The sequence below is a fragment of the Haliotis rufescens genome, unplaced genomic scaffold (assembly GCF_023055435.1).
Source record: "Haliotis rufescens isolate VD_foot unplaced genomic scaffold, xgHalRufe1.0.p SCAF_21, whole genome shotgun sequence".
Classification (NCBI taxonomy): domain Eukaryota; kingdom Metazoa; phylum Mollusca; class Gastropoda; order Lepetellida; family Haliotidae; genus Haliotis; species Haliotis rufescens.
This window is the reverse complement of record NW_025963902.1, coordinates 7,983,287-8,035,998: the sequence shown is the minus strand read 5'-3', so window position 1 is coordinate 8,035,998 and position 52,712 is coordinate 7,983,287. Positions and strand designations below refer to the sequence as shown.

Below are 52,712 nucleotides of genomic sequence, written 5' to 3'. Positions count from 1 at the left end.
TGTAAATAATCGAATCTGGACCAGACAATCCAGTGATTGCTATCATGAACATCGATCCACGCAATTGGGATCGATGACATGCATCAACCAAGTCAGCGAGCCTGACCATCCGATCCCGTTAGTCGCCTTTTACGACAAGCATAGTCGCCTTTTACGGCAAGTATGGGTTGCTGAAGACCAATTCTACCCCGGAATCTTCACGGGTCTCTACTTTAGTCAAGTGAATACTAAAACATTTATATTATCATGTAAAATATTAAACTTATACACTGTGATTACAATTATGTTTCATTTAAGCTGGATTGATATTAGAGCAGTAAATAAGGCTCGGTACTATATTACACGGAGACAGTATTTCACGACAATAACACGGCTTAATTTGGATATCATCGAGAAATACATCTCAACTCCTCACCTCATTCAACAAATAGAGAACATCACGGATATTGAATGAAATATCGCCCACGTGTCCACTGATTTCCAAGTCCATGAAGTATAAGCAATATAGTACGCGAATAGGTGAGCGTAGCCAGGTTAAATTCGTCACAAATACATGCAAAGACAAGTCAATTGTTCACCTTAAAAGTACAGATCAGAAAATGAGATTTTATCATTTTTGTCACTGATGTGTCAAATATATATATATATATATAGATATAGATATATATATAGATATATATATATATATATATATATATATATATATATATATATATATATAGATATATATATATATAATAAACTGATAAAGTCCACGTTAGTCCAACATCTTCTTTATATCAGTTTCATATATATATTTATCCAATCACAGCTAATCACAATCACAACGCTGTATATGATTTAAATAAAATTTGACGTATCACATGTTTCAAGCACTTATTGCAGTATCAATAACTATGAATTTAATCTGGTCTCGTAGCAATTCCCATGAATGCTCCTCAGATGCGTCTGTTCCGGTTTGAATATGAGTTATATTCCAATTTGCATTCCGATGCATTCTTCGTCGGAATTTTTTTTTAATTATTAGTCTCATCTTACTACCGACACGTAACTGTATAACATAGTGATGGGCCCCAGGGAGATGTTTGGGTATAGTTGGTCACCAGGACCAGTAATCTATGTTAATGATAAGCGTGGCATAAAGCTTAACGTTCATGTTCTGTCACTTGACTGATTTGGGGCGGTCGGGTAGCCTAGTGGTTGAAGCGTTCGCTCGTCACGCCGAGGACCCGGGTTCGATTTCCGACATGGGTACAATGTGTGAAGCCCATTTCCGGTGTCCCCCGCCGTGATATTGCTGGAATATTGCTAAAAGCGGCGTAAAACCAAATTCACTCACTCACTCACTTGACTGATTGCGTGTCATTGGTGGGATCGTTGATCATCATGTTCGGCCCGGACTTGATTATTTACACTTACTCATATCAGAAACAGATTGGAGAGCACAACACGCCCTCGCAATGTTGCTCGTATAGAGCATAGTTCCTTTCACAATCTTTGCCTCCAGGAAGATACCAGATCCTAACTCGAATGAGGAGAGTGGTAAGGTAGCTCAAATTCAAATCAATTCAATTCAATTCTACATTTAAGTTTTAAAGTGCACCAGTTTGGAATGGTATCAAACACGCTTTAATATCTCTCAAACAGCTTCAGCAAATTGAAACCATGACTCATATCTTTCCAAATTAACATTACATATTTTATTGCGATGTCGTTGCCACAGCCCATGCAATATGTTGGAAGGTTTTATGACATCCACGTACTCATGCTTAACAAACCGCACCTGTTTCTGTTTGTCTGTTGTCTGTTTTTGTATAGAATTTGGTTGAACTTTATCTGTATTCCTATAAATAAATACGGGAAATGGGAAGTATATGTGCAGGCTGAACGTCATAGAACACAGTATGACAGCCATATCAACAAACAAAACAAAACTGTGAGATGAGGTGAGTGACTGAGTGAGTATGTTTTTACGCCGCTTTTAGCAATATTCCAGCAATATCACGGCGGGGGACACCAGAAATGGGCTTCACACATTGTACCCATGTCGGGAATCGAACCCGGGTCTTCGGCGTGACGAGCGAACGCTTTAACCACTAGGCTACCCGACCGCCCCTGAGATGAGTTGAAGAGAGGTTCATCTACATAGGGTCGGTGAAAACATGCACGTAATTAGGTCGCTGTCTTTTACGCCCTGATAATCGAGACTGGTTATTCTCTGGCATTGACGTGTTATACATAGATGTATATACATAGCTATAGAATACTATGGCACATTATAACTAAAACATGAACACATAATACCATTGGTCAATTGTAAAAAATGTTATATTTTGGATAACACTTTTTGGTAAAGTACAGATTCTAGTACTTTTGGGGGTTGAGTCCCGTCAGGGTTTCGAACCCACACTGCCACAGTGTGGCCAGCACACAAAATCAGCGATCTAACCCACTCGGCCACCGAGGCTTCCAACAATACTAACGGAAAAAAGTAACTGTACTTCGTATAAAGTAGTGTAGTGAGTGAGTTTGGTTTAACGCCGCTTTTAACAGTATTCCAGTTATATCACGGCGTGGCAGTTTAATGTCGAACCCACAATCATAGTTTTCTGGCGTGCCCAAGGGACGCAACTCTGCACAGCGAATCGCAGCGGCTTACACGACTGGGTCACCCTTGTCCCCTATAAAGTAGTGTAAATGTTATGTTATTGAAAATAACAACATAATACTTGGCCGGTATCCCCCTATTAGTTACACGTCCGCCGCCTTATCAATGTTTTATCATAACAGATGCATTGGCAATACCCATACCAGTTAACAGGTAGACACAGCGACACGCTCTAGAAGAGAGATGGAGATTCATCAGCCTCTAGCATGAATTGGTTCTGCTCCAGAGTGATGTTGTCCCAGAAATATAGTTATCATATTTAAAAAAATAACCCATTTGGAGCCCAGAACAATCCTTAATCTCAAAGAGTAACCAAGTTGTTTTTTATTGAACTTTATTTGAAGCACAGTTATATTTACTTTTCCCGCTAGTATATATGACAATATCGTTGAAAGTTACACCTGAGTTGTATATACAAGTAAGTACATATAGACGTATATGTTGTTTCCTCTACAATCATGTTCATTGTAGGGATTATACATATTATAATATTGCAGGCCTGGAAATCAGCTACTGAAATGAAGTGTAATATATGAAATCTTGGGAAGATCCCTTCAGTTAAATTTCGCTCGTCAACGTGACTAAATTTGATAAATTTTAAACGTATTTTATTTTCTGACATGATCATTGAACCGCATACACAAACACAGCGTGATATTGCTTGAATATTGCTCACCACGGTGTTAAAGTATACGGGATCACAACAGGGTGTTCGCCATGTCAGCAGTCCATATACGGTGTCACAACATGCATCATAATTTTAGTATGTGATTAACACATATATCGAAAGAGTTTATGTGTGCACCTATACATAATGTCTTTGAAGTAATAAACTTATGAATATTCTGTTTAGCCTTTATGAAAATATCTCAGGGTGTTATTTGTGACGAGCTGAATTAATGTTTAAGCTATAATATAACTTTCATGTTCGCACTTTCTTGCCCACAGAAATGTATCAGGTTTCTGGACATGCTGCCCATGTGAGTTGTGCTTATAACAAGCTTTCAATTCCCACTCGCTTTGATGATTGTGAATACCGCAGCAGGAATTCGACACTACAAAGAACTGAGCTTCGGTTATCTAAATTATTACTTTCAGGTTTACTTGCTCAATATTTTGAAGATATCGACCCAATCAGCGAAGGTAAATTGCACCAGAACGCTTACAAGCCGTGCCTCACTCAATAAAAACATCGGGGAGATGTGATGTAGGGGTATATGAAACGTGAGAGGGCAATGACCGGCTGTATGTTCAGGTAGGCAGGAATTCGTGTGGATGTTTTCAAATACATACTAAGTTGGTATTTCTGCTATCCAAAATGTCTTATTGTTGATATATATGCGATGTTTGATAATGCAAGGAAAGACCACTCGCATTTTTCGCATTCAATACACGCTCGCGTTAATATCAAGATTTACAGTAGATGTTATGACGCGAATGTGTCTTTGCGAGCTAGTTACCGCTAGAGTAACTAGCCTTTATCAAAGGGAGGCTACTCTAATGTGGTGTCATTTTCATGAATGTTACAATAAATGATATCTATTATGCAAAATGTTGGGTGAAATATTCAATTTCCAGGCGAAATTATATCTTTATTTTGCTTTCAGTGATTTTAAAGCTGTCCACAATGAGATCTATGGTTGTCTGGATACTGTTGCTTGCTCTGGGCCTAGGTAATGTAAATATTTAGAACCCGGTAACGGTAATACATGTATTGTGAGTGAGTGAGTGGGATAGTGGGGTAGTATGTGTTTACACCGGTTTTGACAATATTCCATACACATTTATGATATAACTGCATGTATTATGGGTGTTATCAAGTGACGTGTAATGTAAGCGTTATCAACTGACGTGTAAATGTTACCTTCTCACGTGACGTATAATATAAACGTTATCAAATGACGTGTAATACAGGTGTTATCAAGTGACGTGTAATATAACCTTCTCACATGACGTATGATATAAACGTTTTCAAGTGGTTTGTATTATTAGTGTTATCAAGTGACGTGTAATGTAAGCGTTGTCAAGTGACGTGCAATAATACCTTCTCATGTGACGTATAATATTAACATTATCAAGTGAAGTATAATATCAGTCCTATCAAGTGACGTGTAGTGTAGATGTTATCAACTGACGTGTAATATATCCTTCTCACGTGACGTATAATTAATATAAACGTTATCAAGTGACGCGTAATGTTAGTGTTATCAAGTGACATGTAATATAAGCGTTATCAAGTGATGTGTATTATAATCGTTATAAGTGAGTGAGTGAGTATGTTTTTACGCCGCTTTTAGCAATATTCCAGCAATATCACGGCGGGGGACACCAGAAATGGGCTTCACACATTGTACCCATGTCGGGAATCGAACCCGGGTCTTCGGCGTGACGAGCGAACGCTTTAACCACTAGGCTACCCGACCGCCTCCTATAATCGTTATAAAGTGACGTGTAATATAAGTGTTATCAAGTGACAGGTAATATAAGCGTTTTAAAGTGACGTGTGATATAACCTTCTGTGACGTGTAATGTAAGCATTATCAAGTGACGTGTAATATTAGTGTTATCAAGTGACGTGTAATGTAAGCGTTATAAAGTGACTTGTCATATAAGTGTTTTCAAGTGACTGGTAATATAAACGTTATAAAGTGATGTGTGATATAACCGTCTCACGTGACGTATAATATAAATTATTAGCGACACGGTTTCTGCAAATTTCTGCAAGATTCACGTATATAGTAACAATTGCCTATCATCCACATGCTTCCCGTACAGTCCTGATTCAGAAGACTACATTTCATGTAAATATGTGAATGCTTTTTAAAGGATGTATACTTTTAAACACCAAAACGCCTTCTTCATTGATGTTTAGATAGCATCACATGCATTTGTATCTAATTGTCTGTTTACTTAAGCCTGATATTTGATCATGTTTTTATCATAATACACCTTTTGGAGAAATGACGACTTACTGTCAATATCATTTTAGTGGAGGCAACCTTCGACTGTCGGCGGATGTCTCAAGCCTGTGTCAATGGGGTATGCACCCTTGGTCAGCCAGTGTGCGATTGCCAGTCGAGTGGGTTCGAGGGATATGATTGTGCCCTGGAATCAAGTAAGTATAACTGTTTCATGGTTCTACTCAGTCAATATCTGGAGATGATAAGTGTGTGATAATACGCGTATGTGTGCATATGCGTGAGAGGCTGAAGAATAATTTCTTTAGACCCACAACAAGTAGTTTACAATTAATTCTCAATTGTCAAATAAACAAAGCATTTTTTCCCCCTTTTGGTCCAGTATATTTTCTTGGACCATTAATTCTAGTATATTTCAACTCATGGAGATATAAATCATCACCAAATACAGGATGAATTATGACGTTGTTCATGAATTTCAGAAAACGTGGAAATTGTTGGAAACTGTTTCTGAAAAGGTTTGGAAACTGTCATACTTTACAAGAGTATATATTTGGAAACGTGTTGAAAACGTTTGGAAAGTATGTACACGTTTGCTAAACTATTGTCGTTTCCAAGCTTGGAAACTATGCATTTACTCCAGTGAATGAATTAATCAATAAAATAATTAACGATGCATAGTATTATATTTTCGTTTTTCTTATTTGCGAATATGCTATGATTTTGCATATGTATTTAACTGCATGAATACCATATGTCGATGCATTTCGTGTTTATGTTCCTGAACTCTAGGCTCTAAAACTACCTGCAGCAGCTGCACCGAGGGCCAGGGCACCTGCTACACAGATGGGACGGCAGAGAAGTGCTACTGTGGCAGGGAGTACTATGGAGAGACATGCGATCGGAAGAGATGTAAGTTTAACACGTCCTGGCGACGGGGACACCGTCCAACAAAACACATTTACATGTAAACACCACCAAGAAATACGCTACTGATTAAGGTACATTAATATTCCACAGGCCATGTGTGTGTGTGTGTGTGTGTGTGTGTTTCTGTGTCTGTGTCTGTGACTGTGTGTGTCTATGCATGCATGTATGGTTTTGCGGCTGTAGCTGAACAAATATCAAATATCCATACAAAATCCCAATTCTATGGAAGACATTTCCAAATTTGACGCATCAATGACCAAAATGACGCCGGGCGCAATTCCCTATTTTGGCTTGTACCATATGCATGTTCCCGTGATTTTTAAAGTGAAAAGTTGATTTGCCTTAGCATGTGTTTATGATGGGTGCCACTGTGGGGCAGGATATACTAACCTTTTCGCGAACACCAGGTGTCATCACTATTTCATAGTGATTCATAAGCATAATTATGCATGTGATAAAACCTTAATCGTACAATGGACTCAATGACTGTGGAAAGGGCATTGTTGCTTTGGTTCCCTCCCATCAGTCAGACAGGCCATCTGTCATACACCTTGTTATTGCCAATCGTCATACAGTTGAGTAGGGGGGTAATTAGAGCACTCACCTTAAGCTGTAATGGTATGACCTAACACTCTGATTTAAGGTCTTTGTTACAACAATGTTAAATTCATAAAGGGTGAGTAGTTGTGAGCTGGGTATCTTGTGAGAAGAGGGTATTAAAATGATCAAAGTCACTGTAAGTTCTTTCACTAACAAATAATTAAGATGTTGTTTTAAAAAATACTTTGCCCTTTGATGTTAATAAATGTAATTCATGTAATCCTATGAAAGGAGACTGGAGATGTTTGAGAAACTGTTTAACAGTCTGATGAGATGTATTTTGTGATCACACACATATGTAAAAATACTGTATCAATTGCTTTACATCATTCACAATCATGGCTCTACGACTTGTAGAATAATTTACGTCAGCCCGCGGTACCCAGCAGGTTCTCTTTGAAGGATACTTGTTTAACAAGAATGCAACAAGACAGACAGCACAACACTGGCGTTGTGTAATTAAATCTTGCTCCGGCAAGTGCACTGCTGTTGGTGATTTTGTGAGGAATGTGTCAGAGCACAACCAACCCCAGAGAATTCAAACCGAGTTCGTTTTGTCAACAACATGAGGAAGAGAGCAAGAGAGGAAACAACTCCGATACAGCAGCTCTTCAACCAACAGATCGCTGAAGAAGATGATTACCAAGCCCAAGCCCTCCCTGCAGTGCCCTTTACCGCCACAGAAGGAAGACCATACCCGTCCGGCCCCAAACCAGAGCCTAAGTGGACCTAGATGATGCCTGGAGCCATACATTAGATGGGGCCCGCTTCCTCCTATTCAGCGATGGAGAAGAAAACAAGATCCTTGCCTTTGCCACAGATGAGCAGCTACAGATCTTACAAGGTGCTGAGACGATATACATGGATGCTACCTTTGCCCCCTGCCCTGCCCTTTGGGATCAAGTGTACATACTTCACGTCAGAAGTGGATCTGCCAGCTATCCTGTAGTTTATGCTTTGCTACCCGACCGCCAGATGACAACGTTCAGAAGAATGTTCAGCCGTTTGAAGACCCATGTTGCAGACATCCTGAACAGAGAACTTGCCCCCACTCGCCTGCAGACAGATTTTGAACAAGCAGCAATCCGTGCCATCAAGTTGGAGTTCCAAGACGCCTGGCTAGAAGCGATGCAGCTGACACCTGATCTACCCAGAGCTGAGACATTCAACGACTACCTGGTATTGATATGGGCAGATTATGATGCTCGCTTTCCGATTCTCCTATGGAATCACCATGACACCACTGGCCCGAGGACCAACAACAACCTGGAAGGCTTCCACAACAAGCTGAATAGAAGTCTTCACCAAACACCCCAACATCTACGGTCTGATAGAAGTCTTCCGAATGATTGAGAAAGCTAGCAAGGTGAAATTGGCGCAAATAAACCTCGGTGCACCTGAACCAAGTAGAAAGCGGGTCAACCGTGAGGTTGACAATAGACTCCAGAGACTGAAAGATCAACTGACCCAAGGAAGGAAAAGTCCAATCCAGTTCCTTGATGCTGCAGGTCACCTATTGAAGCTTGGATAGCCATTATCCGCCATTACGATGCTTTGAATGTTGAATTATGTTATTAATTCTTGTTAAACATGGTTCATATTTATAATTTTATGTTGAATAAACCATACTAATTTATTAATTACTTTTCTGCTTTACAATTTGTTTTCTTACAATCTGCAAATGTATTAGCACAGGATCATTCATAATTATAATCTTGGTGTTCCCTATAATTCAAACTTAAACATAAACACAGTTAATGATCTGTGTGGAACAGTCCATATTGATAGGTAGAAGGCAGGGGGTTAGTGGTCCAGTCATGCATATCCTATGTTGTTATAAGCTGTATGACAAATGGCCTGTATGACTGATGGGAGGATACCTTGTTTGACTTGTTTGATAGGCATTACTTAGAAGTTGGCGGATGACAAGATAGACATAATTTTATGGATAACAACTTCTTTAATACTGTAAAAAGCGACGTTTCGGTATAGATCCTTATACCGTTGTCAAGCAAGACTGAATGAGGGACATAGTGCAGAATGTATATAGCAAGTGGAGGATTAACAGTAGAGGATTAACAGTAACAACAAGGGCATACATGAGTGGGATAACATAGGTAGGTGTGACAACAAGGATGATGCTATCACAACACGATGGACAGAAAACACATAGCTAGAAGCCAATGGGGCATGAAGCCAATAAACAGGTGATTATTGTTTGATGAGTTCATAGTAGGCGGATGGGATGAAATAGCCTTGATCTCTGTTGATTGATGGGTTGTGGCGGCGAATGTGGACTGCTTCTGTTAGTTTTCTTTTGGTGAAATCATGGAGGTTGTTGGCGAGGATTTGGACGTTGTCCCAGTTGATGATGTGATTGGGACAGTTGATGATATGGTCCGAGATGGCTGATTTGCTGTCGGATTTGGTGGATACCGTTGCTTTTTTCCAGTTGATGTTTACTGCACCGAGAGTTTGATGGTCATTGGTATTAACCCTTACGGAACCTTCGCCGGCATTGCCTACATTGAGGGTATGAGGGGGACCCCAGCATGTGAATCGTTGGTGGTTCCAGTGAATGCATCTGACACTGACCAGCTGCCGGACACTTGGGATGAAGGGCGCTATATTGAGGTGCTCCATAACAGCAGTGAATGTGGTTCTGCCGTCCTCGTAGATGTAAGTAAATGGTCTTTTGATAAAATGATAAATGCTCTACAAAGATATAATTTGTATTACAACAGTGAACTGCCCATGACAATGTCTCAAAAAAAGTTATATTTGTCTTATGCGTTTGATGATATATTTAACTACGTTGTGTAGTGAATAGAGCGTCTTCGATCCCCTGGCCGCGTCATTCCAAAAGATGTTAAAAGATGGTACTTGTTGTTACCCTGCCTGGCGCTTGGCATTAACGGCATAAAACAAGGACTTGTCAGCTCGGAGTCAGCATACTGTGTCTGAGTGGGATATGTATTAAAATGCGGAATGAAATCTCAGTGGGCTAGTACTATGAAACCGGCATGAGCTTCGACCAGTACAGTCAGCTTCACACACAGACAGTCAATATGTAAGTGCAATAACGTTGAACGCGACGGTAAACCACATTGTTATCGCAATAACTCTATTGCGATAATAGTTAAAGGTTAAAGCAATGTTCATTGAATTCAGTAATACAAATTCTACGTTATCTATGTTAATGTTACTGTGACATTCGGTGGGTATGAATTCAGTGGGGACTCTTTAGAGGAGGTGGGACGGATGTGTTGTCGAACCTTGATCCGCCACTGGCGGTAGTATGTCTGATCACAACACGATCATTAAAGACAATACAATATTAAACTTATCAGCTATTTGCACATGGTATACTTGGGAGATTCCTGTTATTGGTAACTATACAAATAGCCCCATCCGTAATTTAAATAATGACATGGATTCTAAATCTTAATGTGTAATTTCTAATCCTGTATGTGTGTCTGAATTCACTGTGTGAAAAATACAGTTCATACTAGTGTCGACATTTCTGAGAACAAAAATTAATCAATATATGTCAATGCAATCACATTGTATTTTGTCAGCAATCGTTTTTTTGTTGTTGTTTTTTCCACACCTTCCCACTATTGGTAACAGCATGGCAATGGAACCCGGGAGTTTATTAGGACCGCTGTTGTCCGTTACGACACGGAGATGATCTTACACGTGGATGACCTCGTCACGGCCAGATGTGTCATGGAGGACAACGTGACTCTCACCGGAGCCATCACTCTCAGCACCGCTCAGTACGTGACAGGGTTTTGATGCTCCTTGAACAGTAGACGTATAGGGGACGTTGTCATAATATCAATCACTGGTTTATCTTGCCCTGACACTTATTTTTAGGGTGCCGTGTTAAAGCTCTAATATGGCAGCCCGAGGTTTGGTTTGGTTTGGTTTGTTGTTTAACGCCGCACTCAGCAACATTCCAACTATATGACGGCGGTCTGTAAATAATCGAGTCTTGACCAGACAATCCAGTGTTGACATCATGAGCATCGATCCACGCAATTGGGACACGATGACATGCATCATCCAAGTCAGCGAGCCTGACCACCCGATCCCGTTAGTCGCCTCTCACGACAAGCATAGTCGACTTTTACGGCAAGCATGGGTTAGTGAAGACCTATTCTACCCCGGATCTTCACATCGCAGCCCGAGGTGTAAAAGAACAAATAAAACATGTTATGTATTGACACTGCGGTTTACTGCTTCATTACAATTATGCTTAACCAAACAGTTAACATTTATTTTCTGTTTCAACCAGCGTCGGCCTAAATCCTGTCCCCATTTGGAACCCCCTTGGAGTCGCCAGATTGTATATACTATCGAATGATATGCCTATCACCAATTCACTTGCCAACGGGAAGCCTGTTCTTATTGGAGAGGAACTACGCTTTGTCATTGGACTCGAAGGAGGTTTGTAGTGAAACACTGTAATGAGTCGAATCACATGCCCACGGGATCACATGCCCTTGTGTCTTTAAGTGTGGATTGGATTTATGCTTATAACGGCCAAGGGGGCACGGGTGGCTCAGTCGCTGTGCAGAGTTGCGTCTCTTAGGTACGCCAGAAACCTATGACGGCGGGTTCGAATCTCGGTTCGCGCCGATTATATTTATAGGTCTGTCAGCACCATACCCGTTCTCGATGGTTTCACCAAAGTGGTTTACGTCTGAGACCTGCATCACTTCGGGCATTACTCCTACATTAAGCTGACACGCCGTGATATAACGGGAATACTGTTCAAAGCGGCGTTAAACCCAACTCACTCACTCATAACGGCAAAGTATCCCTTAACTGCTTAACCAAAATCGTTATTACATGATAGTTGCAAATGATAGTAAACTACATAGCAACACCAGTCTTATGTTTGACAGTGAATACTGGTATCACGGTGTTTTCAGTGTGTCCACGCGGAGCGATGTGCCTCTGTATCACCCACATCCCTGTGGATTCCGGATCGGATGGGTCACAGGTGCATCATTCTTTTTGTCAGCATATGCCATGACTAAACTGGTTGATCAGGCTCTGTGCCTCTGCTTTTGCCTCGATGACGTGGATAGTGTATGTGTGTTTTCAGGCGAATAATTGACCTGCCTTTGCATGTGTTTGTGATGGGTGCTAACGTAAGGCTCTGCATTTCGCGAACACCTTGTATCGTCACTATTTGATAGTGATTTTTTAACACATGGTTATGATGTAGTCGAAATTGTACAATGGTCTTCTGATTATGGAAAGGGTATTTGTTGCTTTTCTTAAATAGTTGGGTTGCCTTGCCTGCACTCAATTCATTTACTGGTATCCAACATATGACTGAAACATGCTGACTGCGGTATACAATTCACTCCCCAACCTGTTCTGTGTTCTAGTATATACGCACATGAGGATCGAGTACGGCGAGGCTACTGACAACAGGACGGGGACCAACAAAACACTCGTCTTCATCCGCAACGGGTATGAAGCAAAACATCAACTAATATAGCATGTTCTGATGTTAGATTGATAACATGAAGCATACAAATATTGTAAAATGACTCGGCCCAACTGTTACCACGTTCGCATTTGAAAATATGGCCGAGTGCAGAGACCATATAATAGATCTATTATATGGTCTCTGCCGAGTGGGTACCGCCTCCGTGGTCTAGTGGTAGAGCGTCCGCCCGGAGAGCGGAAGGTCCGGGGTTCGATCCCCGACCGCGTCATACCAAAAGACATTAAAAGATGGTACTTGTTGTTACCCTGTCTGGCGCTCGGCATTAAGGGGCTAAAACAAGGACTGGTCGGCTCGGAGTCAGTATACTGTGTCTGAGTGGGGTATTCATGTTAAACTGCGGCATGGTATCTCAGTGAGCTAGCACTATAAATCGGCATCAGTCCGGACTAGTACAAGCAGCCACACAAACACATACACGTACATGCACGTCGCTATATAAGTGCAATAATCTTGGACGCGACGTTAAACCCCATTTCACCTCACCTCACCTCTGCCGAGTGGGATGGGTGGCCAAGTGGCCAAAACCTCATAAGGTGCGTGGATTTTAATACCAGATTCGTCCTGATTCTGATTGCAACGGTTCTTGATTTGGTGGTTTGACCTTATTCCACGCATCTGGATGATGTTCCATGCTCTTCGTGATGTAACCATGAGACGCAACACTTCATGATTTTTTATGGATTTATTACTGAGACCCGTCATCGTTGGCCACGTAAAAAACTCTCAATTTTGCTAGGATTCAGGCAAGCATAACACATCGTCGCAAACATACACTTTCATTTGACAAGTTCAATGTGTAACGCAATCGTTTTCGCAAATCCAGCACATGACACCACATCGCATTCTTCAAATCAAAACATGTGCTCTCGCTCACTTCCGTTCAAAGGGACATAACTCGTCCTCGCATACCGCTAATAACAAATTACGCATTGCCATATCGTAATACTAAAATATACATCAACCATTAAATCTCCCAACATTACAATGATTCTAGGTTTCTCAGCACGACCCCCGTTCTCATGAGTTTCCTCCCAAATGGAGCTGACGCGCCTTAAATTAACGCTGTACGTAAATGGCGACTGTTCAAACTCACTGAGTCAACGAATTTATTGTCATCTAGGCTTAGTATGTCAAGAAGAGTATGGAAAATGTTTTAACTAAAAATAAGTTATTTGCACCTTATTCAACCAGCCCATTAATTGCTGTTTATAATACATATCTTGAACATATTGTCTCACAATAATGAATATTAAACTTTATTTAAACTCACGTTAACGGTTGGGGATGGATATCAATCGCGCATGCAAGTTGAGGTAGTGGTATCATTTCATGTTGAGGTAACTTTCCCTATATGTCGAGCAATATTCCAGCAGCTCCAGCCTTCAGTGTCTTCAATTTTACAACCGAGCATGCTCTTCCTGCGACGATTTCAAAGAGCGACATACGACTCTTGCTTCAACGTTGTTTGACCAATGTTACCATAAGGCCTCAGCAGAGCTTTCACAAAAAGTTTATGGTAGACATAAAGGACATTTCCAGTTTGACGCAGCAGTGACAAAAATTATGTAATAAAAATTTCCTCGTCTGACGTGTACCATATGTGCCCGTATTGAGGATGGACTCTTGACTTGCCTTTGCACGTGTTTGAGACGGGTCTCCCCCTGGTATCTTCAGTATTTGATAATGATCAAAAAACACAGGCTCTTGAAACAGTCAGAATCGTACAGTTGATTATACTTTCGGCAGGTATTTCTTGTGGTTATAGAAAGGGTTGCTTGTATTTATTAATCCTATTATGCAACATAGTTTCTGCGCTTCAGATGCATGACCCCTGAAGCAATGCCAGTGACCAAGGCGGCTCTCAAGCCTAACTCAGTTAACATCACAGACCACTCAGAACTCGTTCTCTACGCCTTCCGGTTTGAAGGTAGTGATGAGGTACTCTTCAGCTTCGACATCAAAGTCTGTGTGTTGGCAGATGCTGCTAGGTGTGCCCCTGTAAGTAGCCTTGGCTCTGATTTGTTTGTTTGTTTGTTTGCTTGTTTGTTGTTTAACGCCGCACTCAGCAATATTACAGCTATATGACGGCGGTCTGTAAATAATCGAGTCTGGACCAAACAATCCAGTGATTGATATCATGAACATCGATCCACGCATTGGAATACGATGACATGTATTAGCGAAGTCAGTGAGCCTGACCCCCTGTTGCATTTAGTCACATAGGTTTCTAGGGACCTCTATTATTACCCAGAATCCCTACGTGAACTCATGACTTTTGAATGGTGAAAGCTTGTCTGACCACCCGATCGCGTTAGTCGCCTCTTATGACAAACGTAGTCGCATTTTACGGCAAGCATGGGTTGCTGAAGACCTATTCTACCCCGGATCTTCATGGGTCCCTTGGCTCTGAACATGCTTAAGGCGACCAGGGCCCACTTGCACAAATCAATTTCAATTCGGTGATTAATTTAAAAGCATGTTAAAAAAATGCAGCCTATGTTGAAGTATACGAAGCTACGATCGCTTTGTGCAAGCGGACCAACTGTCCGGGACCTAATTTGTTTAGGTGGCGTATTTTTTTAATGTCGAAGAATCTTCCCGAAGCAAGTGAGTAAACTGACTTTAAAAGTCCAGTTTCCACCCTTGCCAAACTAGGCTGTAATTCCTGGCCTCGATCGTAGCGCCACCAGTGGCTATTACGAGTCATGTCCCTTCTGAGCCTCTCCTATGGACCAATCAGATTCCACCTCTCGTATCGCTTGCATTTGTATCAAACAAAATGGCGGCGCCAAGTCAAGACGATCTGATCGATAATCAAGTTCTACAGTGTTATAAAACGGGTCTTACATCACGAAATGCATCAAAATGCGTGAGCAAAGGATTAAAAACATGAAAAGATTTGAAAATTATTTGTTGACAACGAGTTGGCGATGTACGTCCTTTGCAAATCCTGCAATCGACCGAAAACTACACGACAGTTTACTGACCGGATTTCGATTTCTTTGCGCGATTTTGATTGGACTATGCATAGAATCGTTAGTCCAGCCAAAATGTAACTCCATAATACCAGCCTAGTTCGGCAAGGATGGAAACTGGACTTTTTTAGTCAGTTAACTTTCTTGCCTCGGGAAGTTGATGTTGATGATGCATATAAAAGATATAATCATGATTAAAACTATTTATCTCAGATATTCGTCATTTTGACCTCTTAAGCAACCCTTTGAGAGATTGCATCTATATCTTACCTTCTTGGTTAGCGTTTTTATTTAAACTTCATATATACTCATAAGCTGATATTGAAATGTTATAAGCCAACCGTTTCCTTCACCTAAACTATAAGCATGCTCTTAACATTTGTTGTTACGATGTTATAAGTCGTCCCTATATAATGACCTGCTCTATAAAGGACCGACTATTCGATTTTCAGGGGAGGGCCTGGAACTTTATCGCAAACATATATTGTTCAAGAAAAAGCTTGAAAAAATAATTTTGCTTCAAACTGTTGAAATAAAATTACATTATCTGCCACAAAAAAAGGTGTTTTTCAGTAAAAATATATTTAGGCTCATTATCTTATTAAAACAATAAAAAAAATTATCTGTTTTTGCAGATGTAGCTGAACAAAGGAATTTTAGTCTGCATACAAAATCCCAGCTCCCTGCGTTGGTGCAATGTTTTAAGTCGTCCCTATGCAGTAACCTTCTCTATAGAATGCCACGATCGCCCGTTGGTGCAATGTTTTAAGTCGTCCCTATGCAAGAGCTTTCTCTGTAGAATGCCACGATCGCCCGTTGGTGCAATGTCATAAGTCGTCCCTTTGCAGTGGCCTATAATATAACCATGCCACGATCGTCCGATGGTGAATGTTACAGGTTGTACTTGTGCAGAGAGCATCAATATAAGAATGCCACGATCGTCCGTTGGTGCAATGCTATAAGTTGTCCCTATGCAATGACCTTCTGTATAAGAATGACACGATCGTGAGTTGGTGCAATGTTAAAGTAGTCCCTATTCAATGACCTTCTATATAAGCATGCCATGTCAGCCCGTTGGTGCAACGCTGTTAGTCGACCCAATACAATGACCTTCTCTGTAACCATACCACGATCGTCCGTGCTAATGCTATAAGTCGTCCCTATGCAATGGCATTTGATATAAGCATGACATGATCGTCCGTTGCATTGTTATAGGCTACCTGTACAGGAGATGAGGTGGGTTACGGGCGAAGGAGACGAGATGCTGCAGCCACCACAACCCTAGAGCAGGTCATCAAGATTCGCGACACGGCCTCCACTGAAGGTGGGTCAACATTACCAATGTACCATTTCTCAGACACAGTGCTCGTGTATATACAGTAAACTACGGTTATAACGAACTCAAAGGGACTACTAATTTTAGTTCGTTATAACCGTAGTTCGTTATAAGCTTATATACAGCATAACTACAGCAAATGGTCGGTACTAAAAAAGTAAGTTCATTATATCCGTGAGTTCGTTATAAGCGTGTTCGTTATAACCGTAGTTTACTGTACAGCTATTGACGAGGGGACAGTTTATTTGATATTCTGGCATCGTATAATTTAGAAAATACTTTGTTCCACTAAATGCCTGAAAAAAACTCATTTCCCTCGGGTTTTACAAAACTAAATTGTACTTCTGGTTTACCTGAAATAATGTATTGTGAAAGAAACCTGAAAAAGAAAAGTATCTTGTCGGTCCTTGAATTTGACGCGTTAGTCAGGCTTTGTGTTTTGGTTGCTTGTCATGACGTCCAGTTTTTAGGGCCGTTCAGCAACGAGGGTGTCTGGTGTAGATTCAGTAGCCCTTCGTGATATAGCTGGGATATTGCCCAGTGTGGCGTAAAACAACCAATCTCTTATTTCCACTTGGACATTATCTGGGAATATGTGCCATTCAACGAATTAGCCTGTGGCCACCTGTCAATAACGTGTCTGGCCATTCAGGGAGTCTGAAGTGATACAGAGTCCGCCATTTTGTTCGACGGGACAATGTTATTGTTCTTGTATATAAAATAGTTTCTATATAGAGACCCTACTGCACATAGTGAGTGAGTATGGTTTTACGCCGCTTTAAGCAATATTCCAGCAATATCACAGCGGGGGACACCAGAAATGGGCTTCACACATTGAACCCATGTCGGGAATCGAACCCGGATCTTCGGCGTGACGAGCGAACGCTTTAACCACTAGGCTACCCGACCGATCCTGCTGTACATAGCTTTAAACAATCAAGCAAATGTAATCGATGGAAGAAAGATAACCTTAATGTGTGTTTGTTTGTTTGTTGTTTAACACCGCAATCGGTAATATTCCAGCTACATGACGGCGGTCTGTAAATAATCGAGTCTTGACTAGACAATCCAGTGATTGACATCATGAACATCGATCTACGCAATACGATTACGAGATACGATAACATGTTTCAACCAAGTCAGCGAGTCTGACAACGCAATCCCGTTTGTCGCCGTTAGTCGCTTGGGTTGCTGAAGACCTATTTTAAGCCAGAACTTCATAAGGGACATTTGCAGTTGGCATGAGATAGCATTTTATCTTGGCATTTGTACTTCTCATGAGACAAAATCTCCGAAAAGAAGCCCTAAATAGTTGGTTAAAACTCCGTTCCTCATTACAAAAGCGTTATAATGTGACGTAAAACTCCTCATCACGTTTCAAGAGTTTTGTCCCTTGGATGCCCAAATCCGGGTTTGAATCTTATATTCACCTCGATCATTAGCCTTGTCATATCAACACAATACGGGTGAACACAAAAGAAACAGGCGTCACTCTGCAAATCCAGAAACCGTGTCATCCGGACGAATTCTTAGAATGCCACCCAACGCTCATCACTTGAGCTTCTAAATAGGTGAGGTGAAATTGGGTTTAACATCGCGTCCAAGATTATTGCACTTATGTAGCGACGTGCAGGCACGTGTGTGTGTGTGGCTGCTTGTACTAGTCCGGAGTGATGCCGATTTATAGTTCTAGCACACTGAGATACCATGCCGCAGTTTAACATGAACACCCCACTCAGACACAGTATACTGACTCCGAGCCGACCTGTCCTTGTTTTAGCCCCTTAATGCCGAGCGCCAGACAGGGTAACAACAAGTACCATCTTTTAACGTCTTTTGGTATGACGCGGCCGGGCATCGAACCCCGGACCTTCCGCACTCCGGGCGGACGCTCTACCACTAGACCACGGAGGCGGTCGAGCTTCTAAATATCAAACGCGCCTTGATATTGCTGGAATAATGCTAAAAGCGGCGTGAAACCATACTCACTCACTCTAAATACCAAAACGTGGTTTACATTACCGTCAATGGCTTTTCTAGACGTTTATAATTTACAATTTATAACATTTAGACTGTTCAGAAAGAGAATTCCATTTTGGTCTTTTGGTCACGTGTTACTTCAGGCTTTCTAGTCTTTTGGTATCACTCGATGACTTCCTTTATAGGTTACTGAACTATCCCGATTAGCATGGTTTATCCGTATAGTGATTGGCTGCCATATGAGTAATGCCATTCGTTGTTTTGCAGACGACGACAGCGACCCGCCCGCCATTGAGACGGAGTGTAGACCATGGGAGATAACTCTAACCCTTATTGTAATGGCCGTGGCACTGTTCTTCCTCCTCTTCGTCTGTGTCGTCCTCATCGTCATCATTGTGATGTCGCGTCGGCGTCGTTGCAGAAGTGAATCCATGACCAACTTGACTGCTTCGTCAGTGACGACGGAGAAGCCGCCACTGCCATAGTTCTTTCTGGCAACATGTCGCTGTTGACGATGAAGGACTAATCACCAAAACTAACGAACTTTTCATAAGCTACGACATGTCTTTTTTGCTTTCATTTAATACATATATGTGTATTGGGGCTCGACACGTTATCAGTATTATATAATAACTTCGAGTAAATCAACTTGTAAATATTGTATTCAATTACTATTTATTTATACTATTGCAACCCTTAATACTGTTACAAATTATACTCTTTTTTACTGCAACAATAAATTCTGTTTCAAATTATACACTTTTTACTGCAACTATCAATACTGTTACAAATTATACTCTTTTTACTGCCGCTATCAATGCTGTAACAAACGATATTATTTTTAATCCTACTATCAATACTGTTACAAACGATACCCTTTTTACTGCGACTATCAATGCTGTTACAAACTATACTCTTTGTACTGCGACTATCAATACTGTTACAGATTATATTCTTTTTACTCAGACTATCAATACTGTTACAAACGATACTCGTTTTACTCCGACTATCAATACTGTTACAAACGATACTCTTTTTCCTGCCACCATCAATACTGTTACAAACGATACTCTTTGTACTGCGACTATCTAGCTGTTACAAACTATACTCTTTGTACTGCGACTATCAATACTGTTACAAATTATACTCTTTTTTACTGCAACTATCAACACTGTTACAAACGATACTCTTTTTTACTGCAACTACCACTACTGTTAATACCATAATCCTTTGGACTTTTACTATTAATACCATAAACCTTTGGACTTTGCTTTACGTTGTGACGATGTAGACTGTCCCGTGTACATATATAGGCAATAAGCTTTGCGTATAATTAATAACGGTCTGCTTGTAGAGCAAATATAAAACGTCAACGCCAGAGAATAACCATTCTCGATCATCTACCGAAACAGATTCCACCGGGCGCAAGAATGCAAAATAATGGTAAAAACCTCAGTAAGTGTTCGCTGAAAATCTGTGAAGACACCAGGTGTTCGCGAAAAATGAGGAATTTTTGTATCTATGATCGTCATGGAATATATGTGTATGCATGAAGTATGCAATAAATTGTTGAACTATATTGCTGTTGTTTAACTATATCGTTATTAATGGTATATTTTTGTATAAAGGCACGTACAAAAACATTGCAGTATCTAATTAACATGATAACAAGACAATTGAATACGGGTATTTATACATTCATTAACATTGTCTTTGATGCAATGGCGTCTAAATGAATAGACTGTCAGTTATTTAATTAAAAGAAATTATCAGTGAACAAATTATAATATTTTTAACAGTAACAGTGCACTAATAGTATGGCGGAAGGTGTCTTATTCTTGAATTGAGGTAAGCAGGGTACTCCAGGAGGAATTGATATTCAGTTTCGAAAACTTGCATACACACATACAGAGAGAGAGAGAGAGAGAGAGAGAGAGAGAGTATGTACAATCATTTTTCAGTATCCTCATGCTTACAAATGTATATGTGAAACTGGGACTACGTATGATTCGGTGAGATTATAAAGGCTCGTGGAACAGCATTACAGTTGGACCAGACCCGGGCTTAGTGGCAGTCCTATCAAGCTTGATTTTTATTATTATGTAGCTCTGTGACATGCGTGTCAGTTTATGAATACATTAAGGAAGGCCTAGGCCCGGGGAAAATGGCAACCCCAGACTTTGATTGATGTCTCTGACATAAAATACTCAAATTGTATGTATGATATAAAATACCAGTTCTGCAATCATAAAAACATCAGCACCAGAGCAGAGTCCATTGTCCGATTCCGAGTGCATCATGAGTATGTGTTTATGAATCACTATCAAATGGTAATGTGTTTGCGAAAAGGTGAGCGTATCCTGCCCCATCGGTAGCACCAGTCACAAACACATGCAAAGGCAAGGTTGCCGAAAGTAGAGTCAACTGCACGAGTCTGACTGTTCCAAAAGCCTATGTTTTTGGATCATTATCAAATACTGAAGATACTAGGTGAGCGGATCCTGCACCACCAGGGAAAACACGTCTCAAACACATGCAAAAGCAAGTCAACTGTTCACCTGAAAAAAACACGGGATCACATAGTACAAGTCAAAATATTGTCTCTTTAATCATAGCAACAATCACAACGCACGATCGTAGATTGGATGTGCAGCATAATATCCCATACACCGTGTCTGAGTATCAACAATGTGTGAGTGAGTTGGGTTTAACACCGCTTTTAACAGTATTCCAGTTAGATCACGGCGTATCAGCTTAATGTGATAGGAAAGCCCGGAGTTAACTGTTTCTAACAAGTTTCTCGATATTGTCCTGATCATTTGCGACCAAAGAAAGAAGTAGCAGGAAGTCATCTATAGATTCGATGACAGTTTAAACAAACTTTCACCCAAGACGAAATTTGAAAAATCTGATCTAACCTTATTCTTGATGCAAATTACAGACACATCCATATTGTCAAGCTTTGTCTAATATTACAAACAAGAAAAAACATTGTATGCGAATGGGGTATAAGTCACCAAGAGTTGCGTACCTTAGTCATGTCAGGATCCGATGTTCATAATTCAAAACCTGGATTGTGGGAACGTCCGCTAAAAAGCATCACTGTGAACTTCAAGCCTTTTCCACGGGTATTATGCTGACCCGCCGCGATAGCTGAAAAATCAAACATCTTTCTCACGTTCTTAACATGTTAATTGTTTGTTAAGATGACCTCATGCACGTCACCAGCAAGTCTACGATGTTTAAAATGCACAATGTCTCGTCGTCTAAGGCGCCGCGATTCGCTGTGCAGAGTTGCGTCTCTTGGGCACGCAGGAAACCTGATTGTGGGATCTAATCCCGGTTCGCCCGGATTAGGTTTCTAGGTTTGTCAGCACCATACCCGTGCTCGTTGGTTTCACCGAGATGGTAAACGTCTGAGACCTGCATCACTTCGGGCTTTCCTCCCATATTAAGCTGACACGACGCTATATAACTGGCATACTGTTAAAAGCGGCGTTAAACAAAATTTACTCACTCTAATTTAGATCTGAATGTATAAATGTGAACAAAATACACAGAAGGTAACACACAGACCAACCTACAATTTCGCTGATATAAAATTTATTGTCCATTTAAATATAAGTTTATTCTATTTAAATTTAATCTAAATATTCATGTGAAGATAAAGTTCACAGAAATCATATAAGGTTTCTGTTTGCTTAAATAACCTGCATGTTATTATTTAAATCTTTAAAGTGAAAATAAACCTTGTATTCCAATTTGACAACGCGTTATCATCACTGGAGAACTTCAAAGATACGTTATTTCATAGTTTATTGTACGTTTTATTCATATGATGCATACCTCAACAGGGCTGGGATAGCCATCGGAAACCAGAACATCTTGGGTGGGTGACAATTTGACCGTTTATGTTTTCCATTACAGTTCTTCTATGAATAATTATCGTAACAAGAAAGCTGCCTTCAAGCTAAATTTACATCTACAGCAGCGGGATGGTTATACATTATACAATACAATAGTAAGTTGAATGGTAATTTATTTTTACAATTACTATGCAGTTCTTAATTACCTTCTATGTAATTGCGTTTAACGTCCTATCACTTTACGTGTAAAGGTATGAATGTATATTTTATTGTAATTTTAGTAAGCAATAAATTGGATTTCAACCCATTCATACTTTTCCAATTTTCTTCTAACATACTGAATCTACTTATACAGTAAAATGTTTTGTTGACATTTATCCGACCATCCTGATGTACACTTGAGTGAGTGAGTATAGTTTTACGCCGCTTTTAGCAATATTCCAGCAATATCACGGCGGGGGAACACCACAAATCGGCTTCACACATTGTACCCATGTGGGGAATCGAACCCGGGTCTTCGGCGTGACGGGCGAACGCTTTAACCACTAGGCTACCCCACCGCCCCCTGATGTACCCTTGAAGGAAGGGTCAGTGATTTAATGTTTATACACGAGTGTCCATGCAAGGGGGTTTCATATCCATTCATCTTTCATTATACTTCCATAAGTGTCATAGGAGACATGTTGAAGACATGGCTTTTGCCACGATGGCGTGGATAGTGTATGTTTCTCGTGTTTTTCAGGTGAACAATTGACTTGCCTTTGCATGTGCTTGTGATGGATGACACCGGTATTACGGATAGTTATGCTCACCTTTCGCGAACATACAGCATTTTGCCCCACATTGTGTACGTGAATTGTACAATTTCGGTGGCGGTAGTGTCATGGTGTGTGTGTGTGTGTGTGTGTGTGTGTGTGTGTGTGTGTGTGTGTGTGTGTGTGTGTGCGTGCGTGCGTGCGTGCGTGCGTGCGTGCCTGCGTGCGTGCGTGCGTGTGTGTGTGTGTGTGTGCGTGTGTGTGTGGTGGGGGTGGTGGGGGGGGGGGGGGGGTGGGGGGGGGTGTGTGTGTGGGCATATATCCTACACGAGATCTGATTTGATTGTCGTTCAGGGAAATTTGACAGCAAATCGCTAAATGAATCAAATTCTTCAACCTCACCTTCTTCCAATCACTGACCGCCAGAGGGAGCCGTTTTAACAGGAGAACGCTCCAACGCACACAGCTCGTGTCACGATGGACTACCTTCATAATGCGAACATCAACGTCTTGCCCTGGCCGTCGGGATCTCCAGATCTCAAACCAATCGAATAACTCTGGGATGAACTCCATCGACGTGTACGTCAACATCAGAACACGCCCCAGACACTCCAGCAACTGGCTAACGCGTTACAAGCAGAATTCCGCAGAATTCCGCAGGACAGAATTTGTACACTTATCCAACATGTGACTATCGAGCTCCACATTTGTATCTATGATATCAAATTAAATATATCGACGTTATTAGGTACAATAGATTTACTAAAACTCTACCTGTGCGTGTCTTTCTTTGGAGAGTATATACATTTATATATATAATTACTGGTTAAATATTGCAATTGAATGTGTACATTATGCCAACTAGCTAGCATTTAGCGACGAATTCCATGACATACTTGAATATCAGTGCTGTCTTAATATTTATTATTGTGTAAAAACATAATTATTTTCAATTACAGCTGTTATTCTAAAGTAAAAAAATATATCTGTATTGGGGATGCTATGTAAATTAATACAATGTATTTATTCACACTTCTGATGTGTATTTACTGACTACATTGGAAACATATTGATATATTCCATGTACCATTGTGTGGTGTATTGTAGCAATAAAGATTTGTTTGTTTGTCTGTTTTTTTAACGCCGCACTCAGCAATATTACAGCTATATGATGGCGGCCTGTCAATAATCGAGTCTGGACCAGATAATCCAGTAATTGACATCATGAGCATCGATTCACGCATTGGAATACGATGACATGTATCAGCCAAGTCAGTGAGCCTGACCACCTGTTGTATTCAGTCACATAGGTTTCTAGGGACCTCTATTATTACCCAGAGTCCCTACGTGAAATAATGACTTTTGAATGTTGAAAGCCAAGTCAGCGAGCCTGACCACCCGATCCCGTTAGTCGCCTCTTACGACAAGCATAGTCGCCTTTTTACTTAATTCAAATTTGCTAGGCTCCAACCTATAGTCACTAGCGTACTTTATGCTCTTGGTTGACAGAGACATGTCCCTATTGAAGTTCAGCAATATCTCCAATATGGACGATACCGACTTCTTTCAAATCCAGATAAACTAACTTCAGACTTCTTGGCCATAAAAAAATCGTAAATCAGCCTGATAAATATAAACGTTACGTATTTCTGTCTCAAATTGCCAACGGCGCCGTAGTTGACACACATGCGTAAAGACATAAAGCCAACACAGCGTAGCGGGAGCACTGCTGGAGAGCCGCTAAATACGCTCTGAATTTGTTTATGCAATTTCCCGCGGCCTTCTCCACGCTCTGTTTGTGTGAGTTACAGACCTCTTTTTAATAGGCACGGACCTGGACACGGAGGCGTTCACGCATCAGTGCACACTAAGGAAAGTGAGGCTGTCTCTGTGACCAGTGGCGCGAAGCATTGTCCATTTGAAGTTCAAGGTGCGAGCCGTGAAGGAGTGTCAATCTTTATAATAAAATAGATGACATGTTTATGTCACAAACACCAAAAGGTTTTGAAAGCGCGACACGTTCGGTATCAAAATTGGTTGAAATCGTACGGAAATATCTTGTTAACATTTTTTAAAGAAATTTTAACAAAATTAAATTTTAAATCCAAATTGAGACAATGTGCGACTGTCGATATTTTTTATTCATGAAAGTATGAAAAAGTCAAGCGAATGTCTTTTGTGGGAATCAAACTATTGTCTTTGGTATCTGTCGAGTTACGTAAGTTTTAATGTAATATTATTTAACTGCGGACAAGGCAAACCAAGTAATGCAGTTTGCAAGTTACCAATAACAGAAGGTTCACGCATAGGGAAAGCTTTTATAACACGCTCTGTTTGTTTGTTTGTTTGTATGTTTGTTGTTAACGCCGCACTCAGCAATATTCCAGCTATATGACGGCGTTCTGTAAATAATCGAGTGTGGCCCAGATAATCCAGTGATTGACAACATGAGCATCGATCCACACAATTGGGATTGGTGACATGCATCAACCTAGTCAGCGAGTCTGACCACCCGATCCCGTTAGTTGCCTCTTACGACAAGCATAGTCGCCTTTTACGGCAAGCATGGGTTGCTGAAGACCTATTCTACCCCGGACCTTCATTTGGATCGATGACATGCATCAACTAAGTCAGCGAGTCTAGACATTAAAAGATGGTACTTGTTGTTACCCTGTCTGGCGCTCGGCATTAAGGGGCTAAAGCAAGGACTGGTCGGCTCGGAGTCAGTATACTGTGTCTGAGTGGGGTGTTAATGTTAAACTTCGGCATGGTATCTCAGTGAGCTAGCACTATAAATCGGCATCAGTCCGGACTAGTACAAGGAGCCACACACACACACACACGTGCATGCACGTCGCTATATATGTGCAATAATCTTGGACGCGACGCTAAACCCAATTTCACCAACGTGTGGAATTGAAATACAAAATATGCCGTACGTCTTTTACTTGTTGGTCGGCCAAAATAACTGCGTCATAAAACTATCGCGAGTGTGTGTCGCTCGCTGTTTTCACAGTGCTTTCCTGCTCGCAAAACTTTTCAGATTGACAATCTATATATATATATATATATCCACTGGCATCTGCTTCGGGATTGACCATCTCCCTTTGTGACAAGATGTTTATAATGCTGTTCAACACATACAGATTCCTCTAGCCCACTGTGTGATTGTCAACCAATTTGTACAGACCAGACCACATGCAGCACGATGAGTAACGTAGAGTATAAAATCACAAGAAGGAAACAAAAAGTAAAAGATTGTGAATAATAAAACCGTTGAAGCATCCAAGTCGACTTTCGCCTTTGATGAAAACGACCGCACTTTTTCATGTGCCGTGTGAACAATGACTTCTTCAAAGGGCATTGAACGTATTGAATGTTATGTTGACTGATATAGAAACTATCTGTTATTAATTTATATACCTGAATAGTTTACTGTATGTCGAAGCGGCATACACTTGGGATGTTTTGAGACAGAATGACAGGTCTCAGCTTTCTACTGCTGATATTAAAACTAATCTCAGGTAAGTAACAAACATAATATATATTTAAAACATTATTCTTATTTCTTGATGTGTTGCATGAGCGTAGAAAATCTAAGCTGACTCGGGTTCGACATTCAATCACGTGTATTTTTAGTTTGGACAATTGCATTTAGTGAAGATACCATTTAGAGAGTTCATAGTTTCGAAGTTTGCAATAACATTGCTAATACCTCCTTTACTTGACATCAAGTTACAAAGATTTATTCCTATGTTTGTTAAATGTGGTAGGAAGGACGTATTTCTTAAGCATACTTATCAATGTGTTTGTTTGTTTGTTTGTTTGTTTGTTTGTTTGTTTGTTTGTTGTTAAATGCCGCAGTCAGCAATAATCCAGCTAATGACATCATTATTCACGCAATCGGGATACGATGACATGCATCAACCAAGTCAGCGAGCCTGACTACCCGATCCCGTTAGTTCAAATCAATTCAATTTCTTTATTCAGTATAAAGGCCACAGGCCCATGTACAAATAAATATTGACATATAGAATATACATATTGGTGCAACATTAAACAAGTATTACAAGTGGGATGAACGTAATACAATAGCCTCTTTAATATATTTACAGCATTGAAGTAAATCAGTTAGTTTGCCTGAGCTTATATGCTTAAATAACTGAGATTTACAATATATATTTGGAATGTGTTTCTGTCTGATATCATCATATAATCGACATAATAGCATAAAATGTAATTCAGTTTAAATGATGACAAAATCTAAAATTAAAATCAGTATTACCTTTTCTTCCAATATTCACCATGATATTTAATTCTCAAATTCGTAAAAGTGATAACATTCTTCTTAGTTCTTTACAAGTGATTTTTAAAATATACGGTTCAATAACAAATGCTTTTTTGAGTGACAAATAAAATTCTAAATGTTTATAATCATTAACTTGTGAATGCCATGTTTGTATATAACAATCTTTAACTCTTTGTGAAAACTCACATATAGATAAATCAGTGTGACCAAAAGATTGATTTTCCCATACAAAACCAAAACCATATAAATACAAAATATTCTTAATGTTAGTAGCCCATGTAACTCTTCCTACTTGATCTAATCTAAATATCATGTTATAACATTGACTAGGATATCTTTCATTTGACACAGTGGTTAGTTTACACCAATATTTCAAACAATGTACATAAGTCTCACAATACAATTTATAGCGTCCACATTCACCCAAAATAGCAAAATTTGTACAAGATTTCCCGACACAAAGTAAATATTTACAAAATTTAGTTTGTATGGCTTCTAAAACATTCCAATTATGGGTTCCCCAGATTTCTGAACAGTAAAATAATATTGGTTTTATTTGTGTATCAAACATTTGAAACAATATTGGTAAAGGAAGGGAGTTAAGTTTAATGCGTAATTGCTTAATGGGAATAAGAGCTTTATTAGCTTTCTGGACTAAAGTTTGCACACATTTTGACCATGATAATCGGTTTGAAAATACACCACCTAAATAACTATAATATGTTCCTATCTTTATATGTGCATCATCATAAAACCATTTTTCAGCATTTTTAAGTTTTCCACCATTTCGGAAAACTAATATTTCAGTTTTATCAAAGATAACTTTCAAACCCCATTTTTTACAAAAAGAAGATAAAATATTATTTTTTCTTTGCAAACCAATAACTGAGTCATCAAATATACATAGATCATCAGCATACAGCAATAAAAACAGATCATTAAAATCTTCTCCGACAAATATACCTCTACCACCATACGCCTGTAATGAGTCTTCCAATTGATTGATAAACATAGAAAATAAAAGAGGACTCAAAACGCAACCTTGTCTTACTCCACTAAGACATTCGAAATAATCTGATAAAGAAACGTTATCAAGTTTCACACACAAAATTGTTTTTGCATAAATATCACGTATCATATTCAACATCTTTTCACTGATACAATTTGTTGATAAAACATACCATAGCAAATCTCTATTCACCGAATCAAAAGCCTTTTGAAAATCAACATACCGTATTCGACGTAATAAGCGCCCAGGGCGCTCTCAAAATTAGAAATAGGGGGCTCTTATTAGAATATTATTTTGTTGGAAAAAAACAGAGTTGAGAGATAAATTTCGTGGTTTATGCTGACAGCCTGAAATGTTTATGTACGACAGATATATTTTTCCAGAATTTAATTGCCCATAATTAAGGGTGCATATAACACACGAGTGCGTATTATTCGCGAAAAAATAAGTCTTGTGTACATTGATCAATCGGAAGGGGTGCCAATTGGGATTGTTCACTAGCCAATATATTAGCAAATATCGCCGTGGGCGCTTATTAGAGCGGGGCGCTTATTACGTCGAATACGGTATATACAATAAAATCTACCTTTTGATTTAGACAAGTATTTTTGGATGAGGCACTGTAGAGTAAAAACATTATCAACTGTAGAAATTCCTTTGCGAAAACCCGCCTGACACTCTGGGAATTTGTCATAAAAACATACAAGATCGTTGAGTCTTTTGTTAAGAATAAAAGTAAATATTTTCCCACATATGTCCATCAAAGAAATGCCTCCATAATTATTAACATCACTTGTACTTCCTTTCTTATGTAAAGGAAATATAATACTCTTTGACCACTGTGGAGGAAATGTCCCTTTCGTAAATATGAAATTTAACAAAATCTTAAGGTAAGGTAACAAAATACTCGCACCGCATCAGTAGACCTCAGGGGGAATGCCGTCAGGGCCAGGTGCTTTATTATTTTTTAAAGATGAAATAGCAAAGGCGATCTCCTCTTCAGCTATGGGCTGGTTTATCATCCCGTTAGTCGCCTTTTACGACAAGCATTGTCACCTTTTACGGCAAGCATAGTCACCTTTTACGGCAAGCATGGGTTGCTTCAATGTGAATCACACGTGTACATACAGTGATAAGGGAGGGCATATGTCATAAATGTTAATTAATTATCATGAGTCTGTAACAAAATCATCAATTTATCATCAGATCAATATACCGCGAGACTTTGTTAAATCGAAGTCCGTATTAATAATCGTAGTTCGAGACAAGAAGGTGTAAAGATATTGAACCATACACGTACCGGTAGGAATTCTTCTGGTACGATTAAGTTCCATCGTTTTAAACGATCGCGAATTAAAGGGGTCGTTAACATATGTACATGTGTGGTTGCTTCTAACTTCAGCTTAAGAGTGGGTTCGATTTATGTAACTTTAACGTCAAACATGAAAACATATAATTTTGAAATATTATTGCAGCCGATGCGTCTTTCAACTGTCTCCGTCCAAACCAGGAATGCCTGAATAACGGAACATGCTTGGTGACTGGTTCCTGCTCGTGTCAGCCCACCCACGAGGGGTTTGACTGTGGGTTAGACAAAGGTACGTTATAATTTTTTGGTTGCTGAATATTGAGGTCGTAGTGGATTTATCACCAACTGGCGTTTTTAACGTGAGGAGTAGGTTTGAAATCCCATGAATCTCAAGTTGGCATAATGTGGAAGGTTCTTCACAAACTCCTATTTTGTCATTGAATTTCCAGTTTGAATCAATTTGAAATTAGTGCCACAAAAACATTTCCATAATCATACAAAATCTCTACTGAGAGAGTCCATAGTCCAATTCCGACTACATCGTACGCATGGGTTTATGAATCTCTATCAGATAGTGATGTTGCCAGGTGTACGCGAAAAGGTGAGCGTGGCCTGCCCCAACACTGGCATCCGTCACAAACACATGCAAAAACAAGTCAATTGTTCACCTGAACCCCAAGGGGACATATGGCACAAGCCAAATTTGGGAATTTCATTGGACACCATTTTTGTCACTGATACATCCAATTTGGAAATGTCTTCCACATGTCGACCATGAAAGAGAAGTATCGATTATCCACCGATAACAGATAAACACAACAACATAAAAGCCAAAATAGTGATGTAAATGGTATAATTGTATGAAGTTTCGTTTGTTTGTTTGTTGTTCAACGCCACACTCAGCAATATTCCAGCTAAAAGACGGCGGTCTGAAAAATAACCGAGTCTGGACCAGACAAGCCAGTGATTAACATCATGAGCATCGATCTACGAAATTGGGATCCATGACATGCATCAACCAAGTCAGCGAACCTGACCACCTGATCTCGTCACTCGCCTTTTTAAGGCATCCATGGATTGCTGAAGACCTATTCTATCCCGGATCTTCACGGGTCAGATTGTATCAAGAGGTTATATTGTATGTCTCCTTGTTGATATTATATGTCTCATATATCTGAAATGAGTGCGTTATCACTTCTTAATCACACTTTACAGCTGAGAAAGGAGCCGGCGGCTGTGGCAGCTCTAGCCCCTGCACTGTGGGCAATAGTGACTGCTACGACGACGGTTCTGGAATGAAATGCTACTGTTACAGTGACTACTATGGCTTGAAATGCCAGGAAGAACGAAGTAAGTAAATGTTACGTCACGTAACGTCACGTCACGTTATGTCATATCACGTCACGTTACGTCATATATCACATCATGTCATGTCGTATCCCGTCATGTTACGTTGTGACTCGAAATATGTTCACCTTGCAGCGAGTGGGTCCCCGGTAAGATGGGATGGTAATGGGAATGCGAAAACCTTCTAGCGTCTAACGGGCATCTTTCTTCACGCCATAGGTAGATCATTATGCAAACTGAATTTACAATGTCCGTTGACCTGGTAATAGTGTAGTGCCATTGTATTTCTTCTAGGTTTTTTTCTTGCGCGGGTCCATCAGTCAGTGTTATATTTGAGCGTGTTGTGTACGATATTAGCGACCAATAACAAAAGAAACAATGTCAAAGACCGTAAAGAGTACATGTATTCCAAACACGACCAAAACTAATACACCATGGCTTTTCTCCAGGTTCATGAAGTCTTTCATACAGCATGTGTTCCATGACAGAGATTACATTGATATTACACACCAGAATCTATCAAACGTGTGCTTGTCATGTATTGGTAATTAACTCTTTCAACACCGTAGGCCGGTTATCCGGCCAAGCCGTAGTCACGTCAAAATAGTATATATTTTTATGGACCTACCTGTAATATCATTCATTTATTAAATCTATCACATTTCACAATGTCTGAAATACGTATTCCATTTCAATTTATCATTTTCTATCGATAAATTAAAAAATTATTCACTATTTCCCGCGATGTTATTGAAAATAAAATTCTCGGACACACATTTCGACAACGGGTCCACATGCATCGAACATGTCAAAGAGCAAAATAAAGACGTTTTAAACAAATCTTTAAATATATTATACAAAGTAATAAATAAAATCAACAAAACTATATCTAAAAGTAATCAAACTTACATCTAAGTTATTATTGCCATCTTTTCGTGCGATCGCGTGTAATGTAAGTCAAATGACATCTCGGCTTTCGTCGCCTTGAATTCTCGGCTCGGACGCGATGTTTAATGCAAAAATATATGCATGAAAAATCTTTGTCACAGCTCGTAACCTAGCACGATACATTCACGAAGTTCCATATTTTTAATATATATCGTGATTTCCTGCTTAAAACTTTCAGAATAACACGATTTAACAAAAATCTTTCGCCAACTTCTGAAATTTATCAAACACGAGCTTGGTTATCACAGCTGTAATTTGATTGGCTGCCTTAGGTCACGTGCTCAAAATTGACCAATCACGAAACTTGTAGCAGATTTCGGCAAGAAAGCGTCATGAGAAACCAATTTCAATCCAATGAAATCGCTTGTTATTACTACGAAAGAAAACCCGGCGATGTTACGAGCGTGTAGATGAAGGAATAAGCTTTCCAGCGATGTGTCATATGCCATTCTTCGACGAACGTGTTTTTCATACGAAGCCTCGAAAACGGGGGTATTTCTTCATGTTACTGAGCGGACAGCCGCTGTTATCGGGAAATGGGTGATGATATAGATACTGTTTATAACTCTTTTAAAAATGATTTTCCAATCACGTAAACAATGAAAATAAAACAGAAATAGGTAAGTGGATTTTATGAAATCTTATATTTGCCGAAAATAGTCAAGTTTTCGCTTCCTTGGTCCCTAATCTGGACGTTAACAACGTGTTAGCTTACATTTTTTATTTACAACAAACTTAAATAAGTTGTAAATGCATTATTTTGAATAATGTGAAAAAAATAACTTTCATATTTATAAACCACAGGATCAGACCTTTCAAATGGTGTATAACATGTAGTAGCAAATATATTTTACAAGCAGATATTTTCTTTGATAAATGTTGGCTTCATCTATCGCACAAGAGTCTCTGGGAACTCGGTGTCCGAGCAGTAAACAATTCTGGTTGACTGCTGTTGAAAGAGTTAAGACTCAACAGGAGAGCTCATCTGACTTAGTTTATTCAGCCATGTGCTCATTCCAGGGTATCTCCCAAAAGTTGCACAGACAAACTCAAATATTCCAGCTATATGACGGCAGTCTGTAAATAATCGAGTCTGGACCAGACAATCCAGTGATCGGTATCACGAGCATCGATCCAAGCAATTGGAATTGATGACATGCATCAACCAAGTCAGCGAGCCTGACCACCCGATTATGGATTGACTAGGTCCCCAGTAACCTATCCAGATCGTAGGAGGGGTTTTAGTGGATCGTGTGGCCAGACTGAGTGTTAGCATCTCTTCATAATCCGATGGCGAGGATCTTTGCTCATAACATCAATCATTGGATTGTCTGGACCAGACATTATTGCAGGCCGTCGACATATAGCTGGAATATTGTTGAGTGCGGTCTTAAACTACAAACAAACACACCCTTGGCTAAACGGCAATGGCGTCAGCTAACATTCTATTAATCTGAGTGAGTGCGTATCGTTTTATTCCGCTTTAATCAATATTCAAGCAATATCACGGCGGGGGACATCCGAAATGGGCTTCCCACATTGTACCCAAGTGGGGAATCGAACCCGGGTCTTCGGTGTGACGAGCGAACGCTTTAACCACTAGACTACCCCATCGCCCTTATTAATCTGATATGTTTGTATTGCAGTACAGATCCTGTGTACAGAGGATCACATGGTCATCGGCTTCAACCCCTACAACAGCAACAACTACAGCGGCATGACCTATATCGAGGGCAAGGCGGACAGCCCTGTGTGCCAGGACAAACTCATCTCGGGCGTGAACGCATCCATCTACATCCCCAACAACTGGGCGGGACGCTATCTAGACGTCGAACACTCAAGCGTTGTGTGCGGGGCCATCACTCCTGTTCGCGTAAGTTAAACACGGCTGCATCCGTGGGTGGTTAGACTAGGTCTTGGTCCATGGTTGTCGTAAGAGGAGACTTACGGGATCGGGTGGTCAGGCTCGCTGACTTGGTTGATGCATGTCATAGTATCCCAATTGCGTGGATCGATGCTCATGATGTCAATCTCTGGATTGTCTGGTCCAGACTCGATTATTTACAGACCGCGTCATGTGGCTGTAATATTGAGTGCGCCGTCGGGTTTATAATTTGACATGTACCATATATCCCGTCTTTTTTCAGGTGAACATTTGATTTGTCTTTGCCTGTGTTTATTGACTGGTTACGCAAACCATTTCGCCCACAGTGCAGGTGCTAGAGCTGCCACAGTCGCCCGCTCCTTTCTCAGCTGTAAAGTATGATTAGGAAGTGATACCGCACTCATTTTAGATATATGAGACATATAACATAAACAACAAGGAGACATGTCAATATAACCTCTTGATCGATACAATCAGACCCGTGAAGATCCGTGGTAGTATAGGTCTCCACAACGTTTCCTATGGCTGCCGTAAAAGGTGACTATGCGTGTTGTTAGAGGCGAGTGACGGGACCGGGTGGTCAGGTTCGCTGAAGAATGTCATCGTATCCAAATTGCGTGGATCGATGCTCATGATGTCAATCACTGGATTGTCTGGTCCAGATTCGATTGCTTACAGGCCGCCGTCATATAGATGGAATATTGCTGAATGCGGCGTTAAACAACAAACAAACAAACAAACAAACAAATAGGCTTCTCTGATGAGGTAAGTCTTCAAAGAGGAAAGGAAGATGTCAGTGTTAGTGGAAGATCTAATGAAGAGAGGTAGTGAGTTCCACAGAGTCTGACTGAGAAAGATATTTCACCCAATGTTGTTTTGGTGTCTGGTACTGTTAAATACATGTGATCGGCAGGTTGCGGCTAGGCTTGTGAATTTAAATTAGAGTTTGGAGTTTGAAGGTACTGTGGATATTCATCTTGAACCTCTTTTGTATGGCCCTGTCATTCACGGACTGATGGGATGTAGCACAGTCAAGTCCCGTTAATCCGACATGGTTGGTTGCATATGATTATATCGGATTGACGAGTATGTCGGATAAACGAAATTAAGTAGTATCCACGTTCGTGGTCGAAAATTGGACAACTACACGATAGATAACGATACAAACACATAATAAAAAAAATGAAAAATTGAAATATTCATATTGTGTGTTACATTGTTAGCGGAATATGTTTTCTAATCATGCAACCTTTAAAGCTTAACACAAAACAACTGTCACGAACTGTATGACTTATTCAAATTACTTTAAAAAGCATAGTCTGGAATGGAAGTCGCCAGTTTGAAACTGGTACCGCAGCGCTGAAGAAAGCTGCGTTCTTAGTGGATAACGTTGACTTCCTGGGAGTCATTTCATTGGTCGGTCATAGTTCGCGAAAGGTTGTTCTGACCTGTAATGGGATGTCCTCGGCCATAGCGAGAACTTGTATCTGATTTTAATGAGATTGAGGTAATCTAAGCATGTGATTGATACTGTTTTCTGTATTCTGTCTCCAAGACCCTGGATAACATATTAAGAAGAGAATCCAACTCAAGTCTAGAATGATTTGGCAAGTCTCGATGTTTTTTCTGGGTTCCATTTGGATATATATAAATATAATATACTATATAATATAAATATAATAAAATAAATAATAATAATAATAATAATGATATTAATAATAATAAATTTATTATTATTTCATATATATATATATATATATATATATATATATATATATATATATATATAATAAATCTATTTCTGAAACTAAATTAGAGAATAACCCACCAGGTACGAGTGATTACGGAAAATACGTTCCGAGCTTTAGCGAGTGACATATCTTACGTAATCAGTCGTACCGAGTGGGTTATTCTATTTATTACCCATAATCATATTAAAGACGTTTCATGGTAAAAAAAACATGTCGACGATCAAGAATCAGCTGTTTTGTATCAATCCGCGTGTGAAAAACCACTGTCCTTTCACTCCAATCGCATTGCTCAATTAACGTGTTGTTACGCGTGAAAAATGAAGTTCTTTTAAAAAAACCTATAACGATCCCATTGTCGCGGTCCGATTTCTGTCCGATTTACACAGCATACACTATCAAGCATTGATAAAGAAGACAAGTTTCCAAAAAGGTTCATCAGATTTTTTAATCAAGGCTTGTTTTGACAAGATCTCGTCACTGACAGACAGCCCCCGTCGTGTATCGGCAGAGAGATGCATTTCACATTGAAAAGAGGAAACACGGAAAACCTGTAACATTTTTTATATGTCATTTGAAAAAATGCCAAAACCTATAACAACAACATAGACGGAATGTACAGAAGTCTTGTTTGTTAGAGAAAAGTTACGAAAAGAAGGTAAACTTTAAAAAGTACGATTGCTGTCACAGTGTCGCCTGTCGGAATGAATGACCCGACTTGACCCAGATATGAGACAGCCGAAACCAGGAATGACAAGAGAACCGGCGTTACAGTTTAATCCGGACAACAAGTTTAATGAACATCGTGTGTGACTTGAGACAAGTGTGACTGATGGGGAAGATGTGCGTGTGGGATTTTAGGTGCACTTGTCAAACGTGCTTATGGAGTGGACACAGACAGATGGCGGGACTTTGTTGATATTTTGATGTGATTCATAATGGTCGAATACCTGTTGATAGACTAACACGGTAGGCTATCTGGAGACGTGGTGCCAAGTTGTCCGCATTCACGGAGTTCATTTAGTTCAATATCGGACACAGGATCTGCTCGCTTGGGTAAGTTTTCTTTTCCTTGTTTTTTAATTATTTTTGTTTTGATTTCAAAACCTCTCCGAGTTCCGCAAAGTGTATCGATTTCGCAACCAGATGTTGGTAAACTTGTCGCTAAGGTAACACTCTATGCTAGCATTGATCTTCAAAGTAGACATTTGGAATTCTGAACCGTCTAATGTGCACGCGAAAATGATAAATTTGCAAAGAATAATGTTTAGTTGCACCTTTCCTGTGTCATTACCCTCGTATGGTGCTCGGTCCTCGTATGGTATTAACGTGTGCCTAACGCATGACTAGCGTGTGTCTAACGCACGAGAAGCGTGTAACAGCGACCAAGTAAGATACCCCTGAAAACCATTAGCGTGTGCTAACGTGCCACTGGCGCGCGACGAACGATTTGTCAACGTTAGACGAGCGTGTTGAGCGTGGGACTAACGTGTGAATAACGACAGAATAGCGTCTTGCTGGCGTGTTATTTTTACGGTGCGCTAGGGGACCGTTCAGCGGTCGTTGACAGGTCGCCAGTGAGTCGTTCAATGCAAAGCAAACGATTAGTAACAACTAAGTAACGCTAGAGTAACGACTGACTAACGATAGCCGAACGCGTGCAACGCTCGGCGAACTTTAGTAAAACGTTCCACGAACGTTCTTAAACGTTCTTCAGCGTTTAAAATTAAAACTTTTTTCCGGACCAGCGTTCTCCGCCGATTCCCGGCGATCACCGACGTTCACCAGCGTTCACACAACGCTCTTCTGGCGCTATCCCAGCGACCATGGGCGACTACCAACGTTTCCTCAAACGTCATAGAACGCTGACCAGAACGTCATGGTGTGACGGCCCCATTAGCGCCGTACTGTGCTGACGCCCCGGTTACAAAAACGTAAATACATTGTAAAAAAAATGTGTCACGTTCTTATTTCTTCACACAGCCTTGCAAATTTCTTTATGTTATCTTTCGGAAAGTCTAAATGTTGTTGCAAAATGAATTTGTTTTTATTTTGATGCCATCGTTGAATATGTGAGTAGTCATATTTTTCGTGTTTTTCTTACCTGTATATATTTGTGAACTAAGTTCATGTCAACTTGTCAAGTTTAGTCTTTTTCATTGCGTTTTCATTTTCATTGGCAGTTATCGATGTCATCATCGTTCACCAAGGCAAACCTGTCTATACAAAGTCCGGCTTTTGGATTCGGGTGGTCGAAAAATTCATCAAACAGCAAGACCTCTAACACAGACCCAAACCACTTGGTGGTGATGATCTTGGCGCCCTAGAAACAGTTTCTGGCAACATCACAATCTGAATCTTGGAACTTCACTCTGGCCATATGCAGTTTTGACAACAAAGACATTAAATGTGTTCAGAGGTTGAATTATACGAATAACTCTTCATGTCAGTCAGATCTCCGTCCGCTTTAACGAGGTCATTTACTTTGACTGTCAAATGGTCAGCCATGTCTGTTTACAAACAACGCAGACGTAGTTTTGGTTTTTACTGTAAAATGAAAATCATGTGAAATAAATGAAAAGAAAATGTGAAATCATGTTGTTGATATGAAACTATGTTTCTTGTCTTGTAAATCTCGAATCAGTGAGAATGTAGCATGTGAAACATTTGAATAAATGGTATGGATTTGTGATCGAATGGGATGAGAAAAAAATAGTCCCGTTGTCCAATGAAAATTGATCTTTGTTCAACTGACCAATCACCTTCGAGAATCACTAATTGCACACTGTACAAATATCAAAAAGATATTACACTGCATATTTGAGCCCATATGGGTAATAATGTTAGTCTAGTGTTGTAGGTGTTTATATTGCTAAATGCGCTCGTACTGACTGCGTCTCCGCAGAATGACACCCGGATGGAGTACACGAGGAAGCTGGTTGTCCAATACAACAAAGACTTCCTGACCGCGCTGGACGAGAGGTTCTCCATCACATGCTTCCTCCCTATTGCCAACATCTCCATCTCAAACTCCATCTCCAAGGTGAACACAGGCAACATGTAAGTATTGGAGTCGGTGTGCGTGCGTGAGTGCGTGCGTGTGTGTGTGTGTGCGTTTATGTGTGTATGTGTGTGCGTGTGTGTGTGTGTGCATGTATGTGTGTGCGTGCGTGTGCGTGCGTGTGCGTGCGTGCGTGCGTGTGTGTGTGCGTGTATGTGTGTGTGTGTGTGTGTGTGCGTGCGTGCGTGTGTGTGTGTGTGTGTTGGTATGTGTGCGTGTATGTGTGTGCGTGTGTATGTGTGTGCGTGTGTGTATGTATGTGTGTACGTGTGTGTTTGTCTGCGTGTGTATGTGTGTGTGTGTGTGTGTGTGTATATATTGGCGTGTATATTTGCGCAGACGTCGATGAGTGAGTAGGTATTGGTTCGTAAGTAACCACCTGTGTCTGCGCGTGTGAAAATATTGGTGCAAAGTCGATCTTTGAGTCAGTGTGAGTAGGTATTGGTCTGTAAGTAAGTGCGTGTGTCGATGCGTGAGTTGGTATTGGTGCGTATGTCAGCACATGTGTCGGCGCGAGTATTGATCTTCGGTGTGAGTGGTAACTGGTGCGTTACGTTAGCACGTGTGTCGCCACGCGAGTCGGTGCGAGTAGGTATTGGTCAGTAAGTAAGTTGGTATTGGTGCGTAGGTATGCGCGTGGGTCGGCGCGCGAGTCGATCTTTTAGTCGATGTGAGGGAAATTTGGTGCGTAAGTAACTTCGTGTTTCGGTGCGCGAGTAGTAACTGTCGGTACAAGAGTAGATAGGGAAAAGGGGCGGTGGGGTCGCCTAGTGGGTTAAGCGTTCCCTCGACACGCCGAAGACCCGGGTTCGATTCCCCACATGGGTTCAATGTGTGAAGCCTATTTTTGGGACCCCGGCCGTGATATTACTGAAATATTGCTAAAATCGGCGTAAAACCACATTCACTCACTCACTCACGATATGAATTTAAAAACCACCATTGTGGTTAAGGTTATTTATTTATGATTCTCTTTATCTTGTCTACTTGGCTTCTCTCCTTTTCTACTTGATTTATTTCAAATTCCTGATTTTTTCCAGAAACCTGAAGACAGTGGTCCGAGAGGACGCCATTAAACCTGTTGTCCTTTACATATTCGCTGATGGAGAGCTGGTTGAAGTCAACACGCCCATTGAAGTGGGTTCGGATCTGCTTCTCTACTTTAACATAGCAGGAGGTAAGTAAGTGTCAGGGACCAGTCATTTAACATAGTGTCGTGTCAGGGACCAGTCTTTTAACATAACAGGACATACGTGTTAGGGACTAGTCATTTAACATAGCAGAAGTTACGTCTCAGGGACCACTCACTGCACTTAGCAGGATGTATATATGCGCCAGGGACCAGTCATTTAAGATAGCAGCGTGTCAGGGGCCAGTCATTTAACATAGCAGCAGGTACGTGTCAGGGACCAGTCAGTTTACATAGCAGGAGGTACGTGTCAGGGACCACTCACTGCACTTGGCAGGAAGTATACGTCAAGGACCATTCATTTAACATAGCAGGAGGTACGTGTCAGGGACCACTCATTAACATAGCAGCAGGTACGTGTCAGGGACTAGTCATTAACATAGCAGCAGGTACGTGTCAGGGACCACTCACTGCACTTAGCAGGAATTATATGTTAGGGGCCAGTCATTTAACCCATTTAACATAGCAGGAGGTACGTGTCAGGGACCACTCATTTAACTCATTTAACATAGCAGGAGGTACGCCTCAGGGCCCCCTCATTTAACTCATTTAACACAGTAGGAGGTACGTGTCAGGGACCACTCATTTAACTCATTTAACATAGCAGGGGGTACGTGTCAGGGACCAGTCATTTAACATAGCAGGAGGTACGTGTCAGGGACCACTCATTTAACTCATTTAACATAGCAGGGGGTACGTGTCAGGGACCAGTCATTTAACATAGCAGGGGGTACGTGTCAGGGACCAGTCATTTAACTCATTTAACACGGCAATAGGTGCGTGTCAGGGACCACTCATTTAACTCATTTAACACAGTAGGAGGTACGTGTCAGGGACCACTCATTTAACTCATTTAACATAGCAGGGGGTACGTGTCAGGGACCAGTCATTTAACATAGCAGGGGGTACCCGTCAGGGACCAGTCATTTAACTCATTTAACACGGCAAGAGGTGCGTGTCAGGGACCAGTCATTTAACACATTTAACACAGCAGGAGTTACGCCTCAGGGACAACTCATTTAACTCATTAAACACAGTAGGGGGTACGCCTCAGGGACAACTCATTTAACTCATTTAACACAGTAGGGGGTACGTGTCAGGGACCACTCATAAAACACATTTAACACAGTAGGGGGTACGTATCAGGGACCACTCATTTAACATAGCAGGTGGTACGTGTCAGGGACCACTCATTTAACTCATTTAACGTAGTCAGACAATATCTGGGTATTTTTAAGTAGTGTCTACGTGTCTGCTCTTATCGCCTACAGAGTACAAGTCCATGCGGATCCTGTCAGGGGAGGCAAACAACATGCAGACCAACGGCAGCAGGAGCCTCAGGCTGATAGAGAACAGGTACTGCTGAAGTCTGTGAGTGTTCTTGAACACCAGTCAGTGGCAATATGTGGTGGCACATCAGGTGAGGCTAACCAACGTCGCTTCAGCAGCCTGACTCCTGAGAGTTCCTAGGGCTTCGGCCCTGCCCAACACTGTTTTTGTTTGTTTGTTTGTTTGTTGATGAACGCCGCACTCAGCAATATTCCAGCTATGTGACGGCGGTCTGTAAATAATCGAGTCTGGACCAGACAATCCAGTGATTAATATCATGAGCATCGATTCACAGCAATGGGGATCGATGACATGCATCAACCAAGTCAGCGAGACTGACCACCCGATCCCGTTAGTCGCCTTTAACGATAAGCATAGTCACCTTTTACGGCAAGCATGGGTTGACCTATTCTACCCCGGAATCTTCCCTGAAACACATATACCACATGTAGTGTCTCCTTGGGTAAGTGACTTTGTTCGACATGTGCCTCTGTTCACCCAGCAGTGAGGGGGTACCCGGTAGGATGAGGTGGTAATGTGGCTGTGAACCTTCTAGCGCCTTACGGGCAGTTTGGGTTGTACACTCCCCAGGGAGTTGAGAATGAAAATCGAGTGCTCACTGATCCATTGGCCGGGGTAATAAGGGTGTAGCGCCATGAGCATCCACTTGGTGAATGCACTCATAATTATTATTGATCATTAATATCAGTGACGTAAATTATCGAATCTGGAATCGGCAAACGAGTGGCTAATAACATGAGCAACCACTCACAACGTCGTAACACGATGCCACACCGGGTCATACAATGTAACCTCCAATTCTCAGTAGTCGGACCTACGGCCTGTTCTGTCCAAGACTCCCGCGATCAGGCTCCGATTTCTCAAAACAAACTTCAAACGAGATTTTCCTGGCGCTTCTCTCGGAAGCACGAAATTCGTTTCCCACCATGTGTGTCATGATATTGGTATTTTAATAAGTTATCAGCTGTGAACGGAAACAAGTAATCTATTCCTGAAAATGCTGGGTATAAATTTTCTGTCCTCAAAATTTAAAAAACCAACAAATAATTAACTGGAGATTTTTATGTTCTAAAACATAACGGGTTGCGGGTAAAAAAACATTTGTTTCCGCCTTTCATTACAAAAGGTGCATGTTTTGAAACGCTGGTTGGAAGATTCTGAATCAAAAACAACTCGCCGAATATTTCATGTTCCATTTTGGAATGTTTGTTTGTTTGTTTGTTGTTTAACGTCGCACTCAGCAATATTGTAGCAATATGACGGCGGTCTGTAAATAATCGAGTCTGGACCAGACAATCCAGTGATTGACATCATGAGCATCGATCCACGCCATTGGGATACGATGACATGCTTCAACCAAGTCAGCGAGCGTGACCACCCGATCCCGTTAGTCGCCTCTTACGACAAGCATAGTCGCCTTTTACGGCAAGCATGGGTTGACCTATTCTACCCCGGATCTTCACGGGTCTATAATCATGTATCCACCGAAAACGAACCATTTCGGAATAAAATATCACCATTACTGTTCCCAGCTGTATCCACGCCGATGCCTTCTCTGTGATCAAGAAAGCGCCGTATCTGGACACGAAGAACGACAGCACTTTAATCGCCTTCAAGCTCACGGCGTTCAAGTTTGTCGGCAGCAGCAGTGTCTCCTTCCGCTTCAGCATCAAAGTGTGCGTGAGCATCAACAAAGCCGACTGCGAACCTGTAAGAACACCTTTAATATTATAGTATGACTCTATAATATCGCGGTATCGGTAAATCTCGTAATTCACACACCCTGTCGACTGTTTACTTATGCAAATCTAAGCACGATATTTTATCACTTGATACAATACAGGACTAGTTGCGGATTGTCACGGCTACTCGTGGGTGTACGCGTTAAGTTTTTTATGACAGTTTCTGGAATGTTTTTTTAAGTGGAATTACCCCTATCTCCATCCGAAATTGATTAGAAAATAACACATTTGTATCAATCAATCTTTCTTTCGTACTCAAGAGGTCACAGGCCTTTAGTACATAATAGTGAGTGAGTGAGTATTGTTTTACGCCGCTTTTAGCAATATTCCAGCAATATCACGGCGGGGTCTTCGGCGTAACGAGCGCTTTAACCACTAGGCTACCCGACCGCCCTAGTACATAATACAATTCAACATAATTAATCATTACAATAGAACATCAAATTATCTCCCACATATATACATCATGACAACCATAAAATATGCTCATTTTATTCTGGCATAGATAGTATTTAATTAACAGTTAACAATTTCATTTCTATGGGCAAAAGCATGGTAAATAAACATCGATAAATTCTTTATAACCTCTGTTCTCTCACATTTTAATAAACTTATAAATTGACATATGTTTGGTTCACTGTAATAGTATTTTGGTAAGTATTTTATTTTTAGTTCTAAATATAATGGACATCTGATAAGGTGAGGTGAGGTGAAATTGGGTTTAACGTCGCGTCCAAGATTATTGCACTTATATAGCGACGTGCATGCACGTGTATGTGTGTGTGTGGCTGCTTGTACTAGTCCGGACTGATGCCGATTTATAGTGCTAGCTCACTGAGATACCATGCCGCAGTTTAACATGAATACCCCACTCAGACACAGTATACTGACTCCGAGCCGACCAGTCCTTGTTTTAGCCCCTTATTGCCGAGCGCCAGACAGGGTAACAACAAGTACCATCTTTTAACGTCTTTTTGTATGACGCGGCCCGGGATCGAACCCTGGACCTTCCGCTCTCCGGGCGGACGCTCTACCACAAAACCACGGAGGCGGTCACATCTGATAAGGAAGTGATACTCGTCTTCTATTTCATTTATGTTACACATGTTACATTTTCTTTGTTCTCGTGGGGTATTTATATATCTGCCTGTTTCAATATATAGATCATGCGACATGCAACGAAACCGTGCCAATGCTTTTCTATATTTTGGTATGGTAATATCAACGAGATAGCATTCTCTATAAATGTAAGATTTAAAAAGTTTATAATAAAAGTGTTTATTTGATAATGCTAATGAAACATTCCATGATTGTAAATAAATATATTTTAGTCTTTGTTTCAGTGACCTGACAAATTCAGCAGTATTACTGACGCGTTGATCATACCAAACATTACCAAAACCAGATTCAAATAAGAGTTCTCTAACACCAGTTGCCCAGTTTCTTTTACCATTTGAATCAAACAACAATAACATATTATAACACTTTTTTGGAAATCTATACAAAGGCATATTTAAAATTCTTAACCAATATTTGATAACTTTAATATATGCAAAAATATACAGTGGAAAGCGACCACAATCACCATAAACCATAACCCCGGGTGTATTAACTTTTACACCTAAATATTTCTTACATGCATACAAGTGAATCTTTTCTATAGCATCTACTTTTGAGAGTCCCCAAATCTCTGCACCATACAATAAAATAAAATTGGACTTATTTTTACATCAAAAATTTTGAAAAGTGTATTATAATCAAAGTTTAGACCACATGCATTTCGTTGTATACTAATGAATACCTTTTGAGCTTGTAAGGATGCTTGGCTTACATGATATGTCCATGAAAGACGGTTAGTAAAATACACTCCTAAATATTTATAAATACGAAGTCCCTTGACCCAAACTATGTCGTATGCATACTGATTATACACAATAGAAAACAGGAAGTGATGTAAACCACATAATCCACACGTATCACACCACAAAATAGCCATTTCGCGATCATATAGAATAGCCTGCCCTTGTGTCGCTAATGACAGTACTTTGTTCACGTTCACGTTCATAACAGTTGACCACAGAACAAGAAACATTTTGCGTATGTCATGGTTAATGTTAGTAAGCGTTTGCCATTACGATCCATTACAAATCATCTACCGCGATAATACAGCGTACCCTGATATTTCATTTACATAACATTCAGGTAGAATCAAACGCAATGGGTAGAAACGGGGGCACAGGTGGCCCAGTCGGCTAAGGCGCCGCAATTCGCTGTGCAGAGTTGTGTCCTTTGGACACACCAGAAACCTATGATTGTGGGTTCGAATCCCGATTCGCCCCGATTATGTTTCTAGGTATTTCCCGCATATTCTCACATTCCTCACGTCAGTTAGTGTGCCTTGTCTCCTAATTCCGATTGTCATGTGTCTCCCACTTTTGGATGCGATCATTCGGCAACTGCGTTTATCTGCACTGCCTAGCTACATCTCATTCGTGACCCAACTCGTGTTATTCCGGGACAAGCCGAATAGCGACTCGTGCCCCTCTCATGGCCATTTTTGCGACCGGGTTCCGTCTTAGCGCAGACGGGCATACCTAAAACAATTGTCAACTCGTTGCGTAATGGTTCACATTTATTTCCCCATATATTTTACATATTTCAGATGCAATTTAAAGCACATCGAGACATGTGGAATTATACAGTATGATTGAACACATTTAACTGTGTCTTGGGTATATTTTTAGATGTAAGACATATGTAAAATAAAAAAATATTTCTGAGGGATTCTTTGACGAAGAACTTGAAATCATACGCGCATTCTGATTGGTTTGTCGTATTTTCGCACATAACATTCATCGATAGGGGGACGAGTCTTCTTGCAGGCTACGGAAAGGGGCGAGTGGTGACGAATGGCTACATCTATGGAGAACAACTAACTAGAATAAATAACGTCTTCCAGTGTATGACGTCAAACGTTGCGAGCACATATTCTAATATCCAAGAATGACGTCATGATAGAACAATGTTTTATCGTGAAATAAACCACGCTTCGGTCTTCATTGCTCTGTGCGATTTATCGCTCATCTATCTAATATAGTGTTGTATAAGTAATGTTTATGAAATAAACTATGGGGGTGAGTTTATCTGGGACAGCGTAATTCGAACACTGTGATATTCACCCTGAATATCGACGTGGCTACCTGTGGCTGCGTTGGTGGGTTCCTGGTAAATCAGTATGACGGTCGTGCGTCAGTGGCTGCCGTCGTTTTCGTTTGTGAAAACAGCTCTCTCCAAGTGCGACAAGTTTAGTAGTGTCCATAGTGTGTCCTTCATATGGTTCATCCACATTACCCATAATGCTTTGGTTCCCCAACAAAATGGCGTCTTGCCTTCCGCGTGAACAGAGCAAGAATGAATAAAGTGACGTCACGTATTAGTGACGTCAGCGTCATGTTTACTTCACATGACTACTATGTTTGCGGTTTGCTGTGCAATCATAGGTTTCTGGCGTGTTCAGGGGACGCAACTCTGCACAGCGAATCGCGAATTAGATGACTGGGCAATCCGTGCCTCCTGTACGCCCTATGAATAAAAGGTGCTGCAAAATATAATGTGAGGTGAGGTGAAATTGGGTTTAACGTCGCGTCCAATATTATTGCACTTATATAGCGACGTGCATGTGTGTGTGTGTGGCTGCTTGTACTAGTCCGGACTGATGCCGATTGATAGTGTTAGCCCACTGAGATACCATGCCGCAGTTTAACATGAATACCCCACTCAGACACAGTATACTGACTCCGAGCCGACCAGTCCTTGTTTTAGTCCCTTAATGCGCCAGAAAGGGAAACAACAAGTACCATCTTTTGGTATGACGCGGCCGAGGATCGAACCCCGGACCTTCCGCTAACCGGGCGGACGCTCTACCACTAGGCCACGGAAGCGGTCGTAAAATGTAATGTAAACTACTATTTAGGAGCAGAACTAGAACTTATTTTTATTTACCTTTCGTATTTACCATGTCACCTCAGTGTGACAATTATATGTCAAAAGCAACCGTTCTCATAGTCAGGCTTTTTCGTAATGTGTACAGTGAAAAGGAATGAAGAGAACTGTACATGTAATTGATGGAACAAATATGTTTCACACAAAAAAATATTTTACAAAATATCAAATTAAAAACATATCCCGACGCATAAATATGGGGTCCATGTTACCTGAAACACACTCAGGTATTTACTTTGTGCTGCCTTTCAGTTTTGATATTTATCAGAAGCCTATGACAGAAACACGTCTTCTGTATCCGCAGGTTGACTGTGCTCCTGGTAAAGCCAATGGCTTCGGTCGGAAGAAGAGAAATGCGCCGGATGAAACTACAGTAGAAGGCGTCATCAAGATCCGTAACCCGACCTTGATTACCGAGAGAGGTGCGTTTGTATCACGCTGTACTAGTTCCTCAGCGTCTCCGACATCATTCTGTACAATGCAAAAACATTATGCACATCGTAATACAGATGGTGGCCCCCGTGAAGATCGAGGGTAGAACTGGTCTTCAGCAACCCATGCTTGTCGTAAGAGGCGTCTAACGGGATCGTGTGGTCTCGCTGACTTGGTTCATGCATATCATCATATCCCAAATTTGCATGGATCGATGTTCATGATATCAATCACTGGGTTGTCTGGTCCAGGTTTGATAATTTACAAACCGCCGTCATAAAGCTGGAATATTGCTTAGTGCGGCGTTAAACAACAAACAAACAAACAGACAGATGATGAATGCAGTATACCGGGTCGGTCCGCAGTAACATATATTTGTCGTAAAAGGCAACTAAATGGATCGAGTGGTCGGAGTCGTTGACTTAGCTGATTGTGTGTCATAGTACCACGGCGGCTCATGGTTTTGCTTTTAATATCAATCATTAGTTTGTTTGGCCTAGACTTGATTATGTACAGGCTGCTGTAACATATAAACAACAGTGAAAACAAACCCTTGCACAATGCTGGTTATAGGTATAGTAATGGACTGTAACGTGGGTGAATGGATGCTGTCTTGTCAGATACGTCGGTTTCTAAATATGTTTTAATGTGGCCAGGCAAACCAATAGTTGATAACAAGGGCAAGGGTCCATGCCGTCGTCAGAATTGACTCAGTGTAGTCGACCAAGAAAACATGACTAAAAACTCTGTTCTTGGTCCAAATCTCAACAAATGGGCTACAAAGATGCAGATACGTAATAGTTGGTTAAACGTTATAGTTGGTTTAACGAAATAGTTGGTTTAACGTAATAGTCGGTTTAACGTAATAGTTGGTGTAATGAAATATTTGGTTTAACGTAATAATTAGTTTAATGTAATAGTTGGTTTAACGAAGTAGTTGGTTTGATGTAAAGTTGGTTTAACGAAATAGTTGGTTTAACGCAGCAATAGTCCTGCAATATGATGGCGCCCTTAAATAATTGAGACTAAATAATCCAATGATTGATATTATGAGCAACGGTCCAAGCCTTTGAGGTACGATGACGCCAACCAAGTCACCGTGCCTGACCACCCAATTAATTTCAGCTCCACGGGGACAACATAACTATATGTTGACGTTCATTAAAAATAATTCATAGTGTGCAGGAATCATCCCCAATGCATTTATGTCCAGAACGTGGCAGGAATCTAACGTCGTATTGTCACCTTACTGAAACGGTCATTCCACATGCCTAGAAACGCATGGGTCGACATCGAGTAACACACGCGTAGTGACTCTCGGTTTGGCATAATTTTACATTATCATTTTTTTCATATACCAAAGTTGAAATCTGAGGAGTATAAATACCGGTAGACGCTTTTGCTAGATTCACAATGTCAATCAAGAAATGGAGGAGCTTGATGATATCGTTTTTGCCAAGTAGATTCCGATGTCAAATAACGACGTTATTTGAACGGAAAAACGATTGTTTGAAAGCGTCCAAAAAACGTCGTTTTTCCGTCCAATGTCCATATACGTTTTCGTGTTTGAAGTGTTAGTGTGTTAGTGTGTATGTGTAAGATTCACCGACACTGGTCACACTGAGAGTGCGAAGGCAATATATATGCGTGGAAACAAAAATTCGAATCTTCAAATTATAATTAACATGAATCTCATATTGATAATAAAGTCAACAGTCAAGTTAACGAAAGCTGACAATGTCGCAAAAAATACCCGGATAATAGAGTTGTGTATTGATTTTTTAAAGGTGACGACGGATATTGCACACTGCCAGATGAGGTAATCGCCACACTGATTGCAATGGCCGTGGTCATCTTCATTCTGATGGTAATGTCAACGGCCCTGCTGGCGAAGAGTGTGATACGCCATCGTCGAAGCCGCTCCAAACTCAGTGGTTGTTCCGGATCAGTGTCAGGAAAACCTCCGCAGTCAACAAGCTCTGTACATTAGAAGAAGTGTTCCCCAGTTCCGGGGTCCATGGATATTGATGTTGAATACTTACTAGGACTCTGACGGGAAGATAAAGTACTCGTATACCCGTGTTTCAAAAGCCGGGCCAGACTCCCGAGTACCCGATTTTAACGATAATATGCCACATAAGCGACAGTGTATATTTCTATCTATTACATTTCTATTCTTTCTAGAATAGTCGAAATAAATAAAGAGTCCAAAAATCTATACCGTTTCTCTTCCATGTCGGCATAGTAGGTTTTTACATAGCCTAAATGTATTTCTTATGTTTAAACCTTGATAGTCACGATATGGCTGAAATATTGCCGATGTGACTTCAAATTTTAACTCACTCACTCAACCTGTGTCAAGGGCTCGCCTACCTCTCAGAGCGCTAGATGTGCATGTGTAACTGAAAATGATATTGTAAACCAACATGTGCATTAGACATTATTTCGTAAAGGGACATATTAAAAAACAGCACCAGAAATTTCGCATACTCGAAACGGAAATATCTATTGACATATGTTTAACCTTAAAACCTTAAAAGAATACATTCTGTGAAAGAAATGATTAATACACTATGATTTGTGTTTTGTTGTATTGCGAAGAATAAGCGTGATCACATTTGTTCGATGTGCCCGATCATGAATTGTTTCCCCTTTGCGCCGAGAGATATCTTCTCATTCCAGACGCCTTTGCGCCGAGAGTTATCTTCTCATTCCAGACGCCTTTGCGACGTTGAACCTCACATATATTACTGCCTACGTAGTTACATGCTGGTGGGTTAGCCTAATTGTTAAAGCGTTCGCTCGTCACACGTTCTACTCTCGACATTGGTATTTTATAATCCCAGGTGCACCTTGGTATTGCTTGAATATTACAACAATTTTTTTGAGATAGTGGGGCGGTCGGGTAGTCTAGTAGATAAGGCGTTCGATCGTTATGCCGAAGACCCGGGTTCGATTCCCGACATTGGTACAATGTGTGAAGCTGATTTCTGGTGATATTGTTGGAATATTGGTAAAAGCGGCATAAAACCATACTCATTCAATCACTATTTACATAGTGTTTCGGGGGCACGGGTGGCCCAGTCGTCTAAGGCACCGCGACTCGCTATGCAGAGTTTCGTCCCTTGAGCTTGCCAGAAACCTATGACTGTTGGTTCGAATCCCGGTTCGCCCCGATTATGTTTCTAGGTTTGTTAGCACCATACCCGTGCTCGTGGGTTTCACCGAAGTGGTAAACGTCTGAGACCTGCATCACTTCGGGCTTTCCTCCCACATTAAGCTGACACGCCGCGATATAACTGTAATACTGTTAAAAGTGGCGTTAAACCCAACTCGCTCACTCACTCTCTCACTCACATAATGTATTCTAAGTCGAAATGATTTCATTTACTATTTTCTTTTATTTATGGATTAATGTTCCCTGTGCCTGGCTCCCAGTGTACACCTCACTGAAGTGAAGTACTGACGAGGCGCTGGTTTATTTGGACAAAACGGTAATAACCATACATCAGTTTATATAGAACAGAAAATACCAAACATCAGTTTGGACAAAACAGTAATAACCAAACATCAGTTTGGCCAGAACAGTAAGATCAGTTAGGACAAAACAGTAATAACCAAACATCAGTTTAGATAGAACAGTAAATACCAAACATCAGTTTGGTCAAAACGGTAAATGCCAAACATCAGATTAGACAAAAAGGTAATAACCAAACACCAGTTTAGATGAAACGGTAAATGCCAAACATAAGATTGGACAAAACAGTAATAGCCAAACATCCTTTTGGACAAAACAGTAAATACCAAACATCAATTTGGACATAACGGTAAATACCAAACATCAGTTTGGACAAAACAGTAATAACCAAACTTCAGCTTAGATAGAACAGTAAATACCAAACATCAGTTTGGACAAAACGGTAAATATCAAACATCAGTTTGTACAAAACAGTAAATACCAAACAACAGTTTAGATAAAACGGTAAATACCAAACATCAGTTTAGATAGAACGGTAAAATCCAAACATCAGTTTAGTCAAAACAGTAAATACCAAACATCAGTTTGGACAAAACACTATCTACGAAATATCAGTTTAGATTAAACGGTGAATACCAAACAACAGTTTAGTTAGAACAGTAAATACCAAATATCACTTCAGACAAAACAGTAAATACCAAACATCAGTTTAGATAGAACAGTAAATACCAAACATCAGTTTAGAAAGAACAGTAAATACCAAACATCAGTTTGGACAAAACAGTAATAACCAAACATCAGTTTAGATAGAACAGTAAATACGAAACATTAGTTTGGATAAAGCGGTAAATACCAAACATCAGTTTGGACAAAACAGTAATAACCAAACATCAGTTTAGATAAAACGGTAAAAACCAAACATCAGTTTAGATAGAACGGTAACATCCAAACATCAGTTCAAACTGAAAGGTAAATACAAAAAAACAGTTTAGACAGAACAGTAAATACCAAACATCAGTTTGGACACAACTACAAATACCAGTCATCAGTTTGGACAAAATACCAAACATCAGTATAGATAAAACAGCAAATACCAAACATCAGTTGGGACAAAACAGTAATAAACAAACTTCAGTTTAGATAGAACAGAAAATTCCAGACATCAGTTTAGATTTGGACAAAACAGTGAATACCAAACATCAGTTGGGACGAAACAGTAAATACCAAACACCAGTTTAGATAGAACAGTAAATACCAAACATTAGTTTGGACAAGACAGTAAATACCAAACATCAGTTTATTCAAAACATACATGTCCTCGTGGCAATACAACTGTGGATGTAGA

The 52,712-nt window shown here is 40.4% G+C and overlaps 2 protein-coding genes across 2 annotated transcripts; both read left to right on the top strand.

The window, feature by feature from the left end:
* Window positions 1-3,633: 3,633 nt before the first annotated feature.
* LOC124111478 (EGF-like domain-containing protein 2) lies at window positions 3,634-20,510 on the top strand. Its single transcript, XM_046471200.2, has 11 exons — window positions 3,634-3,923; window positions 4,276-4,341; window positions 5,658-5,783; window positions 6,379-6,498; window positions 9,569-9,795; window positions 10,747-10,895; window positions 11,417-11,568; window positions 12,522-12,606; window positions 14,467-14,644; window positions 16,837-16,945; window positions 19,205-20,510. The coding sequence occupies exons 2-11, from the start codon at window positions 4,296-4,298 to the stop codon at window positions 19,420-19,422; spliced, it is 1,410 nt and encodes a 469-aa protein (XP_046327156.2). The 5' UTR covers window positions 3,634-3,923; window positions 4,276-4,295; the 3' UTR covers window positions 19,423-20,510.
* Window positions 20,511-26,928: 6,418 nt separating this feature from the next.
* On the top strand, window positions 26,929-50,103 carry LOC124111479 (EGF-like domain-containing protein 2). The gene is made up of 10 exons (XM_046471201.2): window positions 26,929-27,082; window positions 30,352-30,474; window positions 31,401-31,535; window positions 34,127-34,353; window positions 39,019-39,173; window positions 40,215-40,351; window positions 41,635-41,719; window positions 43,246-43,423; window positions 47,762-47,879; window positions 49,677-50,103. Exons 1-10 carry the CDS (start codon window positions 27,037-27,039, stop codon window positions 49,877-49,879), a joined length of 1,407 nt encoding a protein of 468 aa, XP_046327157.2. The 5' UTR covers window positions 26,929-27,036; the 3' UTR covers window positions 49,880-50,103.
* The last annotated feature ends 2,609 nt before the right edge of the window (window positions 50,104-52,712 follow it).

What these genes read in the sequence shown, in the direction of transcription:
- LOC124111478 (XM_046471200.2), top strand. Translation starts at nt 4,296, where the DNA reads ATGAGATCTATGGTTGTCTGGATACTGTTGCTTGCTCTGGGCCTAG. An exon ending in TGATTGTGCCCTGGAATCAA is followed by an intron (nt 5,784 to 6,378) that starts GTAAGTATAACT and finishes CCTGAACTCTAG; the next exon opens with GCTCTAAAACTACCTGCAGC. An exon ending in GTTCTGCCGTCCTCGTAGAT is followed by an intron (nt 9,796 to 10,746) that starts GTAAGTAAATGG and finishes TATTGGTAACAG; the next exon opens with CATGGCAATGGAACCCGGGA.
- LOC124111479 (XM_046471201.2), top strand. Translation starts at nt 27,037, where the DNA reads ATGACAGGTCTCAGCTTTCTACTGCTGATATTAAAACTAATCTCAG. An exon ending in AAGGTGAACACAGGCAACAT is followed by an intron (nt 39,174 to 40,214) that starts GTAAGTATTGGA and finishes GATTTTTTCCAG; the next exon opens with AAACCTGAAGACAGTGGTCC. An exon ending in CTCAGGCTGATAGAGAACAG is followed by an intron (nt 41,720 to 43,245) that starts GTACTGCTGAAG and finishes TACTGTTCCCAG; the next exon opens with CTGTATCCACGCCGATGCCT.